The sequence below is a fragment of the Centruroides sculpturatus genome, unplaced genomic scaffold, assembly GCF_000671375.1.
Source record: "Centruroides sculpturatus isolate CEXI.00-Female unplaced genomic scaffold, Cexi_2.0 scaffold233, whole genome shotgun sequence".
Taxonomy (NCBI): Eukaryota; Metazoa; Arthropoda; class Arachnida; order Scorpiones; family Buthidae; genus Centruroides; species Centruroides sculpturatus.
In genome coordinates, this window is record NW_019384616.1 from 767,303 (window position 1) to 818,609 (window position 51,307).

General features: G+C 24.1%; 4 protein-coding genes across 7 annotated transcripts in view; all 4 read right to left on the reverse strand.

Moving 5' to 3' along the window:
- Positions 1-5,285, reverse strand: part of LOC111625380 (protein spaetzle-like) — a 10,979-nt gene extending 5,694 nt beyond the window's left edge. Inside the window, exons 1-4 of one of the 4 annotated variants that reach the window (XM_023368516.1) lie at positions 3,943-4,054; positions 3,000-3,283; positions 2,308-2,541; positions 1,844-2,067 (exon numbers count right to left, since the gene is read on the reverse strand). In XM_023368516.1, the coding sequence (XP_023224284.1) occupies positions 1,844-2,067; positions 2,308-2,541; positions 3,000-3,283; positions 3,943-3,975 (775 nt within the window). In that variant the 5' untranslated portion in view covers positions 3,976-4,054. Of the gene's footprint in view, positions 1-1,786; positions 2,068-2,307; positions 2,542-2,999; positions 3,284-3,942; positions 4,055-5,148 lie in introns of those variants that run through there. The other 3 variants (XM_023368517.1, XM_023368518.1, XM_023368515.1) reach the window with 3 other exon arrangements.
- Positions 5,286-9,654: 4,369 nt separating this feature from the next.
- LOC111625397 (nuclear factor NF-kappa-B p100 subunit-like) lies at positions 9,655-29,236 on the reverse strand. The gene is made up of 18 exons (XM_023368531.1): positions 29,190-29,236; positions 28,755-28,911; positions 28,517-28,671; positions 27,127-27,254; positions 26,856-27,017; positions 26,632-26,736; positions 26,458-26,552; positions 24,542-24,680; positions 24,277-24,432; positions 22,438-22,587; positions 21,652-22,114; positions 21,462-21,576; positions 21,166-21,382; positions 20,882-21,048; positions 20,329-20,595; positions 18,257-18,434; positions 12,134-12,291; positions 9,655-10,120 (listed from the first exon to the last, which is right to left on the reverse strand). Exons 1-18 carry the CDS (start codon positions 29,234-29,236, stop codon positions 10,031-10,033), a joined length of 2,949 nt encoding a protein of 982 aa, XP_023224299.1. The 3' UTR covers positions 9,655-10,030.
- A 412-nt stretch (positions 29,237-29,648) lies between these two features.
- On the reverse strand, positions 29,649-43,473 carry LOC111625398 (nuclear factor NF-kappa-B p100 subunit-like). Its single transcript, XM_023368533.1, has 4 exons — positions 43,415-43,473; positions 39,299-39,321; positions 30,517-30,650; positions 29,649-30,433 (listed from the first exon to the last, which is right to left on the reverse strand). Exons 1-4 carry the CDS (start codon positions 43,471-43,473, stop codon positions 30,275-30,277), a joined length of 375 nt encoding a protein of 124 aa, XP_023224301.1. The 3' UTR covers positions 29,649-30,274.
- A 270-nt stretch (positions 43,474-43,743) lies between these two features.
- On the reverse strand, positions 43,744-48,446 carry LOC111625399 (nuclear factor NF-kappa-B p105 subunit-like). Its single transcript, XM_023368534.1, has 8 exons — positions 47,965-48,446; positions 47,700-47,855; positions 45,859-46,008; positions 45,073-45,535; positions 44,883-44,997; positions 44,587-44,803; positions 44,303-44,469; positions 43,744-44,016 (listed from the first exon to the last, which is right to left on the reverse strand). The coding sequence occupies exons 3-8, from the start codon at positions 45,929-45,931 to the stop codon at positions 43,744-43,746; spliced, it is 1,308 nt and encodes a 435-aa protein (XP_023224302.1). The 5' UTR covers positions 45,932-46,008; positions 47,700-47,855; positions 47,965-48,446.
- Positions 48,447-51,307: the final 2,861 nt, after the last annotated feature.

The following is a 51,307-nucleotide window of genomic DNA, read 5'->3' on the forward strand; positions in this document are numbered from 1 at the left end:
CCTGACCTCACTAAAATAATATTTTTCTTAATATATAAAAATTATTTTCTGTGTAACATCTATGAAAATATTTATTTGATTATTATTCATTAATTTATAAATTTTAAGTAATAAAATATAATTTAAAAAAGTAATAATAATAAAAAACAAACGTTAGAAATTAAATTATATTATATTTTTTTCAACATTTATTAATTATTAATGATAACTAAAGTTGTTTATATACATTATCATTAATATTACATTTAAAAAGTAGATGTTTACATTAATCTTAAAGCTGTTAATGGACCTCTTTAAAAATTATTAAAATGAAGAAGATAGTAAGAATTTACAAATATAATAAATCAAAAAATAAATGTTAAATAATAATAATAAAAAAATGAATCATTTTATTAAGATTGTTTTATTACAATTATCTTTCTTAGAATCAAAATATAAGCTAAGTCATTTAAAAAAATGGATTTTATATAATATCTTAAAAACAAACAATAAAATACAATATTTTAAAGATAATTCTACTTAAAACAGCAGATTTTTTTTATAAATAATAATTGTGAAATATCAGACCATTAACCCCGAACATGATTTTTTTTCTGATATTACACAATATTGAGATCAATTTCTTACATTGCACAAAAACAAATAAAATTCTTTAAGTAAAATATTTCATATTTTGCACAAATTTAATGGTAAAAATTATTTTTTCAGCCGTTTAAAATCTTTACAAGATATTTCTTAAATTATAAAATTTATTATTGACAATTACAATTAATTAGTTTAATAATAGTTTGTCTATCTTCACTTCATTCCCTAACACTTCAATTAATTACATACAATCAATTATATAATTAGGAAATTTGCTTACAATCTATTAATTGGATCATGAATATGTTATCTGTTTATTACATTCATCTTCAATATAATTGAATTAATATATTTTTCCAAAATTGTAAAATATCTTATTAACATTAAAATATTTAATGATAATTTTACAGTTATATATAATCTAATTAATTATTTTAAAACTACTTTTACAAATTCTTATAAACATTTAATAAAATTTTATCTGTAAAAATATATAATTGTATATTAATAACATTTATAAGAGTGACAAGAGAGCAACATTTTTGTTATAAAATAGATAATAGAGGACAATTGAATTTCTACTGTATAATGATAAGAATATAATATTATATTATCAAATTGTTTAAATATTCATATCATATGTAACCTTAAGCAGTACCAAGGCAATAATTTACAACCATTATTTTCATTCTATATATTCAATTTATCCATGCTAAATATAACTGTAAAATTCCTCAAATTAGTTGTTCTATTTTATCTACAGTTCAATTTATTTAAGGACTAGAACATTGACTTATTTATTCTCCTATTGAATTGAAAGTTTTCAAATATCTCACTCACATCTTGGCATTTATGAACTATAAATTGATTCAAATATCCCATTTTGCCATTCCAAGTTTTGAAAATATCTTTTATTAAAATTTACAATAAACATTTAAATTTGAACAAATATCTAACTTTAAAAGAAAGGAAAACAAAAAAAAAATCAGTGTAATTAGAGCCAATTTTAAAGAAACTTTCTATTAATTTCATTAAAGATATTAATCAAAAATTAAAATATCTGATCATTTTTTCCCAACCAAATTTCCATACACCATCAAGAAATATGCTGAACCAATTTTTTAAGCATGAAATGACCTTGGAATCATTTATTAAGACGATCAACCGATTGATACATCAATCGTCTTAGATTTTTTTTTTTATTATTTTTCCCAGCATCAGAAGATGAAATCAATCAAACTTTATGTTCTGAATGAATCTCCAACGTCGCTGTTCTTCTTCCGATTCAAAATATCGGTCCATCCTATAGGATATTTTATGTAACACACGCAACAAGATGGAAATCTGAATGATGCGATCTGACTCTTCTTATCATCCGGATCCAAAGCTAAAAGTCTCTTGTAGGCATATAATTGGCGGCATTTTGAATCAAATCCTGCAGGAAGATTTTCATCCATATACAGGCATGACTTATTCTCGTTTCTAAATATAAATACAAATAATATATTTAAAAAAAAAAATTACTAGGTTAATAGCTCATTGTCATTATTTTTATAACGGTATTAAAGTTTTTATCGACCGAACATAAAAATATATCTTGAAGAAACATACGATTTTTTAATGATCGTTCATAAAAAGAATATAAATTTTAAGAGAATTGTTTTTTTTAAAAGTAAATTTCTAATTTTTTTTTTAAATTTTAATTAAACATATAAAACGTACTCGCAAATTTCGGCGAACACAGCTTGAACATAGTCAACGTCATTAACTACGTAAACCCATTTATTATCATCGGACTTTCCAGCTTTTGGATAGAAGAGTCGAGTCTTTCTGGAACAGATTCTTTCTTCAGAAACGTCAACATTTGTAGCTTTTACTCTAGAATGTAATTCTGGAGGCCCGAAAATTTCGCGAAATTGATCCTTACTGAAAGGTATCGATTGACGTATTTCGCTTCTAAAAATAAAAATAAAGTTGTAGTTTAGTTTTCGAAATATATATTTAATAAATAAACAATCAATTATTATTATCTAAAATTAAAAATATGTAGTAAAACCTTCGAACAACGGCCACTGACCATAACATAAAATGTCAGCTGTTCGGAGGTGGCCGTTGTTTACAGGTTATTTTGTTTTATTTTTATATAGAAAAACCGTTAAAATTAAAATATATTTTTGTAAAATAAAATTTTAAATTTAATTCAAAGGTAATTTACTCAACAAATAAATACAAGAGTATTTTATTTTCTTGTAGAAATTGGTCGAAATGCAACAAGCACCAAAAATAAAGTTGGTGCAATAAGTACTATAGTATAATTGAATTATCTTAATGGAAGTTTTCTTACAAAAATTACATTTACTGAAAGATTCGGGATTATTTTATCAAATTTGAACTAGTTTAATTGAGTTACTAACGTGGGATAATTCGAAACATTCTCGCAGAAAGAAGAGCTGGGATTGGAACACAAAGGTCTTTCTTTATAAACTCCAGGTTCAAAAGGATATCGAGGAACGTGCCCTTTTGGAGGGTATTCTCTATCGATTTCCGGTTGATGTGGTCGTGAAGGTCTGGCATTAATTTCGGGGCGGTATACTTTACTTCGATTTTGTATCTCATCATCAGGAAACACAATCGGTAAGTCAGGATTCGGTCTTGAGGTCACAGAACCCGTATACAGCAAAGTGACCATAATGTTGGCCTGAAACAGAAAGGTAAGTAAAAAAAAAAAAAAATAGTAATAATTACTCAACTGTTGACGTCACCGTTTCGACGACAAACGCCTTCATACGTCACGAATAACGTCACACTTCCTGACCTCACAAGGTGACTGAGAAACCTGATTACGTTTCACGGAAAATTATTTACATAGACGATTGTTTTTCCCCCGATTTAAAGCATTCAAAAACCATTCATTTATCTTCGAAAACATATTTATTTTTAAATTCTTTTTTTAAAAAAAGATATTTTAGATTTAAAAATCTAAACATTTTATTTACAACTTTATCTTATATAAGAGGAAAATTTTGTAAGAGATTGCCACACGTACAATGCTTATCAACAGAACAATTCTGAAGAATTTCGTAAAAGAAAAAAAAACCCCAACAGTACATTAAAATCAATGACATTTCTCATTCAGTAAGAACATTTTACAAGTTCATATACACGTAAATTAAATTTAAAAAATGTTTTCGTGCATGTACAGCGTACAACACGCATCAATGTATTCGTCTATTGAGATAAATATTTTTTTTATGAGCATTGTTTAATGCTTTAGATTAGTTTTTAATGTAACAAGTCGTAAAAAGTTTAAACCACCCATTTAAAAAGGAACCACGCTAATAATAGTAAACAGCCTACATTACAGTGTAGAAGGAGTACAATAAATAACATTAAAAATCGCTTCGCTTCCTTATAAAACAATACAAAATAACATTCTTTTTATATCTTTAAAAGAAAATTTTAACTTTCAATTTAAAAAAGTAACAATTAATTACATTATTATATATNTATAATTGTTATTTACAGATAATAGTGATTAATATTTTAATAGTAAAAAAGAGTTTATTGACGACGTTGTTATTGAGTGTTCTTTAGTGTGAGCCAAGCGGTGCGCGATCTATGAAGCTGTGCCATGCGCCCTCCTACTGACAACATTAAGGATTGTGAGAGCACTGGGCAGTACTGGCAAGGATGATAAAGCTGTAACATTACCGCTCATGCCTCCTAAGTTCACGGCTGGAATTACCTGTAGTCTTACAACCTTTTATTATATGGTAAGTAATGCCAAAATTTTGTTCTTCTAAGTGCATTTCTTAATATAAAAATCATTTCGAAGATATAATATATAAAATTTCTATTATAAATTAACACATAAACCGACTTTTTACTTGAGGAATTTGTTTGTAGAATATTTACTTTTTAATACTTCTAAATTCTCTCGTCTTTTTCAATTAAATTCTTATAATTCTTTAATAATTATTTGAGTTTCTTAAATATAAACAAAACTGTAATGAAATTCTGGTCAGGATCTAAATAATAATATTAATGCTTTAAAAATATCATATTAAATAATTTTATTAAAACTTTATATATAAACTTATGCATTAAAATTTGACTTTAAAATAGTATAAAAAAATTTTTTTAAATACTTTTACTTGTATTTATCACCAATTTTTATTGATCATCAATTTTTAACTTTTGACCCAATTTTCACACGTTTCACACTTTTTTTTAAATCGTTNAAATCAATTCAAAACACTAAATAAATATTATATTTAATATTATTTCTTCACTTTTGACATATGAACTTGTAGAATATTTATAAGAAACTAACATAAACAAGCAAAACCAGATTTAGCTCAGCTTATATTTATATACATTTAAACTTAAAACATTTTTTATTGTCTTAAACTTTAAAATAACTTATTTAAAAAAAAAAATTAAATTATATAAATATAAAAAATTTAATAAATGCATTAAAAATTAAGATTTTTTCAACTTAAAAAAATTATTATTATTATTATTTAAACTTATTTTAAAATATAAATAAAGGAAAATACTCACTAACAATCTATTAGTGTCCATTTTTAATAATGTCAAACCTTTATCCGAACAATACACAAGAAAGAACACTACAAACTGAAAACACAACTAGTTATAACCAAGGACGACGGGAAAAACAATCGAATACACCAATCAAGTGTTGGTATGAGACACGTGCGATGAAGTAACACGTGTAGGCAATTTTCATGAAGTTCAGAGATTTACAGATCAATATTTTCCCCAAAATACATGATATTTCCATTTTATGGAATTTCCTATTCACGGGAAAGATTTTTAAAAAAAAGAAAAACAAAAGTGAAGATAAGTAGTTCTGTATACATAATAAATAAAATGCACACACGACTAAGTGTTAGGTAAATTACCTTTAAATTATTTTTTTTAAAAAAATACATAAATTTATTTAAAAATTCGATTATATTTTTTGGAATATATTCAATTAATATTATTTTAATGAGTTAATTCAGAAAGATAGTACAATGCTAGGTTAATTTATTGAAGTAAAATGATATAGCATTTTTCTTTTTTAGACAAAAAAAAAAAAATGAGTCAAAAACTCGTTCTTAAAATTTTATCGATAGGAAATCCCTAATATTCAGAATACACGTAATACTACACACAATTATAAAATGACACTAAGCATGACTGAGTTAAGCACGATTCTCCTTTAATATGTGAACAATTTTCCCCAATCTTAAAGTGAAATTCTTCATTTCTATTTTATTTTTAAATTTTCATTGTAATGTTATCGATCATTAAATTCTTTCTTTACGTAACTGATATTATTAATTAATATTGCATGCGGTTATCTGCCCACGTTAAAGTGGTCGAGTGTGATGTTACTTTACGTCATTTTACACATCATTATTACAAGAAGACTACTATACACCACTGATTATCATAATGAATCTTTGCGATAATGAATGAACGTTTCCTGTTAATTAGATTGTATATTTCTATGATTTTTTAATGGAATATGTCTGATGAAATGACTCACTTCCTTGATTGTAATCAAATTAGTAACTTATATTAAAAAAATAATAATAATAAAATAAAAAAAAATACCATTCATATTGTGTAAGAAATTAATTACTTCACGGTTGTACTGACTTANTTCAAAATTACCCAATAAACTTAAAACCCTTTCTTAATTAATATTATCTCATGTTAAGTGATGACAATAAGACTTGAGGCTATAGAAAAGAAGAAAAACTAAACAAATTTGCACAGATCACTTACAAAATTGCAATTATCTTATAATAAAACTAACATTCTACTTGAAATTTGAAAGTTTAAATATAAAATGATATTAACATTCTTATAGGTATTAAATTATTAATTCATGTTTTAATACCCTCATTACAAATCATAGCACAATTTAAATTATTAATCCACATAAATATTCATTAAATCAGTCAATATATTGATATAAAGTTGTCAATATTAATATCTAAATCTTAATTAATCCTTTACTTTATATTAATTATTTAATGTTATTTATTAATCTACGCTGATAGTAGCTTTTATCCATGTGATAACATATAATATCCGTCACTTGTTAAAATCTTGGAATATTAAATTTTGCTTATGAAATTAATTTACATGTGGAAAAGTTTAAATTTATCATAGAAAATATATTATTTAATATTTTTATTTCATACCTGTGTGTATTTTATGTCATTACAAAGAATCACAATCCTTAATTGATTCAATTAAGTTGTTAACTACTTAAAAACTAATAATTAATTATACATTTATGAGTTGTAAATTGTTAAATTGTACATTAAGTGAGAGGTGTTATAAAAATAAAATGATTTAATTATTTAACTAATTAAATAATTTTTTAAAAATACTTTGATATAGTTCCAAAGTTTGATATACTTTTGCTATTTTTAGTATTAATTATCTTCTTATTAAGTCTCAAAAAGGAATGAATACTAAATAAAATTAATATATAATTATATNATTTATTTCAGAAATGCATATTTTTTGCATTTAAATTAGGTAGAGTATGACTACTTTTTTCAAGTACTAACTGAATTTATAAGTGAAAAAAATGTATTATGAAGAGTAATATCAATACACAAGAGAAATTTCCCTTAATATAATGTATGCAAAATTTAAATTCTATCTCCCACATGTAAAATTTGTTTCATTCAAACTTAACAAAGGGCTAATTAATTTAAATCTGAATAATTTGTAATAAAAATTACTTAAGAGATTAAATTGAATATTGTAGAATATTACCTATTTTATTCTTGTTTAAGTAAAATTCTGAATAATATTTTTCATATAACTTTTTGTTATATTTCTGAATATTCAAATTAAATGGATCATTGCTTTAATTTCCTATAAATAACTGTTTTTATACGATTTAAAAAAAAGAATTCAGTAATAGAATATTTATGTAAAACTAATGTAATCAAGAATAAAATCAATTTTAAAACAAACATTGAATAATTCATGAATATCACATATTTAATTACTATTACTAGAAGGTTGATAAAGCAATTTTACTGATTAACCTTCAAAATGTTTAGAAGGTTGATCAGTAAAATTGCCTTATCAATTTTGTAAAGTTTATTTTATAGTGGAAAAAAGTATAAAAGTTTTAAACAAATTTATTAAATTATATTTTTTATTTATAAAACAAAATTTTTGGATGTTTGTTCTAGATTAAAAAAAATATATATAATGTTAAAAAAGTAGATTTTTTCTTTATAATAAGTGTAAATTACTGCAAAGATAATTTCTTTTTTATTTTATATTGTCATTAGTGTTTAACCAGAATAAATTAACAATAAAAAGTTTGATTTCCCAAGATAATAGTTTCAATTCAATAAATTTAATTTGTTTTAGATCTAAAAAATATAATAATTTCAAACAAAATTAGAAACCTGTTTAAATTTTATATATGTGTTCATTTATAAGACTGAGTTAAGGTAAGGAATTTTAAAATTTATTCAATAATTATAAATTTTTTTTATTATATTTTTCTTCTTTTTTATTAAAAACAATAATTAAAAGTAACAGAAACTCTAAAATTTTTTATATTCTTTCTTATATAAACAATGCCCCAAATGAATAAAAATATAATAACTGAGTGCAATTTATTTTTATACAAGAATTCCCATAAAATCAACAAAAATTGTAATTATTTATAAACAATAATTTTTTCATAAAAATATATAATACAATAATTTCTTAAAATTTTCCAGTTATTTAACTTTTCTAAGTACAAAATATTAAATTGCCATTTTAGCATCAAAGAATATCTCTGATATACAAAAATATAACATGCACAATACAGTACATATATATCATGTTACAATACATTATATGTATATTACACGAGCCTTCACCATCATATAAAAAAAAATTTATAACATTCTACAGGAATGTTCATAACATGGTTTTTTCACAATGAATTTATGAAAATGATTTGAAAAAATATATATGTTTTTGAGCACATAAAGATGAAAAATTATATTATGGCATTTATATCACATTATAAGCTTGTCAGAAGTCTCATTCTTGTAAATGTCTTACAAGTTCCTTCACTTCTGTCAATTGGGCGGCATCAATTGCATTTAGAAAGACGTCAACATCTCCATGCCTCTGTATAAATAAAATAGTAAATTTTATTATTCAAAATTTATAACATTTTGTACATGTATAAAGCAATTACACTAATATCAAATTATACCACTAATTAGATTTAAAGTTCAGTACTAATTAAAAACAGAAATTTTTACATTTTTTTATATTTGAATGAATATTTTGAAAAAAACCAATGGATTTTTAATAGTGAGATTATAAATCAAGTGGTATATTGAGTATATTGGTATAATGAGTATATTATTAAATTTATAAATACAAAAACGGAGACATTTCATTAAAATATTTAAGCTATTTAATGTTAAAAATATAAAATAAGTAAAGAAANAGTGGAAAAAAGTATAAAAGTTTTAAACAAATTTATTAAATTATATTTTTTATTTATAAAACAAAATTTTTGGATGTTTGTTCTAGATTAAAAAAAATATATATAATGTTAAAAAAGTAGATTTTTTCTTTATAATAAGTGTAAATTACTGCAAAGATAATTTCTTTTTTATTTTATATTGTCATTAGTGTTTAACCAGAATAAATTAACAATAAAAAGTTTGATTTCCCAAGATAATAGTTTCAATTCAATAAATTTAATTTGTTTTAGATCTAAAAAATATAATAATTTCAAACAAAATTAGAAACCTGTTTAAATTTTATATATGTGTTCATTTATAAGACTGAGTTAAGGTAAGGAATTTTAAAATTTATTCAATAATTATAAATTTTTTTTATTATATTTTTCTTCTTTTTTATTAAAAACAATAATTAAAAGTAACAGAAACTCTAAAATTTTTTATATTCTTTCTTATATAAACAATGCCCCAAATGAATAAAAATATAATAACTGAGTGCAATTTATTTTTATACAAGAATTCCCATAAAATCAACAAAAATTGTAATTATTTATAAACAATAATTTTTTCATAAAAATATATAATACAATAATTTCTTAAAATTTTCCAGTTATTTAACTTTTCTAAGTACAAAATATTAAATTGCCATTTTAGCATCAAAGAATATCTCTGATATACAAAAATATAACATGCACAATACAGTACATATATATCATGTTACAATACATTATATGTATATTACACGAGCCTTCACCATCATATAAAAAAAAATTTATAACATTCTACAGGAATGTTCATAACATGGTTTTTTCACAATGAATTTATGAAAATGATTTGAAAAAATATATATGTTTTTGAGCACATAAAGATGAAAAATTATATTATGGCATTTATATCACATTATAAGCTTGTCAGAAGTCTCATTCTTGTAAATGTCTTACAAGTTCCTTCACTTCTGTCAATTGGGCGGCATCAATTGCATTTAGAAAGACGTCAACATCTCCATGCCTCTGTATAAATAAAATAGTAAATTTTATTATTCAAAATTTATAACATTTTGTACATGTATAAAGCAATTACACTAATATCAAATTATACCACTAATTAGATTTAAAGTTCAGTACTAATTAAAAACAGAAATTTTTACATTTTTTTATATTTGAATGAATATTTTGAAAAAAACCAATGGATTTTTAATAGTGAGATTATAAATCAAGTGGTATATTGAGTATATTGGTATAATGAGTATATTATTAAATTTATAAATACAAAAACGGAGACATTTCATTAAAATATTTAAGCTATTTAATGTTAAAAATATAAAATAAGTAAAGAAAGACAATAGGACATTTTTCTTAATTGAATTATTTAGCAATCTGCTTCAAATATAGTAGTGGTTTATGAAACTAAACAAAGTTTTAAGAAAGATAAAACTAATGTAAGATTTTATCTTGTTGCAAATTACTATTACTGTATTTTCATAATCAAATAGAGAAATTTTCTGTCAATATTAGGAAATGATAAAAATAGCCTGAAAAAAATTAATTCTTAGTTATGAATTAAAGTCTTATCTACTGCAACTCTCAAAAGCTGCAGTATTGTTATCTGAATTTTCAAATTCAAATAATTTTAGAATCTATTGTAGGAAATGCCTTGTATGAAGATAATGTTGTTTAGTTATCAAAAATTTGAAAAATATATAATTTTGTAAATAAAATTCCTGGATTTTTAATATTATATTCATGTGTTTGCTAATGATGTCTGAACATCAATTTTTAAATTACAAAAATCTAAAATAGATTCCATTTACTGTTTTATACTTTTAAATTTTCAAAAGATCACTTTAAAAAAGGTGCTGTTTTCTATAAAGCATTCTTACAAAAAGCAAATGCTTAAAATTTTAAAATAAAATAAATTACATGGATTTAAAAATCCATTTTATTCATTTATTTTTGTTTCTGTGAGAATTTTCAATGTATATAAATGTAAATTACGAATGGCTGGATGGCCAAGGGGTCAAGGTGGCAGCCAACCACTCTGGGGACCTGGGATCGAATCCAGATGAGTCAAAAAATCCCCAGGAATTTTTCGGGGTGTTGGTCCATTCAGATATGTCAGGCCTGTCCCTCACTACCCGGTCGCCCCATTGTGGGCCTAGCCAAACCCATAAAAGGCTTGCTAAAAGAGGCCCTCTTAGTGCCCACAGGGCAGAAAGAGTTAAAAAAAAAAAGTATGTAAACTACTAGAAATTCTATTCTTTATCATACTTTATTGTACATGCTATAAAAACTTTATTTAATAATTAACTCTTAATACTTTATATTTAAAAAATTTAGTAACATTTTAAACAAGTAAGTTTAATGTTTTACTATTATGGAAATATAATTGTAATGGCAGTTTCAATGGAAACTTAGCTACAGGAAGGATTAAAGCTATAGACTCCAGCAATAGCCTTTAAGATAAAATATGTTGTAAATTAGGGCTTTTATCTTCATTTGTGTAGCATTTTTCTGATCAAAATGTAAACTCATTTTTAAAGTTTCAACTTTTCTACAATTTATCATAGCAATTAAACATTTTTATAGTGTTATAAATAATAAACTGAATGAGTAACTTAAAATTTGCATTTTGTTATTATCCATAATATGAAGATTATAATTTACATTTTATTCTACATACATCAAATAAAATGCACATTGATGTTTACATAATTTTGACATTTTACAGGAAAAATACTCAACTACAAATATTGATGTAAAATTAAATCAGAAGCTTAAATCCAACTATTATAATTAGCAATGTAATGTTGACACATACTAAAAGAAACATATTACAAGTGTAAATTATAAATATCTGATAACAGGATTAGATTAAATATCATTATTTGGCAACATATTCAAATGAATACTTTATTTTTAACAAATTATATAATGAAATTTCATGAATAATTTACAAGTAAATCAATTATTATATTTAAATATGTAATCAAGTTAATTTCCACTTTTATTAATATCAATATTTACCTGGAAATGTTTAATGATTGTCCTTGTTGGGCTAACTTCTTTTTCGAGTGGAGTGTCAATACCCAAGAATAAAGCCAATTTTTCCCAGCCTAATTGGGGTGGATCCAGCAGTTCACATAATTTGTTTAATGTTTTTTCATCAAATAATGTTATTTCACCTATGCAAAGTTAAAACAAAATAATAAAGTCAATACATTAAGGATTTATCATATAACTTTTGATGTAATTAATAACTATAATAGAAAAAAAAATTTAATTTAGATAATAGAATTTAATTAATAAAATCTATTCTTCAATTTATAGATTTATATTTATACTTTCAGCAACAGCCATTAGCTGATATAATATTATATCTATTTGCATTTATGTATTTTATATGTCATCATAAGTTATGAGACTGTTTATGAAAACCATCTCTTAATTTATGATGATGTAATTTATGTCATCTTAAATTTACATATATAAATATATATAAATTTGGATGTATATATTATATGTTATATCTAAACATAGTTAAAAATATACTACATATTTATTAGTTCATATTACAATTATCAATTTAATAACTTATTATCAAATAATATTTATTTTGTAAGTTTCACACAAATAAATTAAATGCAATATTATAAATAAATTTTGTCATTCTGTACATTTTCTATAAACATTTTTTTATAATTAATTTATAAAAAATTCTTTTATTAAAAATAATTTAGTGAAATTTCAAAAATATGAAGCAATTTTAATTCTGAAGCTGGAACATTATCTTTATTAATAAATTAAATGGATTATTGAACTACACTTGTATTACACTATATTTTCATTACATTTATTTTTACTAAATTAAAAATTACTAATTTGTTTATTAATTTAGAATCATTTTATGACCAAGATGAATTTATGTTTAAAATGTCATCTGAAGAGTTAGTATTCAATAAATTTAAGTTAATAAAAAGATTAATTTTCATGTTTTGGGACATGCTAATTCTAATACCTTTAAATGATTGATAAAAATATTCATGATTATAATAAGCAGATTCTACTGTATAATGTAACTAAATACATCAATCAAAACCTTGATAATCCCAGTATATAATTTAATGTAAATTCGACAAACATTTTCAATATAACTTTTTATCTTTATATTTTATTATTAAATATAAATAATAAAACATATAATATAAATATAAAATTAAATAATATAATTCAGATATGACAGCATTAATATTTGTTCATTATTCAAAAAATCCAAAAACTTTTCTAACTTTTTTTAAAGCTGGAACACCAAATTATTTTTGGTAAATGAAGATTTATGAACAAAAACTATTACATAAATAAATTTGAAGGTGAATTATCTGAATGTAAAAATACTAAACAATTTAATAGAACTTTTGTTCTTGAAGCAAAATTTTGTTATGTACTTTGAAAATAAATAAATAAAACAGTTCATTTTGCTCAGACACAATAACGTTATTGTATCTGAATAAAGAAAATTAAATTAAAACACAGTTTCATCAGAATAAAAACAGTTCATATTTATTGTGAATAGTTTGCTGAGATTAAAATTTGAATAGTCTTTTAAATAATGTTAATTATACTAAATTAAGGATCCCTGAAAAACAAGTTTGTGTCTGACTTCTGTAATTTATGATATCTACAGAGAAAAGTAAATTCAAGGCCAGTTCCTTAAGTTCATAAACTAGATATGTGAATGCCAAGATATTCTTTATCAAATTGGAATATCTGAATTGTTAAATTAATTTATAAAATTTGTCATCATAGAATATAAAAACCTTAATAATTAAATAAGGAAAAAATTATATATAAAACTATTAATAATTAGCAGTGCTTATCAACAGAACAATTCTGAAGAATTTCGTAAAAGAAAAAAAAACCCCAACAGTACATTAAAATCAATGACATTTCTCATTCAGTAAGAACATTTTACAAGTTCATATACACGTAAATTAAATTTAAAAAATGTTTTCGTGCATGTACAGCGTACAACACGCATCAATGTATTCGTCTATTGAGATAAATATTTTTTTTATGAGCATTGTTTAATGCTTTAGATTAGTTTTTAATGTAACAAGTCGTAAAAAGTTTAAACCACCCATTTAAAAAGGAACCACGCTAATAATAGTAAACAGCCTATATTACAGTGTAGAAGGAGTACAATAAATAACATTAAAAATCGCTTCGCTTCCTTATAAAACAATACAAAATAACATTCTTTTTATATCTTTAAAAGAAAATTTTAACTTTCAATTTAAAAAAGTAACAATTAATTACATTATTATATATTAAAATTACACAAATTGTTACTGTTAACATTAACCTACAATTACGAATATTTATATGTATTGTTTCCTTTAAATAAAAGAATATTTTAAAATAATTTTTAAAACAAAAATCTTCATTTTATTTCCTATTTTTTTAAATAAATTCTTTCTTATTGGAGCATAAACAAACAAAAAAAAAAATACATTTTATGCGTCAAGTAGGAAATTTATTATTATTATTTCATTGATATTTTTAGTAAAATATAACTTTAAATTTTTAAAAATTAAAAACGAATTTAATTGTTTAAATAATTTATAAACATTTTAAATCAATTCAAAACACTAAATAAATATTATATTTAATATTATTTCTTCACTTTTGACATATGAACTTGTAGAATATTTATAAGAAACTAACATAAACAAGCAAAACCAGATTTAGCTCAGCTTATATTTATATACATTTAAACTTAAAACATTTTTTATTGTCTTAAACTTTAAAATAACTTATTTAAAAAAAAAAATTAAATTATATAAATATAAAAAATTTAATAAATGCATTAAAAATTAAGATTTTTTCAACTTAAAAAAATTATTATTATTATTATTTAAACTTATTTTAAAATATAAATAAAGGAAAATACTCACTAACAATCTATTAGTGTCCATTTTTAATAATGTCAAACCTTTATCCGAACAATACACAAGAAAGAACACTACAAACTGAAAACACAACTAGTTATAACCAAGGACGACGGGAAAAACAATCGAATACACCAATCAAGTGTTGGTATGAGACACGTGCGATGAAGTAACACGTGTAGGCAATTTTCATGAAGTTCAGAGATTTACAGATCAATATTTTCCCCAAAATACATGATATTTCCATTTTATGGAATTTCCTATTCACGGGAAAGATTTTTTAAAAAAAAGAAAAACAAAAGTGAAGATAAGTAGTTATGTATACATAATAAATAAAATGCACACACGACTAAGTGTTAGGTAAATTACCTTTAAATTATTTTTTTTAAAAAAATACATAAATTTATTTAAAAATTCGATTATATTTTTTGGAATATATTCAATTAATATTATTTTAATGAGTTAATTCAGAAAGATAGTACAATGCTAGGTTAATTTATTGAAGTAAAATGATATAGCATTTTTCTTTTTTAGACAAAAAAAAAAAAATGAGTCAAAAACTCGTTCTTAAAATTTTATCGATAGGAAATCCCTAATATTCAGAATACACGTAATACTACACACAATTATAAAATGACACTAAGCATGACTGAGTTAAGCACGATTCTCCTTTAATATGTGAACAATTTTCCCCAATCTTAAAGTGAAATTCTTCATTTCTATTTTATTTTTAAATTTTCATTGTAATGTTATCGATCATTAAATTCTTTCTTTACGTAACTGATATTATTAATTAATATTGCATGCGGTTATCTGCCCACGTTAAAGTGGTCGAGTGTGATGTTACTTTACGTCATTTTACACATCATTATTACAAGAAGACTACTATACACCACTGATTATCATAATGAATCTTTGCGATAATGAATGAACGTTTCCTGTTAATTAGATTGTATATTTCTATGATTTTTTAATGGAATATGTCTGATGAAATGACTCACTTCCTTGATTGTAATCAAATTAGTAACTTATATTAAAAAAATAATAATAATAAAATAAAAAAAAATACCATTCATATTGTGTAAGAAATTAATTACTTCACGGTTGTACTGACTTATAAGGCGTATTATACACTCTTCTATATTTAATTATATTATTTTTGTGAATTTCTGTTTATTTTCATCTATTAAATAAGAAAAATGTTGACTTTAATAATTAAATTAATTATTGATAATAATAATTAGAGTAAAACATTACTCAATTAGCTTCTTCATTCCAATTTGTTATATTATAGAAAAGATTGTAATTAATTTTGCAAAATTAATTACAGTCTTTCAATTAAGAACATGTTTTTTTTTGCAATTAAAAAATTTTTTAAATTATATTTATAATAATAATTAATTTAATTAATGCATTATAGATTATTATAAGCATTATTGATCAATTATAACCATCATTGAAGGAAGCAGAGCATTTAATATTATATTATTATATAATTAATTAATAATTATATAAAATTGCTTAAACTGAAGAAGGCTTTTAATATAGCCAAAAACATTAGTTCATTTGATTTAATTTAAAAAGTTTGCTACAAAAGAAAGAAAGGTGTTTTGAAAGTTAATAACTTAATATATAAAATAATACTTTATAACCTGTTTAATAAAATTGGATTAATGTCCAATAGAAAATATAGTAATTTATTTCAGAAATGCATATTTTTTGCATTTAAATTAGGTAGAGTATGACTACTTTTTTCAAGTACTAACTGAATTTATAAGTGAAAAAAATGTATTATGAAGAGTAATATCAATACACAAGAGAAATTTCCCTTAATNATATACAGTAGAGCGTCGATTTTCCGAAAGTCAATCATCCAAAACGTCAATGATCCGAAAGATTTCCAGTTGGCAAATTTAAATTTTCGCCAGTGCTGTGGAGCTTCAATCTTTGGCTATGTCTTGGACTATTCAAATATTTTACGTTTTTGATACTAAATTAACATCTGAAGTAAATTTTTTATTGTTTTTATATTTTTCAATATATTTATTTTGTTTGTACAAAATAAAAAAATAATTTTTAATGATACAATAGTCTTTGTTAGGCTTAACATCAACGAAAATTCAACGCGAAGCGACAAGCAACGGAGAAAAATTTCAACATTGGATACGTTAAACTATTTTTTCGTACATAAATCGGTTATCCGAAATATCAGTTATACGAACAACCCCAGTCCCCAATTGATTCGGAAAATCGACGCTCTACTGTATTGTGAAGTCTAAATTTCATAATTAATAGAAACATATTATGACCTTATCTCTTGATCAGAGTTTATTAAAATGTAAAAATAATAAAATTTTATTAACCTATTTATTCTAATATTGGACTTTTTTAGTTATATACAGTAGAATACTGATATTCCAAGTTAATGTGGTTAACTTGTGGTTTATGTGGTTAAATGTAAGTTAACACTATCTCAGATAGCCAAAGCAATTTTAGATTAAAAATATAAAACATTTTATGTGCTATATCACTTATTAAATGATAAAAGAGAACAGAAATAAATCATTTTGCAATATATGTTATTGTTTTAAACTTTTTTATGAATTACAGTATAAGAAAAATAATGTATTCACTACAGGTTTGCCTCTGATAATGTGAAACTTTGGTTAATCAGGACTTAGATAGTTGGAGTTCTACTGTAATTACTATATATTTTTGGTATTAAATATAGTCATTCACAATTAGTTTAATTAACCAATGTCTGATTAAGAAAAAGAAATCAACAAAAGAAAAATTACAGTCAATATTCTCAACACCTTACAATACAATGAATTCAAGATATAATTATTTTTTGATGACAGCACAATGAGTTAATGTTTATTTGACTGGCTTTTCAAATCACATTTTATGAATAAGTGATGTCATAATTGTTTACATAATTAGGAGATACACATTTATATTGACAATACAATAAAACTGTGTATTTCTTAATTATGATTTTTGGGAAAGAAGACTATATATTTCTATTTTACATAATTTATAAATNTTAATGTATCTAAATTGTTTTTTCTTAGATAAATACAGAAAAGCAGTTAAAGAACATCTTAATTTCCCATACTCTTCATTTACATGAATTATTCAATATAGTTATTTAAAAAATAGCTAACAAATTTTAAATAGTACATTAATCAAAATTACTTACTACTGCAAAATCCAGAATCCATTACGCTCTGATTATCATCATCTTTCTTATTTACGTCATCATTACTTTCAACACTCCTATCACTTGTTTTGAATTTAACATCAATATTTAATGAAGATGGATGTTCAGAAACATCCATTGATTCTAGTACAGTAATGCCTTTCAGAATATCAATAATCTGAAATATAAATAAGATTGTAAGAAGATTCACTTATATCTCAGTTATGTTTAAAGTTAATAAATTGTTAGGAAAATATTTTTAAAGTTGTTGAAAGATTAAAACTTGTACTTAATTTTATTATTAAAAAATTAATCTTGAATAAGTTACAGATAATTGTGATATTCCTAGTTTTTCATAAGTCATGCACTGTAGGAGATTGTGCAGAGAAATATTAATTGATTATAGACAAAACATCAGGGACAAGTATACAGTTATTGATATTGATTATATGATGCATCATTTCAAGTCTGCAATACTGTCAAATGAAAATTAATTGCACAAAATTCGTATGCTTGGTTGAATCACTTTCAACTAATATAAGCCCAGCTGCCTAGTTCTGTAACTCACAACTAGGTAAGTTGTGAAGATTGAATTTGTTCTGTTTAATACACAAATCATTACCAATTTTTTATAATTGTTGTGTTTAATTTTATTTAAATAAAACTACCAGTTTTTTAATGTTATTTTTAATGTGTCACATTCTTGCTATCATCTGCATATTGAGTATTAAAAAGAAATTTGATCCTCAAAACATACCAATTAGTTACAGATCCATGCAGATGAGCCAACATTAGTTGAAAGGCAAGCATATGAATTTTGTGAAATTAATTTCCTTTTGATAGTATTGCAGACCCAAAATGATGCATCATAAGTTATAACCAGTACATTATGCACCTGCCCCTGATGTATTGCCTAGAATCTCCTGATGTTTCTCCACACTATCTTCTATGGTGTGTGACTTACGACAAACACTGTATAGTAAAAATTAAGTACTATAAATCATGAATAAATTGAAAATTACAATAAAATAAAAATTAAACCTTACAAGGAACTTTACCAGTGTATTTGTTTTGTTCCAAATTATTGATATAAATAAATGGATTCACATTGATAACTTGATTCAACTTATTTATGAATCAATTTTTATTAAATCCATGTCTAGTAAAACGAAACTGTTTCTCATTCAGTAAAACAGTTATGAATGAAGACAGATATTTAAATATATGCTGCTCAATATGTGGTCACAATGCATACTGTGTTATTTACTACTAAATAAGCTTTCTGCTGAACATTACTTTCATATTTATAACATTCAACTGTAATGTGCAGATCAAATTTTGCTGTTTTACTCATTATCATTTGTATTTAATGTAAAATGAATAAAAAAATTTTTTGTTAAAATTTTGTAAAACTATAAGTCAACCAATGATGTGTGTCATGTATCGAATTATAGTGCTGTTTGAAATTTTGTAATGCATAATATCATTTCTTAATTAAGAAACTTTAATTTGCTAGTTTGGTTTTAATAATTGACCTTACATTATTTCTCTCATTTTCTACAAGCACTTTTGAGAATAATTTTTTATTGTTTTTAATAACAGTTCAAAATATAAAAAAATAAAAGAATAAATTAATATTAATATAGAGTAATTATGTGTTTCAAGTTATGGCAGCTAATCCTCTATTAAGAAGAGCATAAACAATAACATTTGTGAGAACAATAGATAGTTATGAGAGGTTTGATACTATTAGTAATTCCTAAAAATACATGAAAATCTGTTTTATACATTTAAACATTCTTTTAAAGAACAGATAAATTTCAAATTATATTTCAGTCTTAATTCTATTGCAAAAATTCAAACTGTCAGAAAAATTAAGGTAATGAACTTGACAGTTTTTCAGTAATATTTATTTAGTAGAAAGTTTTTTCTATTAAGCAAATATCAAAACTATTATAGTCAATATAGTAAATATAAACAATGTATAATAACATATTTAAATCTTCATATATAACAAATTAGTCAAAATATAATAATAATTATTAAATTTTACAGTTTATACTTTATTATACCTCTTTGTCTCCCTCTGTGAGATCAAAAGCAGTTTTTCCAAGATCATCATCATCATCATCATCATCTCTACATTTGTCATCAGTATCTGAATCATTCATTTCATCATCATCATCCTCTTCAAAGCTACCATAAGTGTCATAATTAAGTATATTTGGATTAGATCCTTCTTTAATTAGTTTCATGATAGAATCTTTTAATTTACGAGAACATGCCAAATGTAATGCAGTGTTTCCAGCATAATCTTGTAGATCAAACTCTATATTTGCCTAAAATAAACAAATAAATAAATTATAATTGATTTGAAAAGTTAATTAAAACTACATAAATATACACCACAAAATCATAAAAACTTTGTTCTTCATTACATCATAAATAAAACAAAACAATGGAATCTATTTCTGTATTTGATTATTTTAATCTAAACAACAAAAATACATCAAAAAGAAAAGAAAATTTTACTTAGTTCTACAATCAATTTTATAAAATTATAGCACAATTAATTAATATTCTATTTTAATATAAAACAATTAAACTATGATATTATAAATTTACCTGTTTTAGCAAAATATCCAATGCTTGAGGATTATATTCAATTGCCAAATGTAAAGCACTTCTACCTCGAGTACCTTCTTGTTGATTTACATCACCTCCTGCTTGACAAAGAAGTCTAATGCATGATTCATTACCTTTGGTAATTGCTAGATGTAAAGCTGCTTGACCTGAAAAAAATTTTTTAAATATATATATAATAATTCCATTTTTTAATTTTATCACACAGATGACATTGAAAATAATAATTATAAATGGTTGAATAAAAAATATGAAAAGAAATTTACCACAATAATTTAATATAGATAATCTTGGATAGTTGTTTTCATAATTGCAATAATTATTAAAGCAAAGAAGATGTGAAAGACTTTCTACATTGTTAGTTTCTATAGCTAATTGAACAGATGTATTTCCATATCTGTCTTGAATATTAGGATCAGCACCATGTTTTAAAAGGGATGGTATAATTTTTGGACAAAGTCTAACTGCTAAATGCAAACATGTCTATAAAAAAAAATATGAATTTTGTTAATAACATAGAATGAAAGGATATATTTGAAAAAAGTTTGATGTTTACACATACCTGATGGAGATTATTGAGATGATTTATTGGATTACACATATCTGACATTATATCAAGGAATATCTGAATTATACTTATATTTTCTGGTTGATGCAATATGGCTAAGTGAAGAGGACTGAAATTTCAAATAGGAACATACTATTAATATAAAATAAAAAATTAATAAATCATTGTGATTTAAAATACTTACGTATCTCCTGCATCATTTCCTACTGCTAACAAGTAATGCTTATCTGCTAACAATTCTCTTACATCACCAGTAGCAGAAAAATACTGTAAATTTTCTGCTTCTTCTTTTGCTAATATCCTTGAAATATGTTTAACTTCTTCTTGAATTCTTTTTTCACATAATAACTGTATTAAATTTGAATCTATGGAAGAAAATGGATTAACTCCAAACCTTCCAAGTCTAACAGTCAGGTAAGATGAAAAATCATTGATAATTTTTGACATATTTGATTGAAAGATGGAGAGTGAATGATACATCTCATTTTCAGATAAGTCTGAAGAATGTTTTGACTTTTCTTGTGAGTGCATTACTTCTTTCATTGATTTGTTTATGATGGTTTGTAATTCAAAAGTCTTCTTTAAAATTTCATCTTTAAGAAGTTCAAAATCTTTACTTGAATTAGTGATTAATTTCCTTAAAACGTCTAAAATAATGAAATATATAAAATTTGAAATGAATATAAAATAATCAGAAACGGCTTTATTATATTTAAATAAAATTTTAAAAAATTAATATACTTAATTGAACAATGACCTTAACACTTTGTAAATAATTATGCTAATTTATAATCTCTTACATTAATTTACACAATAATATGGTGATAGAAAATAATTTTCATTACCAATATTTTATTGAAAATAATTCATGAATAATGTTAGATTTTCTAATTATTTCAAATAACAAAGTTTTAAAATAAAATTTATTATTTAATAGGAAAAACTTTGCATGTCTTCTTGAACACTTCACCTTTTTTTAAAGGATCGTCATGATGACTAGAAATTTTTTTGATATCTTGACTAAATTCTACAGGATTTTGCATTTCATCTATCAATTCAGAACTATCAGAAGTTTCTTCTTTAAAAATCGCTTCCCTCTGATATCCTGGTGGACTTTTACCTACCAAAGTATATAACAAAATTACAATCATTTCATGTTCATTCTTATTATTGTACTGTACATAGATATAACAATTCCCCTAAAAACACAAATCAACTTTCAAAATGAGATATTTTTAAAATTATTTACAGTTATTATTATTTCAAATAAATAATAAGAATTGAAAAAGTATTCTTAATCTTTAAAATGTTATATTATATATTGGTAAAATTCTAAGTTTATTATTAATATTCATCAAACTAAATTACAGTAAAACCTTGTTAAGTTGAATTGCATTAACTCAAAGCAGTCAACAAGTCCAAAACACAGTATATCGAGTTTTTCATGTAATACAGCATTCTTAAATCAATTTTGAATGATTAAGTACTTTTAACTCAACCGTATTTTCCCATGTAACTTCTGTCCTTGATCTTCATTTTCTCTCCTATTCCATGTAAATACATATGATTAAGATAAATAAACACTAAGGCACTGTGCCAAACATAATGCCATACTATTACAACCTCATGTCAACATCATTTTACTGATACAGTATGTTATCAGCATTCTAATTGAGACACAAGGAAGGTGCTTTGACAACAGTCACAGAAGTGCCATAAACTGTGTATAATTTTGTAATCATACTGTGAATAGATTTGTGAGAAATGGCTTGATAATGGAAAATTTAGGGCCACAGAAAAATTTGAGAAAACTGGATATTAAACTAGTTAATTTCAAACTTCTTAACTCAAACTTCTTGCTATTTTTTACTCCTTAAATTTTGAAAAGATTTTACTGTATATAATTTCAAAAATATTAAAAGTTTTTAATTAAAATCTGATAATGCGTATGGAATATACAAAATTTCTATACAAATATGCATATATTTAATACCATTATCATTATTATATTGTAACTTTTTATAAAATTTTATGCTATATATCAGCAGTTCTCAACCTTCTTTCATTCACATACCACCTGAACCTTCTGTGTATAGACTTGTAACACTAATGGATCGTTCTTGCATTCCCCCAGTGGTACATGTGCCACTGATTGAGAACTGCTGCTATATATTAATATAAATACTAAAGTATTTCCATTCATACATAGTGTTAATATGAAATATTTTTTTATTCCTAATATTCAAAAATGCTAATGCTTTATATATAAAAAGAAACGAAAATTATAATATAAATATATTAACTGTATCAAAATAGTCTGATTGTCTGAATAATTCAAATACTTTAAATTCAATAAATGAAAGCCTAATATTATTATAATTATTTGTTTAAATTAAAAATGACATTGAATAATTATTAATCACTTTAACTTTTATATGAATCTTTTTATAATAAAATAATTAACTAAGATTACTATCAATTAAATAAGATTTATGACTATATTAATAACTAATTTTACATAGTACCGAGGAGTAATTTCAGTCAAATTAAATGGAAAAAAGAAACTAAAATTAAAAAAGATGAATGTTCATATAGAATACAAAACAAGAAATATAATAAAAAATTTTAGTCAGTCAAACTATCTGAAAATTATATTACGCAATTTATTTTAAATGTTCTAAAATTAGACATTTCAATTTAAGTGTTAGTCTCATCAGAATTGAAGAAATCAATACATTTATTTAAATAAATATTAGTCATTTTATAAACTTTACTCTAAATTATAGATGAATTTTTAATGTATAATTACCAAAGAAACCATGCAATCCTTCATCTCCTCCATTACCCAAATCAGAAGGACCAGTATGATAGGAACCTGGATCATAATGGTTAGTATGATAGCCAAATCCTCCAAATCCAGGATTAAAATTAGGTTTCTTCCTTTTCTGTTCTACACCATCTTTATCTTTAAATAAATATATTTAAGTTTTTAAAAAATAAATAATTTATAGTGTTTTATATTATTTAATATGCAATTATTACTTGTTTTAATTTTCAACATATTAAAAACTCACCATGATCAACTGGTTTGTAATGAAACTCTTTTGCTTCACTACATTCTCCATCTTTACTTCTGAATAACTGAAGATATACTTTTACCGCACTTTTAATTTCTGTGTTATGATAAGCTGGTGTACGAAATACAATTGCCACCTTCAGTTAAAGAATAATGATGTTAATATAAATTTATAGAAATTAATTTTGATATTAACAATGATTAAAATTAAATACTGAAAGATGAAAGATTTAAAGATATATTTAAATAAAAATTTAATCTCTGAATTTAAGATTACTTCAGTTTCAGATTGTCTCATTTTAAAATAAACTTAAACTAAAAATGTCATAACATTTTTAGATTACATTAAAGCAAATTTAATAATTATCTCAATTAACCAATTGGCTTATCAAACTGCAATGGAGCCAAGTAATCAAGATTATTTTGAGAAATTAAGATTTTTATTAGTGGAATGAATGCATTTTGGTCCTCAATAGACACTCCTTTTTTAGATGCAAGAAGCTTACAACTATACATTAAGGCTAATTTAAATTAATTTGATAACCAAATTTCATCTAAAAATATGAAGTTGTGCTTTGTCTTAAGTAAAGATTAATAATTAAAAATTCATTTTGAATTTAATTAAATAATATTAAAAATTCTGATATAAAAGATGGATCTGAAACAGGATATGAACTTGTAAATTTCATTTACCATGCCAAATGAATTACCAGTTAAGCTATTCAGATCTTTATTCAGACATAATTTAATATGAACTAATAACATCCAATAACTGACCAACAATTTGGACTGATAACTGAACAAGATGCACAGTAAGAAGTTGTGAGTTTGAGTCTTGCTCTAAGTCAATCCGATTCTTCCAGAATTTTTCTAATTTATTTAATTAAATTCAAATTAATTTCTAATCACTAACATATAAGATGGTACAGCAGTTAAGCTCAACTTTAGATCAAATTTAGCTATATTATGTATGTATTTTTAAACAATATCATCATCTTATTAACTGTTTCGTTTAGTTTCGTTTATATTAATCTTTATTATCATTACCTGATAAGCAATGTATATTTATAAAAGTTATTATAAATATACATTATGACATATTTATAGGAGCTATTGCTTATCAGTATTGATATCTTATTTAAAAGATATATAAGATCAGTTTTAATTTTTAGAAATTATAATAACATTTTTCAAACTCATGCTATGATTTCCAGTCTCCAATAAATTTTAATAGATTAAAATCCATTACATACATAATGATAAATAATGCAGACAATTTAGAAAGATCACTTGTATGGTTAATTATATTAGTCATTCCTATTTCATTTCATGACAAAGCACTCTTTAGAACATTCTTACTTGTAAATATAATACAAATAGCAATATTTTTTATTACAATTCCTAAATCCTTTAATATATAACATCTTATATAAAAGTAATATAAATATCATTCTCCTGTTAATATCATTATTTAAAAAACAGCAATATTTTTAACTAAAGTAATCATATAAAAATAATTGTTAAGAAATCTAACAATGTCAATTTTGGATTGCTAAAGTTCATTTGAGACACAAACATAAATAGTTCTTAAAGGAAATTTAGTCTTCCAATATATATTCAAACTGAAATTTCATTGGGAAAATTAATACAGTAAAATACATTATTTCTTTAATTTCCTATTATATTTTGAAAATAATCTATTACAGTAATAATTATTATTTATAATATAAAAATTTATTAATTTTATTAATTCTTTTAAAGGAATATAAAATAATGAAGTAATGAAACAAAGAGGAAATTTTGATTTATATCTTTAACCAGCATAAAGATTGAAATGACTGTAATCTTATTGGATTTTCAGATATATTATAATAATTAATGAATTTAAGAGTTACTTTCTGAAATGTTACTTACTTGATGATGTACATCAGTCTCATTAAATCTTCCATAAGATTCCCACATTGTTTTACCATTTTCATCAGTTTCAAAGAAACGAATTTTAATTTCCTCTAAAATTTTAAAAGAATATAATTGAATTCAAATTCTATTTCTTTTTATGTTAATAAATAAAAAATTCTTTGAACTTACTTTTATTTACTTTTTCACAAAGAAGGAAAACTTCTTCATCACCAGTACAAACACCAGAGCATTTATCTATCCGTGAGATCTTTAATTCACCAAAATCTGGTGATTCTATTAAAAAATTGAAATTATGACATACAAGTTTGATTATTAATTATTATTATTTGCATAATTATATAATTTAATTTATTACATTATTATTAACTGTTTAATTATAGTTTTTTACATACTTTGATTAGCAACAGCATCAGAAAAAATTGGAGGACATATACTTTCATATAAATCAGAATCTGGATTATATGCAAGTGCCTCAAAACATATTTTAACAGAATTGAGATTCATATCCTTAGCTTCTTTTTCTGCTTCTTCTCTAAGATGTTGTTTTTCTGATTCTAAGTATAATATTAGTTATTAATAAAAATTATTATGATATTAAACATTATTTATAATATACACACACACACAAATTATTTCATTTCATAAATATTAAAAAAAATATACCTGTCAGAGATGATTGCGCATTTCTGATAACGAAATCTTTCAAAAGACAGAGTTCCTCCAATTTTCTGTGATATAATATTTGAGGTACTTCCTTTTTAGCTGCAAATAATATACCAAGATTTTGAAACCTGAAATCAAATTATAACATTATTACTTTATTTAATAAAAAAAGTTTAATATTTAAAACCAATATAATGAAAAAACAAAATAAATAATATTTAATTCTCTTATAAATCTATAGATTAATAATTATATCAAACTCACATTAATTACAAAAACAACAAATAAGAAAGTACTTAAGCAATATCAAAATTAAGTTCATAGTACTTTAAAACAATAGCTTTAAATGAATTTTAATAATATTTTTTTAAGTAAAATAAAATAATAATTAAATACAATATTAATTATTATATAATTGACCAAATATCAAATCCAACCTGGAGTAAAAGTGAACATTTTCAATAAACTACTATAGTTTTCTTATATTACATGTAATGAAACAGGCATAGCACTAAAATTTATATAATATAATTCCTTGTTTTTTAAATAGAGTTTTAGTAGATAAAATTAATTTAAAAGATACAGTATATCTAGTTTACAATTCTAACCTCTGCTATTTAATTATTCTCTGTTCCATAAACACAATAAAACTCAACCAAATGATTGCCTTAATTAATTGAGTTATAAATTTACTTTTATTAATGATTAGATATTAAGTAATTTGGTATTAGAGGTAGATATTAGGTGACATCTCTTATCTAAATTAATAATTATAATTTTTAATAATTTATTAAATAATTTAGAATCATCTGGAAGAAAAGAACTAGCCCGGAGTGGGACTTGAACTTTCAACCTCCGCTTACCATGCAATGCACTTACCAGTTATGCCACTCTGACCTCCTAGCAATTCTTCACTTCCAGATGCATTGAAACTTTAGATGTAACCATATGCAGTTACTCATGGTACAGCTGGGGATGACTCCTATGCCCACAGCCTAAGTACACCTCCACTATGGCACTCAGCCAGCTTTTGCTTTAATTAAGGCAATTGTTTGGTTGAGTATCAATGTATTGGGCTTTGGGAAGTTTATTATACAAAATTTGTATAGAAACAATAATAATTTTATTAAGAATTTCATTAAAAACAAATATAAAATTTGTAAATGGGTGTAATAAAAATATAGAATGATTTGATTGCTGAATGTCAAATAAACTGTTTTCAAGACTAATTCAACTTCAATTATATAAAAATTGTTTGACATAAAAAAGAAAAAAAGTGAATAAATCATAGAATGTAGAGATCAGAAAAATAATATTAATATACAATGAACAAAAGCTTTGAATTATATATTGTGGTAATTATCATAGTAAATACAGTTTGTATACTCACACTGCTGTCATATCTTCACCAAGATGTATAGTACATACTCCATCTTCATTACAATTTCTTCCCATGAGTTTATGAACATGTGGTTTAGAATCTTGTTCATTTGTATACAAACTACCACGAATACAGACCTGTCTGTTACCTCTGTAATTTTCAAGCTAAAACGAATCAAGTATATGAATATTTATTTATTCTTAACAATATGTTTAAATTATTATTAATATTAATAAATAATTCTTACCCTAACAGTTGGATAAGTTTTTCTGGTTGTATTGTTAGTTTTACCAGTCAACCCTCCATGTGATCCTTTTTCACTCCTATAACGATATCTGATTCTATTTGTTGGTTGAATAATTATATTTAAGTAGGGTTCCCCTGTAATTAAATAAATAAAATTACTTATTACTTTCTAAAATAATAAAAGCATATAACAATAAATAAAGATTACTTAATAAACTTATAATAATAATAATAATTTATCAGCAAAATTTTATAAACAAATATTAGAAATTCTATATTAGAGTTTCCAGAGCATTCTACAAATTTTCCTTTATTATAATAGTGAAATAACTCATTGTCTAAAAGAAGATATCAAGCAACAAGTTTTTTTTTTCACTATTCCAATCTATTGTTTTCTTTAGCGATATCAAATCTTCAGCTTTTTAAATTTCAAAACTTTGAAGCTTCACAATTTCGAAGTTTTAAAAGTTTTAATGCCAACATTTTTACCATAGTAATTTATCATTATTAGAAATGAATAAATTCAATCTATTATGACTTGATTAAATGATTATATCAAGAATTATTCAATTAAATTCATAAATACACACNTTAATTTAAAAGATACAGTCAACCCCCTATAACATGTAATGAAACAGGCATAGCACTAAAATTTATATAATATAATTCCTTGTTTTTTAAATAGAGTTTTAGTAGATAAAATTAATTTAAAAGATACAGTATATCTAGTTTACAATTCTAACCTCTGCTATTTAATTATTCTCTGTTCCATAAACACAATAAAACTCAACCAAATGATTGCCTTAATTAATTGAGTTATAAATTTACTTTTATTAATGATTAGATATTAAGTAATTTGGTATTAGAGGTAGATATTAGGTGACATCTCTTATCTAAATTAATAATTATAATTTTTAATAATTTATTAAATAATTTAGAATCATCTGGAAGAAAAGAACTAGCCCGGAGTGGGACTTGAACTTTCAACCTCCGCTTACCATGCAATGCACTTACCAGTTATGCCACTCTGACCTCCTAGCAATTCTTCACTTCCAGATGCATTGAAACTTTAGATGTAACCATATGCAGTTACTCATGGTACAGCTGGGGATGACTCCTATGCCCACAGCCTAAGTACACCTCCACTATGGCACTCAGCCAGCTTTTGCTTTAATTAAGGCAATTGTTTGGTTGAGTATCAATGTATTGGGCTTTGGGAAGTTTATTATACAAAATTTGTATAGAAACAATAATAATTTTATTAAGAATTTCATTAAAAACAAATATAAAATTTGTAAATGGGTGTAATAAAAATATAGAATGATTTGATTGCTGAATGTCAAATAAACTGTTTTCAAGACTAATTCAACTTCAATTATATAAAAATTGTTTGACATAAAAAAGAAAAAAAGTGAATAAATCATAGAATGTAGAGATCAGAAAAATAATATTAATATACAATGAACAAAAGCTTTGAATTATATATTGTGGTAATTATCATAGTAAATACAGTTTGTATACTCACACTGCTGTCATATCTTCACCAAGATGTATAGTACATACTCCATCTTCATTACAATTTCTTCCCATGAGTTTATGAACATGTGGTTTAGAATCTTGTTCATTTGTATACAAACTACCACGAATACAGACCTGTCTGTTACCTCTGTAATTTTCAAGCTAAAACGAATCAAGTATATGAATATTTATTTATTCTTAACAATATGTTTAAATTATTATTAATATTAATAAATAATTCTTACCCTAACAGTTGGATAAGTTTTTCTGGTTGTATTGTTAGTTTTACCAGTCAACCCTCCATGTGATCCTTTTTCACTCCTATAACGATATCTGATTCTATTTGTTGGTTGAATAATTATATTTAAGTAGGGTTCCCCTGTAATTAAATAAATAAAATTACTTATTACTTTCTAAAATAATAAAAGCATATAACAATAAATAAAGATTACTTAATAAACTTATAATAATAATAATAATTTATCAGCAAAATTTTATAAACAAATATTAGAAATTCTATATTAGAGTTTCCAGAGCATTCTACAAATTTTCCTTTATTATAATAGTGAAATAACTCATTGTCTAAAAGAAGATATCAAGCAACAAGTTTTTTTTTTCACTATTCCAATCTATTGTTTTCTTTAGCGATATCAAATCTTCAGCTTTTTAAATTTCAAAACTTTGAAGCTTCACAATTTCGAAGTTTTAAAAGTTTTAATGCCAACATTTTTACCATAGTAATTTATCATTATTAGAAATGAATAAATTCAATCTATTATGACTTGATTAAATGATTATATCAAGAATTATTCAATTAAATTCATAAATACACACCAGAAACTTTAGAAACAAGCTTTATTCAAATTCAATTTAGAATTTCAAATCTGTTTGATTATTAAACACATTTGGAATATTTTTTTTTGAAATAGAAAGTTAAGTATACGAAAGTGTTAAAAAAGATGAGGAGTAATCAATTCTTTACTTTTGTTAAAATATTATCACAAATCAAGAAAACCCTTTCACTATCAGTTAATGAAGTTTAGATGGTTTTGACCATTGAAGTTTCTCTATATTGTTTTTCATTATGTTTGCTTGCAAACACCAACATGCTTCTAATTTAATTTCTTCAACTTTATATACCTATCCAATTGTTGTTTCCAATTTAGCAAAGAATTATGAATTAAATATATTACTTACTAAAGGTAAGAAAAAGACATTCAAGCAAATTTATGTATTGTCTCAAATACTTTCAGTATCAATTATAAGCTTGTTAAGGAAAATTTGTAGAAAAAAAATAAATAAAAAAAATAATAATAAATAACACCCAAAACAAACTTTTTCTAAGATTTATATTTTAATTTTATTATTTACATAATGTTAAATATAATGTAAGCACTTAATCATAGGTTATTCATTCTATAATTACAGATTGTACTAACTTATCATTAAGATAATATTTGTTTATATAGCTACATTTTTTTTATCTCTAGTATCATTTATATGTAATTGATCTAACAACAATTATATATTTATTTTCCTTCACAGTGTTTAGCAATAAATCCAAATATTTCACCAACAATTTGTATGTGAACATGGATGTACCCAGCGAGGTACAATTTTTCTTCTAGGGAGGGGCAGCTGCCCCTCCCTATAAGAAAAATTAACATACAGAACAACTAGAAGAAAAATTGACACACAGACACACGGCATAGATGTATCAATTTAGTATTAGTTTGAATAATGAATATTGTGACTAGACTAGAGCCATCTGTTGTGAAATCTCACTCTCCCTCCCCACTTCCTTGAAACTAATATGAGTTGACCCCTCTAGTTCAGATCCTGGGTATGCTACTGTATGTGCATATGCAATATGTGCAATGCTCAGTAAGCTCATTTTTTGAAATGGGAAGCAGATATTATTACACAGTGTTTTTAAACTGAGAAACGTTGTAAAGTTCTATAGTAGATTGAACCACCTTTCAAACCAGCACAAATATTTTTACATAATAAAATAGGAATAGAAAGCCTACAATTTTCTTTAACCAGTTAAGAATGTTTCTTTATTGAATTTCTTTATATATTTGTTGTGAAGTCTCTTTTCTGATAGAACTCTTAGAGTTTTTATGCATTATTTGCAAAAGATTAAAATGTGCACAGAATTTTTATTTATCAAAAACTGTTGTAAAATGTAACACTTTATGTTGTTTTCCAAAACTGACAGATACAATGGCATCCATTTTTCAACTTTATTTATCATTTTTGCAAATATTTCAAAACCTCTACTCAAGACCTCCATATAAGAATTTTGATTGGTTGTCAGACCAGAAGAGGCAAGTTGATTGTAGCTGCCACACAAAAGAGAGTTCACAAAATAACTGCAAATTGAATAAACCAAGAGAACATGACTTCTCTTATTCAATTGCAAAGTACTTTCATTACAAAAGAAAAGTGTTTGCTTTTGTTCTAATAAATTATATAAGTTTAATTTGACTAATGTATTCACTAATAAGGAACAAGGAATAACCTGTATTTCACACTTTTGTTTCTTTTATTTCATTAGAAAATTAAGAAATACTTTTATTTCAGTTTCCAGGACTTCAGTTTCTCAGTTTCAAAATGTGGTGTTAAAACATATAATAGTACCCACCTCCCACTTCAAAAAATGAGCTTGCTGAGCATTGCACTTACCAAATTGTTGGTGGCATATTTGGATTCAGCATTAAACATTGTGAAGGAATGCCAGTCATAAATTCCCATATCAGCAAGTGTTTCTGACAGGGATTTTTGTATCATATTAAGCTGAACACCTTGTATATACGAATTTGACACTTGATTAACTGATGTGGAAAATGTCTATAACATACAGAAAATTTGCAGAGAGTTTAAATTTAAATATTTATGAAGTCAGAATAAAAAAAAATATTTTTAAAATATATACAGTAGAGTGTCAATTTTCCGAAAGTCAATCATCCAAAACGTCAATGATCCGAAAGATTTCCAGTTGGCAAATTTAAATTTTCGCCAGTGCTGTGGAGCTTCAATCTTTGGCTATGTCTTGGACTATTCAAATATTTTACGTTTTTGATACTAAATTAACATCTGAAGTATAATTTTTATTGTTTTTATATTTTTCAATATATTTATTTTGTTTGTACAAAATAAAAAAATAATTTTTAATGATACAATAGTCTTTGTTAGGCTTAACATCAACGAAAATTCAACGCGAAGCGACAAGCAACGGAGAAAAATTTCAACATTGGATACGTTAAACTATTTTTTCGTACATAAATCGGTTATCCGAAATATCAGTTATACGAACAACCCCAGTCCCCAATTGATTCGGAAAATCGACGCTCTACTGTATTGTGAAGTCTAAATTTCATAATTAATAGAAACATATTATGACCTTATCTCTTGATCAGAGTTTATTAAAATGTAAAAATAATAAAATTTTATTAACCTATTTATTCTAATATTGGACTTTTTTAGTTATATACAGTAGAATACTGATATTCCAAGTTAATGTGGTTAACTTGTGGTTTATGTGGTTAAATGTAAGTTAACACTATCTCAGATAGCCAAAGCAATTTTAGATTAAAAATATAAAACATTTTATGTGCTATATCACTTATTAAATGATAAAAGAGAACAGAAATAAATCATTTTGCAATATATGTTATTGTTTTAAACTTTTTTATGAATTACAGTATAAGAAAAATAATGTATTCACTACAGGTTTGCCTCTGATAATGTGAAACTTTGGTTAATCAGGACTTAGATAGTTGGAGTTCTACTGTAATTACTATATATTTTTGGTATTAAATATAGTCATTCACAATTAGTTTAATTAACCAATGTCTGATTAAGAAAAAGAAATCAACAAAAGAAAAATTACAGTCAATATTCTCAACACCTTACAATACAATGAATTCAAGATATAATTATTTTTTGATGACAGCACAATGAGTTAATGTTTATTTGACTGGCTTTTCAAATCACATTTTATGAATAAGTGATGTCATAATTGTTTACATAATTAGGAGATACACATTTATATTGACAATACAATAAAACTGTGTATTTCTTAATTATGATTTTTGGGAAAGAAGACTATATATTTCTATTTTACATAATTTATAAATTATAAAATGTATTTATTTAAAAATCTGATATTAAAAGCTATAAATTTAATTTCAAATATTTTTGGATTAAAGTTAAAAATTTATTAATTTGTAGAGTGCAATTTCCATTAAATATTTCCTTAATTAAGCAAATTAATTACTAAAACAAAAAATCAACTAAGATAGCAACTAAGATGTAGAAAATTAATCTCAAAAAAGTATGGTATAATGTGAAAAAATAAATAACAGAATTTTTTAATAAAAAGTAAAAGTAAATTTTGTTTATTAAAAGAAGTAAAAAATAAATTGAAGATATAATTAGAATTATATCTCAAAATGATAAAAGTTCATTATTCAGAAAAATTACTTGATTTTCTAGAATGATGATAAAACAATAATAGTTAATATTCATTATTATAAATTATAATTTATAATAATAACTTATATGAAAACAAAATTTATATTTTACTTATCATATTTGTATTATATGCTAATAAGAAATTCTAGATTATTATTGTTAAAATTTAATCAGATAATTTATAAGTATTAATGATATTATTTACAAAAAAAACCATTAAAATAAACCAGTTCTATTTTAAACAAATCTTAGTTACTTAAAACAGGTCAAGGTTTAGACAACATAGGAAGTTTATAGCAATACTTCAAAGAAATATCTATACAAACAGAGCTATTTATGAATTTTTAAATTTAAAAACTTCGAATTTTTTTCATTATTTTATTTTGTTTTTTCAAGAAAATTTATCTGACAGTTGTAAATCTTAGAAATTTCTTTTGAAAATATGAAAAAAGCCTAAAAGATTTAAAACATTTGTGACTTTGCATCAGTTATTTTTTTATTAACAAAAAAAAAAGTATATAGTTTGTTAAATTCTGCAACATAACTTTTTCAATTACAGTATATATATTTAATATAAATTAGAATATAATGAATTTTCATTTTTATAAAACAGTATTATTTACAGTAAAGTATACTGATTAATTCTTAACATAATATTCAAAACTGAAAAACTGTGTAATATTTGATAGGCAACATTCAAACAACATAGGAAGAATATAAAAATAAGAAAGTATTTTTATATTCTTCCTATAGAAATATATATTTATTCCTATATTTCTATAGGAAGAATATATAGAAATATATTCTTCCTATAGAAGAATATAAAAATAAGAAAGTATTTTTATATTCTTAATCTATTTGAATACCATAGTTGTTAGCTCTCATAATTTTTGTTTTTTAATTTAAAAATAATTCACTTAAGGTAAATATCTGAAACATTTAATTTCATCTCTTACTTCATATTTATTAGCAATAAATATGATGATAAATAGCTGTTATTCCTAATTATTTATAAATACTGATATTTTGATATTTTTAAATTGCATATCTGATTATAGAATTGTATAACAAAACTTTCATTTGAAAAAAAAATGAATTTAGAAATAATTATATTGTGCTTTTTAATTATATTTCATAACTTATGAAAATCTTTAGGAAACATTCAATATTATAACACATTCAAAAATTAAATTTTGAAAAATGAGTTTAAAAAACACAAAAAATATAACTAGGTAGCCAAATATAACCTGTTAACTAGATATAAATATCAAATGTCAAAGACAGGAAAAAATATCATATCATAACTTTTTTTAGTCTGAAATTTACTAATATAACATATTCATAAACAGATTTATATTTATTATAATTGTATTTATAGCACAGCAAGTATTTGAATAAACAAACATTCTCAAATTTAAATTTAGAAAGTAATTTTTCATTTTAATATTAATACTATAGTATACTGATAGTTTTTCATTTACATAAAATTTAAATATAAGCATTTATCATTTCATGGCATTTTAGATATGAATGTTCCTTTTCATTCCATTATTAATTCATTTAAATACAACAAATACATTTTCTTTTTTCTATTGATATTCCTTTGTTGAGAACTTAACATTAATCAATTTCACACAATACAAAAGTTTCTTTAATTTAAAAAGATAACCTAAAGGACATTTTAAAATAAATTAGCTAACTTATAACTAAAAAATGCATAAAGCTGAAGTATAATAATTAAATATTATCATATAGCATTTTTTTGTAAAAAAGGGCTGGAGGAAATTACAATTTAATAAAGTAAAAATTGCATTACAAATACTAGTTGTATCTTGCTTGCTCACCATGTCCAATCGACTTATACAACTAGTATTTGTATTGCAATTTTTACTTTATTAAATTATCATATAGCTTATGAATACAGTAAGATTTTTATTGTAGACAATACACATTCATTAACTTATTTAACAAACTTACAATTCCAATAATCTGATTCATAAAGAATTAAATTTTAAATAAATAAATTACTGTATATCATGAAAGGAATCTTTTCTAACAAAGATTTTAAAGATGGAAATAATTTAAATGAATTATAATTAAAAATACTTATAATAAAATTACTACTGTATTTTTATACAAGTATTTTCAATAACTATTTTTATAAGTACATAAATAAAATATATAATTCTTATTAAAATAAAAAAATAATATAGTAAAACCTTGCTAAGTTAAACTGCATTAACTAAAGCTGTTTATAGATCCCAGGCACAATATACAGTTTTCTATATATTAGTCTTATTAAATCAAAGTTGTTGGTGCTTTCAACTCGGATCTATTTTCCCATGCACCCTACACCCTTTGATAGACCTGAACCTATTTTCTCTTATATTCTGTGTGAATACAGACAATTAACATAAACAAACTATAGCCCTATGAACACAATGCCACACCATTACAACCTTGTGTTATTATCCTTTTATTGATACAGTATGTTACTGGCATTCTAAGTGGGACATGATAATGCACTTAAATATACCATATACAATTTTATAATCATTCCATGAACAGATTCTTGAGAAACAAGACTAGCTTGATAATGGAAAATTTTTAGCCATAGAAAAATTTGAGAAAATTGGCCATTAAACTTTTTAACTTAAAACTCTAATTTGTAGTTTGGATTTTTTACCCCTTAGACTTGGACTTAACAAGTTCTTACTGTATATTAAATAAATGACTAATTCTCCTAATGATAAAATTAATAATTTATTAAAACACTGTAATATATATTTATCATGATTAATTACAGGCATACTCTGCATAGGCCTCATAATGCATTCCATCAAATAGTAGTTGTATTGTGAATTGCCATTTCCCATACATTATTTTTATTTAAAGAAAGTTTCACCTCATGGAAAGCTTTTGAGCAATGACCAATATGGTTTCATGCTCCACCAATCCACAGAGGATATCCTTGTTAAATTGTGTGATACTTTATAGCAGTGTTTTTCAACCTTTTTTATCTCATGGCATACCTGAACCTATAATTAAATTTCTGCGGCACAAATTTACACAGAAAAAAATCATGATTTAAAATTGTGTTTGTAAACATTCTACGCCATATTACTTGCCACTAAATTCTTTGTCTATATTTTTTGTAAATTAAATAAAATAGCAGCAGGTTATAACAATACTTATTTAAATTAATAATTTTCATTTTCATAAGAAAAGCAATTAACATTAAATCTTAATTTGCAATTAAAAATGGCATGATAATTGCCTTTATTATAAACCTGCCCAATGCCCTGTTATTTCTAAGTTAAAATAATTTGAACTAAATATGAAAAATTATAGATATTTTTGATTTAACAAAAATTTCATTTTAAATGAAATAACCTGGTCTTATGCATATATAATTTTGCTTATGAATATGTATTTTGTACTACATTATGTATACATTAATTTATTATAACAATGAAAAAACTCATATAATTAATTTAAAAAGGTTTTAATTTTGGCATGTACACTTATTGTTCTTTGGGCTTCTTTCGAAAATAATTTATTTAATAACCTTCCAAAATGTTTGCAGCATACTAGTGTGCCATGTCACATCGGTTGAAAATCACTGCTCTACAGCAAAGAAAGAAGAGATTGATGTGTTTGTTAATATTTCTAGATATCAAATATGCATTTGACAATGCATGGTGGCTCTCAATTTAAAACTTATCAGAAATAACAAAATTACCACAAAATGTTTTCTACTTGTTCAAAGATTTCTTAAAAGATAGAACAGCTGAACTTAAACTGGGCTTGGTTTAAAAAAAAAAAAAAAAAACTGCTCCCTAAATAAAGGCTGTCCTCAAGGCTTTAGTATCCGGACCTCTTTATAACATTCTGGAATGTTATTATAAATGACTTGCTAATTAAATTATCAGAATGTTTCTGTTTGTTAGTTATAAAATCAGCCATATCATTAAAAAATAATTATTTATTTACAATTTGCCAAATTTTCTTAAAACCCACATTTTTTGGTCTTTTTCCTGATACCTGGGCACATGATACAAAACTGGACAAGTAGCAACACTTGGAACAGACAAAGTATCATATTAGTGGGGACAGCTAAGTTGGATCATGGTAGAAGTAGAAATATATGACAGTTGTATCTGTGGTTTGTTTTAATCATGAGATGGTTGTAACTTGGGGTACAACCATTCAGAAAGATTTAGTTTCTAAGCAATTCATAATTAGTCAACTAATGAATGTTTCTCTACAAACAAAATATATAATGCAAGTAAACAAATCCACTCTTTCTGAATCACAAATTACATAGCTTTTATTTGTTAGAAAGATCTTAATATATTAATTATCTTATAATTTTTCTAATACTTTCAATCTAAATAATCTGTATTGAAGTACTGGTGGAAAAATATATTTTAAAGTTATATTCAAACAATTTTTTAAAAGAAAATAAATTTTCAAAAAAAATCAAAGCAAATGAATTAATTTACTTTGTATATTCTGAAAATTGCTCAAATTCAAAATTAAACTAACTTGATATATGTATCTTCTGATGACTGAATATTTAACTTGATAAAGTCAAGGAAGCTATAAAACAATATATTATTCTTAATAAAAATAGGGTTGTTAAATATTTTGTAAAATATGAAAAAAATTTTATTTTTTTGTTTTCTTTCAGTTATTATTATAATTAGTTCCTTTTTCTTACTTACTAATAAGTAATCAACTTTTCTACATTAATTAGAAATCTTGAATAATATAATCTTTATTATACTATTTAACAATATACTTTACTGATAAGCATATCTTAGAAATCTGTAAACAGTTTTTTGATTAACATATAACTTTACCAAATGTTTAACATTTGAATTGAAATTTTAATGACTCATTCTATGTAGATTTCTAAAATATTTATCAAATATTTTGAAAATCTACAGAGAAACTTGATTTTTAAAGATAAGTTTTAGATACCATTCTATCATCCTTTGTAATTGAAAATGAGGATTTAATGTAAATAAACAAACTGAATGAAAAATGAAGTCCATGCAATTTTATAATTTTATGCTTATTTAATGTCTTTATATAAAATGAATAAACTGACTATTCTGTGTTTTTCCATTCTTAAATAGATATTCATAAAATTTTAAGATTTTTATAATATAAAAATGAATTTTAGATTTATTAGAGAAAGATGCAAAAGTGAATAGAGAAATGCATAATAAGATTTAAAATATATGAATATGAATGTTGAAAGGTGCAAAAGAGAAAGACTATTATGTAGGGTCCACAAGGAGGAATTTAGAAGAGAAAATGAGTGATAAGTAATAAGTGAGCATAAGAGAGATATAGTTAAAGGAGTTTAAATACAAATTTGGCATAAGTACCTTATGATAGAAATATGAGTGTATTATGGAATGAAATGAGAATACTACAAAGAGGATATACACAAATATAAGAACAGTTAAACAAATGTATATATATCTATTAGGCTTGAGAAGTCAGGGAAAAAAATAAATGATTCTCATGCATTGTCAAACATCAATGATTCATAAGAAGAGAGCAATGATGAAGAAACAATTAAGATTTAAAAGAAAGATGGAAGTTAAAGGAGGTGAGGGAAGGAAGCTGTAAAATTTTTAGAAAAAGTGGTGATGTTTTTGAATCTGATATGAGAAAAAAAGGGGTATTGTGGTTGACCAAGAATTTAAATATAATTTCATGGGGGAAAAAACAAAAAACAGAATGAATGATTTATTTGATAATTTTAAATTTGATTATGATGGAAAGAATATGTAAAGGAACATTAGTTGTATCTAGTTCCAAAAAGACTCACTCATATTCAAAAAGATGTATTCAATATGTACTGCAAACAGGAAGAAATTCTTCCTGAAAACATTTCAAAGTTGGTTCCTGGATAAAGGTTTGACTTTTGGTGTGTTGTATGTTTAATGTCCATGGAATACTGTTCAATAGTTTTTAAGAATATAAAGATCTTCTTCTTGGTGCCATATCAGATTCCTGACGTTGGCGACACCTGGCGTAGGTTTGTAATCCGCCAAGGTGTATACTAGGGAAAGTTACTACCCAGAGTGGTTTCCCGTTGCCTTCTCTGGGGCGCGATGTTACGCGAGGGGAACTAATGCCTTCCGGGAGGACTTTTATGGGGNATGTTTAAATTATTATTAATATTAATAAATAATTCTTACCCTAACAGTTGGATAAGTTTTTCTGGTTGTATTGTTAGTTTTACCAGTCAACCCTCCATGTGATCCTTTTTCACTCCTATAACGATATCTGATTCTATTTGTTGGTTGAATAATTATATTTAAGTAGGGTTCCCCTGTAATTAAATAAATAAAATTACTTATTACTTTCTAAAATAATAAAAGCATATAACAATAAATAAAGATTACTTAATAAACTTATAATAATAATAATAATTTATCAGCAAAATTTTATAAACAAATATTAGAAATTCTATATTAGAGTTTCCAGAGCATTCTACAAATTTTCCTTTATTATAATAGTGAAATAACTCATTGTCTAAAAGAAGATATCAAGCAACAAGTTTTTTTTTTCACTATTCCAATCTATTGTTTTCTTTAGCGATATCAAATCTTCAGCTTTTTAAATTTCAAAACTTTGAAGCTTCACAATTTCGAAGTTTTAAAAGTTTTAATGCCAACATTTTTACCATAGTAATTTATCATTATTAGAAATGAATAAATTCAATCTATTATGACTTGATTAAATGATTATATCAAGAATTATTCAATTAAATTCATAAATACACACCAGAAACTTTAGAAACAAGCTTTATTCAAATTCAATTTAGAATTTCAAATCTGTTTGATTATTAAACAAATTTGGAATATTTTTTTTTGAAATAGAAAGTTAAGTATACGAAAGTGTTAAAAAAGATGAGGAGTAATCAATTCTTTACTTTTGTTAAAATATTATCACAAATCAAGAAAACCCTTTCACTATCAGTTAATGAAGTTTAGATGGTTTTGACCATTGAAGTTTCTCTATATTGTTTTTCATTATGTTTGCTTGCAAACACCAACATGCTTCTAATTTAATTTCTTCAACTTTATATACCTATCCAATTGTTGTTTCCAATTTAGCAAAGAATTATGAATTAAATATATTACTTACTAAAGGTAAGAAAAAGACATTCAAGCAAATTTATGTATTGTCTCAAATACTTTCAGTATCAATTATAAGCTTGTTAAGGAAAATTTGTAGAAAAAAAATAAATAAAAAAAATAATAATAAATAACACCCAAAACAAACTTTTTCTAAGATTTATATTTTAATTTTATTATTTACATAATGTTAAATATAATGTAAGCACTTAATCATAGGTTATTCATTCTATAATTACAGATTGTACTAACTTATCATTAAGATAATATTTGTTTATATAGCTACATTTTTTTTATCTCTAGTATCATTTATATGTAATTGATCTAACAACAATTATATATTTATTTTCCTTCACAGTGTTTAGCAATAAATCCAAATATTTCACCAACAATTTGTATGTGAACATGGATGTACCCAGCGAGGTACAATTTTTCTTCTAGGGAGGGGCAGCTGCCCCTCCCTATAAGAAAAATTAACATACAGAACAACTAGAAGAAAAATTGACACACAGACACACGGCATAGATGTATCAATTTAGTATTAGTTTGAATAATGAATATTGTGACTAGACTAGAGCCATCTGTTGTGAAATCTCACTCTCCCTCCCCACTTCCTTGAAACTAATATGAGTTGACCCCTCTAGTTCAGATCCTGGGTATGCTACTGTATGTGCATATGCAATATGTGCAATGCTCAGTAAGCTCATTTTTTGAAATGGGAAGCAGATATTATTACACAGTGTTTTTAAACTGAGAAACGTTGTAAAGTTCTATAGTAGATTGAACCACCTTTCAAACCAGCACAAATATTTTTACATAATAAAATAGGAATAGAAAGCCTACAATTTTCTTTAACCAGTTAAGAATGTTTCTTTATTGAATTTCTTTATATATTTGTTGTGAAGTCTCTTTTCTGATAGAACTCTTAGAGTTTTTATGCATTATTTGCAAAAGATTAAAATGTGCACAGAATTTTTATTTATCAAAAACTGTTGTAAAATGTAACACTTTATGTTGTTTTCCAAAACTGACAGATACAATGGCATCCATTTTTCAACTTTATTTATCATTTTTGCAAATATTTCAAAACCTCTACTCAAGACCTCCATATAAGAATTTTGATTGGTTGTCAGACCAGAAGAGGCAAGTTGATTGTAGCTGCCACACAAAAGAGAGTTCACAAAATAACTGCAAATTGAATAAACCAAGAGAACATGACTTCTCTTATTCAATTGCAAAGTACTTTCATTACAAAAGAAAAGTGTTTGCTTTTGTTCTAATAAATTATATAAGTTTAATTTGACTAATGTATTCACTAATAAGGAACAAGGAATAACCTGTATTTCACACTTTTGTTTCTTTTATTTCATTAGAAAATTAAGAAATACTTTTATTTCAGTTTCCAGGACTTCAGTTTCTCAGTTTCAAAATGTGGTGTTAAAACATATAATAGTACCCACCTCCCACTTCAAAAAATGAGCTTGCTGAGCATTGCACTTACCAAATTGTTGGTGGCATATTTGGATTCAGCATTAAACATTGTGAAGGAATGCCAGTCATAAATTCCCATATCAGCAAGTGTTTCTGACAGGGATTTTTGTATCATATTAAGCTGAACACCTTGTATATACGAATTTGACACTTGATTAACTGATGTGGAAAATGTCTATAACATACAGAAAATTTGCAGAGAGTTTAAATTTAAATATTTATGAAGTCAGAATAAAAAAAAATATTTTTAAAATATATACAGTAGAGTGTCAATTTTCCGAAAGTCAANAATTAGTCAAAATATAATAATAATTATTAAATTTTACAGTTTATACTTTATTATACCTCTTTGTCTCCCTCTGTGAGATCAAAAGCAGTTTTTCCAAGATCATCATCATCATCATCATCATCTCTACATTTGTCATCAGTATCTGAATCATTCATTTCATCATCATCATCCTCTTCAAAGCTACCATAAGTGTCATAATTAAGTATATTTGGATTAGATCCTTCTTTAATTAGTTTCATGATAGAATCTTTTAATTTACGAGAACATGCCAAATGTAATGCAGTGTTTCCAGCATAATCTTGTAGATCAAACTCTATATTTGCCTAAAATAAACAAATAAATAAATTATAATTGATTTGAAAAGTTAATTAAAACTACATAAATATACACCACAAAATCATAAAAACTTTGTTCTTCATTACATCATAAATAAAACAAAACAATGGAATCTATTTCTGTATTCGATTATTTTAATCTAAACAACAAAAATACATCAAAAAGAAAAGAAAATTTTACTTAGTTCTACAATCAATTTTATAAAATTATAGCACAATTAATTAATATTCTATTTTAATATAAAACAATTAAACTATGATATTATAAATTTACCTGTTTTAGCAAAATATCCAATGCTTGAGGATTATATTCAATTGCCAAATGTAAAGCACTTCTACCTCGAGTACCTTCTTGTTGATTTACATCACCTCCTGCTTGACAAAGAAGTCTAATGCATGATTCATTACCTTTGGTAATTGCTAGATGTAAAGCTGCTTGACCTGAAAAAAATTTTTTAAATATATATATAATAATTCCATTTTTTAATTTTATCACACAGATGACATTGAAAATAATAATTATAAATGGTTGAATAAAAAATATGAAAAGAAATTTACCACAATAATTTAATATAGATAATCTTGGATAGTTGTTTTCATAATTGCAATAATTATTAAAGCAAAGAAGATGTGAAAGACTTTCTACATTGTTAGTTTCTATAGCTAATTGAACAGATGTATTTCCATATCTGTCTTGAATATTAGGATCAGCACCATGTTTTAAAAGGGATGGTATAATTTTTGGACAAAGTCTAACTGCTAAATGCAAACATGTCTATAAAAAAAAATATGAATTTTGTTAATAACATAGAATGAAAGGATATATTTGAAAAAAGTTTGATGTTTACACATACCTGATGGAGATTATTGAGATGATTTATTGGATTACACATATCTGACATTATATCAAGGAATATCTGAATTATACTTATATTTTCTGGTTGATGCAATATGGCTAAGTGAAGAGGACTGAAATTTCAAATAGGAACATACTATTAATATAAAATAAAAAATTAATAAATCATTGTGATTTAAAATACTTACGTATCTCCTGCATCATTTCCTACTGCTAACAAGTAATGCTTATCTGCTAACAATTCTCTTACATCACCAGTAGCAGAAAAATACTGTAAATTTTCTGCTTCTTCTTTTGCTAATATCCTTGAAATATGTTTAACTTCTTCTTGAATTCTTTTTTCACATAATAACTGTATTAAATTTGAATCTATGGAAGAAAATGGATTAACTCCAAACCTTCCAAGTCTAACAGTCAGGTAAGATGAAAAATCATTGATAATTTTTGACATATTTGATTGAAAGATGGAGAGTGAATGATACATCTCATTTTCAGATAAGTCTGAAGAATGTTTTGACTTTTCTTGTGAGTGCATTACTTCTTTCATTGATTTGTTTATGATGGTTTGTAATTCAAAAGTCTTCTTTAAAATTTCATCTTTAAGAAGTTCAAAATCTTTACTTGAATTAGTGATTAATTTCCTTAAAACGTCTAAAATAATGAAATATATAAAATTTGAAATGAATATAAAATAATCAGAAACGGCTTTATTATATTTAAATAAAATTTTAAAAAATTAATATACTTAATTGAACAATGACCTTAACACTTTGTAAATAATTATGCTAATTTATAATCTCTTACATTAATTTACACAATAATATGGTGATAGAAAATAATTTTCATTACCAATATTTTATTGAAAATAATTCATGAATAATGTTAGATTTTCTAATTATTTCAAATAACAAAGTTTTAAAATAAAATTTATTATTTAATAGGAAAAACTTTGCATGTCTTCTTGAACACTTCACCTTTTTTTAAAGGATCGTCATGATGACTAGAAATTTTTTTGATATCTTGACTAAATTCTACAGGATTTTGCATTTCATCTATCAATTCAGAACTATCAGAAGTTTCTTCTTTAAAAATCGCTTCCCTCTGATATCCTGGTGGACTTTTACCTACCAAAGTATATAACAAAATTACAATCATTTCATGTTCATTCTTATTATTGTACTGTACATAGATATAACAATTCCCCTAAAAACACAAATCAACTTTCAAAATGAGATATTTTTAAAATTATTTACAGTTATTATTATTTCAAATAAATAATAAGAATTGAAAAAGTATTCTTAATCTTTAAAATGTTATATTATATATTGGTAAAATTCTAAGTTTATTATTAATATTCATCAAACTAAATTACAGTAAAACCTTGTTAAGTTGAATTGCATTAACTCAAAGCAGTCAACAAGTCCAAAACACAGTATATCGAGTTTTTCATGTAATACAGCATTCTTAAATCAATTTTGAATGATTAAGTACTTTTAACTCAACCGTATTTTCCCATGTAACTTCTGTCCTTGATCTTCATTTTCTCTCCTATTCCATGTAAATACATATGATTAAGATAAATAAACACTAAGGCACTGTGCCAAACATAATGCCATACTATTACAACCTCATGTCAACATCATTTTACTGATACAGTATGTTATCAGCATTCTAATTGAGACACAAGGAAGGTGCTTTGACAACAGTCACAGAAGTGCCATAAACTGTGTATAATTTTGTAATCATACTGTGAATAGATTTGTGAGAAATGGCTTGATAATGGAAAATTTAGGGCCACAGAAAAATTTGAGAAAACTGGATATTAAACTAGTTAATTTCAAACTTCTTAACTCAAACTTCTTGCTATTTTTTACTCCTTAAATTTTGAAAAGATTTTACTGTATATAATTTCAAAAATATTAAAAGTTTTTAATTAAAATCTGATAATGCGTATGGAATATACAAAATTTCTATACAAATATGCATATATTTAATACCATTATCATTATTATATTGTAACTTTTTATAAAATTTTATGCTATATATCAGCAGTTCTCAACCTTCTTTCATTCACATACCACCTGAACCTTCTGTGTATAGACTTGTAACACTAATGGATCGTTCTTGCATTCCCCCAGTGGTACATGTGCCACTGATTGAGAACTGCTGCTATATATTAATATAAATACTAAAGTATTTCCATTCATACATAGTGTTAATATGAAATATTTTTTTATTCCTAATATTCAAAAATGCTAATGCTTTATATATAAAAAGAAACGAAAATTATAATATAAATATATTAACTGTATCAAAATAGTCTGATTGTCTGAATAATTCAAATACTTTAAATTCAATAAATGAAAGCCTAATATTATTATAATTATTTGTTTAAATTAAAAATGACATTGAATAATTATTAATCACTTTAACTTTTATATGAATCTTTTTATAATAAAATAATTAACTAAGATTACTATCAATTAAATAAGATTTATGACTATATTAATAACTAATTTTACATAGTACCGAGGAGTAATTTCAGTCAAATTAAATGGAAAAAAGAAACTAAAATTAAAAAAGATGAATGTTCATATAGAATACAAAACAAGAAATATAATAAAAAATTTTAGTCATAGTCAAACTATCTGAAAATTATATTACGCAATTTATTTTAAATGTTCTAAAATTAGACATTTCAATTTAAGTGTTAGTCTCATCAGAATTGAAGAAATCAATACATTTATTTAAATAAATATTAGTCATTTTATAAACTTTACTCTAAATTATAGATGAATTTTTAATGTATAATTACCAAAGAAACCATGCAATCCTTCATCTCCTCCATTACCCAAATCAGAAGGACCAGTATGATAGGAACCTGGATCATAATGGTTAGTATGATAGCCAAATCCTCCAAATCCAGGATTAAAATTAGGTTTCTTCCTTTTCTGTTCTACACCATCTTTATCTTTAAATAAATATATTTAAGTTTTTAAAAAATAAATAATTTATAGTGTTTTATATTATTTAATATGCAATTATTACTTGTTTTAATTTTCAACATATTAAAAACTCACCATGATCAACTGGTTTGTAATGAAACTCTTTTGCTTCACTACATTCTCCATCTTTACTTCTGAATAACTGAAGATATACTTTTACCGCACTTTTAATTTCTGTGTTATGATAAGCTGGTGTACGAAATACAATTGCCACCTTCAGTTAAAGAATAATGATGTTAATATAAATTTATAGAAATTAATTTTGATATTAACAATGATTAAAATTAAATACTGAAAGATGAAAGATTTAAAGATATATTTAAATAAAAATTTAATCTCTGAATTTAAGATTACTTCAGTTTCAGATTGTCTCATTTTAAAATAAACTTAAACTAAAAATGTCATAACATTTTTAGATTACATTAAAGCAAATTTAATAATTATCTCAATTAACCAATTGGCTTATCAAACTGCAATGGAGCCAAGTAATCAAGATTATTTTGAGAAATTAAGATTTTTATTAGTGGAATGAATGCATTTTGGTCCTCAATAGACACTCCTTTTTTAGATGCAAGAAGCTTACAACTATACATTAAGGCTAATTTAAATTAATTTGATAACCAAATTTCATCTAAAAATATGAAGTTGTGCTTTGTCTTAAGTAAAGATTAATAATTAAAAATTCATTTTGAATTTAATTAAATAATATTAAAAATTCTGATATAAAAGATGGATCTGAAACAGGATATGAACTTGTAAATTTCATTTNTGTAAAACAAATATGTATAAAAAAAAATAAATGATGTAAATTTATTTTTGAAACAAATTTTCAGAAAACAGGTCAACCAAATTTGCACAGATATGAACAAATAACTTCATAAATTATAACTTTTATACTATTGTTTCTCAATAGCTTCTCACAAAATACTGATGAATCTGAACATGATAATAATGTACTGTATAAAAACTGGAAAACTTCCAACAAATATTTGTTTTGTTATTATGCATAATTAAATATTGAAATTTTCCTTCATTTAATTGAATTCATTTCCAAAATTACTGATGACAAATATCCTTATCAACTAAAAGTATAGAAATTCTGAAAGGTAAAATTAATTTGTTTTGTTCTCACTTTTATCATAATTTAATTCTAAATTATTTTGATTGTAAATACAGTTAACTTTAGTATTGGTGCCTTACTTGTTGTATCAAAACAAAATTAACAGGTTATATTTTTTCAGTCCTGACCTATAAATTTTATATATAAACATTATTGTTTTTATATTATAATAAATCAAATATATTATAGAATTCCTACGCTTAATAAAAAGATAAAAGTATTCTACATTGTTATTTGAAATGCAATTTTAAAACTTATTCCCAATTAGTTAGCTTGGAATATTACATACAATACTATAATTATATAGTAAACATAAGCCCAAAATTATATATTAATTAAATGATAACTCTGAATTAATTGGGCCATAACTTGGTTAATTAAATTAGCCAAGTTATGGCCGATTAATTTGGCATTATCATTAATTTTTCATTAATATCTTACAATACTTTTGTTTCTAAAAGTATACGTGGTATATTATTTCTTGAATTGGTTATAGGCATGTTAGTTTCTTTGAGTTCTTAGTGTTCTATTAAAAACTGAAAAATGCTGATGCAAAACAAATAGTAAATACTCATGATATACAAATTAAGAAATATAACTTCCAACTTTTTCTTACAAAATACCTATGTTATTAATTTTGTAAGCAATTTTGAATTCAAAATAGAAATTCTAAAACAGAAAATTGCAATTTTCACAAATTTCAATATACAGTAATACCTCGACTTACGCTACCCTGACTTACGTGATTTTCAAATCTCATCGATTCGTCTTTTGTTTGAGTGCCATGCAACTCTTGATTACTCACTCCCCCACGCTATTGTTTGGCTTACGTGTTCGGACGTGTCGCGCGGAATCGACACATAGCTACAATTTATTTTGTGTTATTTATTTCTGTGTTTGTTATATCTACAGAGACTTGAGAGACTCTATGTGATGATTTCTTGTAACCGTGAACAAATCAAAAGATGAGATAAGATTAACGAGAATATTTATTAGCTTACACACATCCGACTTGGATNATTAATAATTAAAAATTCATTTTGAATTTAATTAAATAATATTAAAAATTCTGATATAAAAGATGGATCTGAAACAGGATATGAACTTGTAAATTTCATTTACCATGCCAAATGAATTACCAGTTAAGCTATTCAGATCTTTATTCAGACATAATTTAATATGAACTAATAACATCCAATAACTGACCAACAATTTGGACTGATAACTGAACAAGATGCACAGTAAGAAGTTGTGAGTTTGAGTCTTGCTCTAAGTCAATCCGATTCTTCCAGAATTTTTCTAATTTATTTAATTAAATTCAAATTAATTTCTAATCACTAACATATAAGATGGTACAGCAGTTAAGCTCAGCTTTAGATCAAATTTAGCTATATTATGTATGTATTTTTAAACAATATCATCATCTTATTAACTGTTTCGTTTAGTTTCGTTTATATTAATCTTTATTATCATTACCTGATAAGCAATGTATATTTATAAAAGTTATTATAAATATACATTATGACATATTTATAGGAGCTATTGCTTATCAGTATTGATATCTTATTTAAAAGATATATAAGATCAGTTTTAATTTTTAGAAATTATAATAACATTTTTCAAACTCATGCTATGATTTCCAGTCTCCAATAAATTTTAATAGATTAAAATCCATTACATACATAATGATAAATAATGCAGACAATTTAGAAAGATCACTTGTATGGTTAATTATATTAGTCATTCCTATTTCATTTCATGACAAAGCACTCTTTAGAACATTCTTACTTGTAAATATAATACAAATAGCAATATTTTTTATTACAATTCCTAAATCCTTTAATATATAACATCTTATATAAAAGTAATATAAATATCATTCTCCTGTTAATNACACATAGCTACAATTTATTTTGTGTTATTTATTTCTGTGTTTGTTATATCTACAGAGACTTGAGAGACTCTATGTGATGATTTCTTGTAACCGTGAACAAATCAAAAGATGAGATAAGATTAACGAGAATATTTATTAGCTTACACACATCCGACTTGGATTTTACACAAATTGCGAAATTATACCCCGACTTACGCGGTCATCGCTCAGTTCCACCTATCGCATAAATTCGGGGTATTACTGTATATTATAAATCAGAATATATTTGTACAACCTTTTTCTTATAACATTTGGATAAATTTTGCTTGAATTTTTCTAGTACTAAATATAATCCACTAAATTAAATAAAGTAAAAGACTATGCTTCAACATGAAATAACTTCAAAATTTATTTACTGGACTATT

Bases quoted from the DNA above. Each gene is read 5' to 3' on its own strand.
- LOC111625399 (XM_023368534.1), bottom strand. From the start codon at position 45,931: ATGCAAAATCCTGTAGAATTTAGTCAAGATATCAAAAAAATTTCTAGT. The intron at 44,998-45,072 runs GTAAGTATTTTA...TTGAAATTTCAG, and splicing joins GGAAATGATGCAGGAGATAC to TCCTCTTCACTTAGCCATAT. The intron at 44,470-44,586 runs GTAAATTTCTTT...AATTTTTTTCAG, and splicing joins ATCTATATTAAATTATTGTG to GTCAAGCAGCTTTACATCTA.
- LOC111625397 (XM_023368531.1), bottom strand. From the start codon at position 29,236: ATGTTGGCATTAAAACTTTTAAAACTTCGAAATTGTGAAGCTTCAAA. The intron at 24,681-26,457 runs GTAAGTAACATT...CTTTAACTGAAG, and splicing joins AGACTGATGTACATCATCAA to GTGGCAATTGTATTTCGTAC. The intron at 12,292-18,256 runs GTAAGTAATTTT...AACTTTGCATAG, and splicing joins GGATTCTGGATTTTGCAGTA to GTGAAATAACATTATTTGAT.
- LOC111625398 (XM_023368533.1), bottom strand. From the start codon at position 43,473: ATGACTGGCATTCCTTCACAATGTTTAATGCTGAATCCAAATATGCCA. The intron at 30,651-39,298 runs GTTAGTTTAATT...ATTTAATTACAG, and splicing joins TCAGAAGATACATATATCAA to GGGAACCCTACTTAAATATA. The intron at 30,434-30,516 runs GTAAGAATTATT...GATTCGTTTTAG, and splicing joins AAACTTATCCAACTGTTAGG to CTTGAAAATTACAGAGGTAA.